This window comes from Callorhinus ursinus, unplaced genomic scaffold (genome assembly GCF_003265705.2).
Source record: "Callorhinus ursinus isolate GAN/ISIS: 27379988/994484 unplaced genomic scaffold, GSC_fseal_2.0 scaffold57, whole genome shotgun sequence".
NCBI lineage: Eukaryota > Metazoa > Chordata > Mammalia > Carnivora > Otariidae > Callorhinus > Callorhinus ursinus.
In genome coordinates, this window is record NW_027397119.1 from 8,703,484 (window position 1) to 8,758,569 (window position 55,086).

Here is a 55,086-nt window from a genome sequence, read left to right on the forward strand (position 1 = left end):
AATGCATTGTGGTCATTGTTATGGAAAATGCCTATTCTTTAAAGTTGGTTGAGAATGATTTAGAGCCTAGAATGTGATCAACTTCTGTAAATATTTTATGTGTACTTAGGAAGTACAAATTTTAATTGTGTACACAATTTAACACACGTCCACCGGATCAAGATTGTTTACTTTGTTGTTTAACTCTTTCATACCACACTATTTTCTTTTATCCATATGATTTATCAACAGTGAGAGAAGTATCTTGAAATCTTCCACCGTATTGGTGAATGGCTCTTAGCTCCTTGTTTCCCTCTAGGACAGTGCAAAGCAAGGCCAGCTTATTCTCGAGGTGACTTGCTTTACCTTGCTGTAAAACCACCCAACCACATGCATTTGTTCACATTTCAAAACCACTTTATTACCAAAATGAACAAAAGGAGAATGCTGTTTAAATTAAATAAATTACACAAACATCGCGAGTCCCGGGCTTCCCCAGGGATCCCATTGTCACAAGTCAGTATCATGAAGAACATTCAAAAGTATTGAAATTCTGGATTATTTCATTATCTTGCTCTCCTTTCCTGCCTCAGTCATGTCCAGAGAGCGGTCTGTCTGACTTTGCTCATGTTCTTTTCAAAGTCTTCCAGCAGTGAAGTTTTCTTCAATGTCTCCTTCTACCCCATGTGTTTCCAATTTTACCTCCACCGTCTGAACACTTGGTTCAAAGGACTCCTCTGCTTGGGATGTCCTGAGGCTCTGTGACCTTCCCCTACCTCCTGGGCCTGAGTTGGACTTTGAAGGAGGTGGAGTAGGGGAGGATGAGTTGTCATTGGCTAAAGTTCTTGTCCTCCTGGAATTTGGCACTTCGGGTGCTGGGCACGGTGAATCCCAGATAACATTGTCTTTCGCCTTCCAAGTTTTGAGTTCCATTGGCAGCCAGATGGCATAATGAAATCACAGAGAAGCAATGCTTGTAGGCCAAGAATCTGTTGGCTCTTTGCCAGCACCCTCTCCTTTAACTCTAAGAAGACTTGCTCACTCAACACACAGACACACAATGCGGGTCAGGCTGAAGTTAGGAATCTAGGAATCAGGGCTTTTTTTTTTTTTTTTTTTTTTTCAGGCTGGGCCAGCCGAACCTGTTGGGCAGGGTCATTGAGTTGAAGGAGCTTTGGGAGAAGCAGTGGGGGAAGACTGAAAGGTTTTCTGTGCACTTCCATGGAAATTTCCCCAAATACTTGCACATGCCATCTATTCATTTTCAAGTCAACAGTAGGGTTCCTCTATTAACCCCTCACATCCATGAAGACCATACCCCTCTTTTCATCTGTCCTAGAAGAAGATGACTTCAGGTCCTGAGTTTGTTAAGGAAGCCCATGGAGGACGACCCAATCTGGATCAGCCCTTTGCCACGTTCTGCACCCACTTGGGGGATGCCACTGGCCCTTGGGGGGCTTCCTGCCTGGCCAAAGGATCCAGGCCCCAAGCTGATAAGGGAGAGTTAAAATCATTGGCTCTTTGCCAAGTGAAAAAGCACAAAGCCGACTTCCTAAGGGGGGGGCGCATTTCTGAAGTCAAGGGGACCGTCAGGGCTCAGGTCCCACTAGCTGGCCCTTGGTTACCCCTAGGACACCCCACCTCCCAAGTCTCTAGTGCAAGAACGGATTCCCAAAAGCTTTTATGCAGAATAAGTGGCATCTGTTACTAGGTTGCCAGAGGATTTTGGTAGCTACCCACCCTGTTCTTTTTGGATTCCCCTCTGGGTCTCAAGTGGAAGGGAGCAGTCCCTGAAGGCAGTGGGAAGAGATCACGTTTCAGAGGCTGAGGCAGCTGTGTTGGTGCGCTGCCCCTGGGGAGGTAGCTCTGGTGGCCCAAAGGGCCCTGGCCACCCCCCAGGCTAGAGTCTGAAGGGCTGAATAGCTGTGGAGCTCCCAGCAGCCTTGAGATGAGGAGGAAGGAGGCACAGTCATCAAGACTAAATTCCTGGGGTGTTGGGAACACATGGTCCCAGGAGTGTACAGCCGCCAGGGACAGAGTTGGGGCAGCTGGAGGGGGCAAGCCATTGAGTCCTAAGCAAGTTCATCCCCGTGTCCTGTGATAGCTGGACACCATCTGACACCAAGCTGTTCAGGCCCAAGGGCCTTTGCACACTAGGTCAGCAGGGGCATACTTTTACCTTCTGTTCTTGGCTCACTCTGAAAGGCAGCAGTCGGTGGCGGGGGGGGGGGGGGGGGGGGGCGGGGGCCCCCCCAGCTGCCTGGGGCGGGGCAGGGGGGGGTGGGGGGGGTTGAGCAGTAGGCCTTCTCATTCTGGCCAGGGCCCTGAGCATCGGCAGGAGGGTGAAGAGGTGGTTCTCCTTGCTGCTGAGATTGGCTGGCTCTAGAGATGCCAGGAGGGAGGCAGGGGAAGGAGACAGGAGCATGAGGGGGAGGGGAGGGAGGCGCTGCGGTCCTGGTGGACGTGCTCTCCTCTACCCGCCACTCCTCATGGCCCCAGGCTCATTCTTCTTGGGAGTCGTGGATGGCATGTGCTCTGGAGGTGGCGTGGGGGCTGGCTGGGCGACCTCACAGGGCAGTCAGCGTCTCTTTGTGAAACATACTCCCGAACATCTCCTGTAAGGCCATGGAAGGACAGGGGAGGGGAAGGGAGAGCGTTAGACGCGTCAAGTTCACAGGGGCTGCAACCATGAGGTGACCCTACGAGCCCCTGGTCAGAGAGAGCTTCAGGATAAGTGGGTGTGAGTGTGAGTGTGTACATGAATAGGGGAGAGGCGGGCTCAGCCTAAGAGGCGAACTGGTACGGAGGCGACAAGAGAAGATGCTCGGAATCGACCTAGAATCACCTCTGGAGGGCTCTGTGACCTCCACATGTCCCTCCTCCTTTTTGGCTTCACTGTCTTTGTTAGCTGACATGAGGGGGGAGATCAGACAAGCTGTAAAGTCCTTTCTTGCTCTGATAAGCTATCTGGGGGCCTAGCCAAGGTTTTTGGAATGTGCTGGAGATTCCACAGGAGCACAGAAATCAACCTGCCAAATCTTTGTAGCTCTGGCTCTTTCCTAGTGTCTCCCACATGCCATCAGCCCTCCCAGAGACCCTGTTCAGAGGACATGGAACTCGAGCCCAAAAGCAATGCGAAGAGGTACAGAGTGAGATGTGATTCCCAGGCCCTAAGCCAGACTCCTCTCCAGCTAGTCATCTGGGTTTCTCGTAACTCAAGGCAGTGGGGTGGTTGCTAGTTTCCCTGTCAGGATGACAGGGCCCTGTGGGGATAGGGCATCTGTCTGTGGGCGATAACATTTGTACTCTTAGAATTCATCCTATTCTGGCCCCTCCCGGAATATAAGTTTCCTGAGGGCAGGGGCCTCACCGCTGTATGCCCACCCTGGAACTGTGCCAGGCAAGCAGTCCTCACATGTCTGTTGAATTCATGAAGGAACAAGTGAATCCCCCACGGAGCCTGGGAGGTGGACGGGGCCAGCTATCACCCACACCTCCCCTACTTTACAGTGATAGAAACTGGGGCCCCGTGTGTTATGCGTCCGTCCAAGATCACGTGTGGATGCGGCGCAGAGTTAAGAATAGATGTCAGTTCTCAAGAACCTCATCCAGTGTCTCTCCCTTCCCCATGTGAGGCCTCTCAGGGAATGAGGAGAAGTAGGGTCTGTTATTACAAGAGAGATGAGAGAGAAATGTTGTGGCCTTCAAGGTGACAGCTCTGGCTTGGCTGTGAGAGAGCCCCGTGAACACCTCGGGTTTGGGAGGGTCTCCTTCCCGCTCCTGGCCCCATACCCCCATACCCCCCGCCTGTCAACTCACGTGCTCCAAGTCCCAGTAGCTGGGGCTGTCCTCCTCCAAATCGTATAAGGACAGCTCCGGGTCCACTGGAGCCTGGAAGGGGGGAAAACAGGTGCAGGGTGAGCTCCGTGAGTGAATGACACAGGCTGGTGCAAATGTCAGCCTCCGGGTGGGCACCATGTTTTCTGCCACATGAGTCCCCCTCTTGCTTCTTCCCTGCCCTCCCTCATCTACCTCACAGAATGTAGCACTGGGTGGCCTTCCCCCTTAGAGCAGAGGGGTGCATCTGGGGCTACCCTCCTCTGCGGACACCTTTGAGGCAGGGGAGGTTGGCCTAGCCGAGAATGACGATCGGCTGGCTGCCTGACCTTGGGGAGTCCATTTCCCTTTTCTGGGAATCTGTTTCCTCATCTGTAAAAGGAGGATAATCAAACTCATTTTGCGGGCTTTCTACCTCACCATGCCGTCAAAAAGGGGTGTGTGAGTGTGTGTATAATTTATATATATGAATATATTTTGTAATATGTAAATATAAATATGTTCTATAACATAAATTATTTTAGATATATAACCATAGTAACTGGGCATCATTTGTGCAATAACAAATGGTGAGGATTCTTCTAGAATCTCCCTCTTTTTGCTCTGTGGACAAGGCTTGGGGGCCAGAAAGCCTGTTTTTCCTGCACAGTTGCTCTAAGTGTGGAGGGCGGGCGCTGGGGCCTTGTGTTTTCCTGGGCAGTCTTTCAGCACTGAGAACAGATGGCTTTACCGTCATCAGTCTCTTACAGCAAAGAGCAAATGGTTGCTCCAGCCAGAAAAGCCTTTCTTATGACCCAGGGCAGGGGAGGTTTTATATATAAGGAGGTCTGGGGCACAGAGTCTTGGGAGGTCAAGGGCAGGGGCTGCTGAGCTGGGAGGGACCCTGGGCGCGGTGGTGGGGAGGAGGTGGCTGGAGAGGCCCAGGCAGGGACCCCAGTCAGTGGGGTGGAGTTTTTCTGCCTCCCCAGCTTTCTGGAGTCCTAAACAGTGTGATTTGTAGCTCATTTGCACACCACTTAGTGAGCTAGCAAATTAAATGTCAAGTAACTGAGACAAAACTTGGATCCAGCCTCTTCATCCATCACCAGTCCGAAATCTCTAAGCTCCGCTATATTAAAACGGGCAGGCTTACGCCCCTCCCTTTGCTCAAAGCCTCTTCTAGAACGAGTGAAGGAGGAGGGTAGGTAAACAATGCCAGAATACTGGGCATACTCTAATACGCTTTGAGTGTTTGTGGACCTGGAAATTAATATCAGTAAAAGATATTACAATATACAAAGTGCTTTCAAGCGACATAAGAGGCATAATTATCAGTCTTAAAATGGAAGCAAAAGAAAAACGCTGTGAGGTAGGTGATGTTAATTTAGGGTGCTCGTTCTACAGGTAAGGAACTCTGTAATGGCGGTTTCAGAAAAGTAGAAGGACGGACTTGGTGTTGGAACCCAAAACTTCCCCTGTGTTCTTTCTCATGTCCCTGGTCCTGCCATTTCATTGCCCCAGGGCCTTGGATTCCCAACGTGCCAGGACCTTACCCCTTGGAAGTCATGTCCTGGGGCCACTTCTCTGGCATTTGCCTGGGCAAAGAGAACAGCATCATGTATGCTGGGAAAGACATGGTTGCGCTCTAGACACCCATCTTCAAAGACACCGCCATGGCTGATGTCGTTGTACACCTGGGCTGGAAGGAGGAAAAAGCTTTCAGCAAGATAACAGCCATGTGGTCTGGAGCCTGGGGGTGGGGGAAGGATGGTGAGAGGGAAGGGAAGGAAGGAGAGACAGGACGGAGCGTTGCGCTCTTTGGGGCCTCCAAAGGCCCGGCCAAGGCATTGGCCTTGCAATATCAATTCTGGACAGCAGAGGGCAACGTGAGCTTGAGGATGCTGAACCTTCAACCCAGGCAGAAGGAAGCAGTTTGATTCAGGGAGTTGGTACTTTGTGGGGATAGAGAGGGAAAGGCTGAAAACGTCCACGAGGAGGCTGCTGCCAATTCTACCCCTGGATGGTTCGTTCTTCCTCTTGCTTCTCTAGACCTTTCCCGCAGCCTCCAATGTGTGGCAGAGCCCTTACTTTTACCAGGTGCTAGAGATGATTTCCTGAGGACTGTCCAGAGAGGGAGGGAGTCCACTGACTCTAACTGCCATTGCAGATTACTCCCTCCGAGCAGGTTCCACCGAGCTTGGGTCCTGCTCAGGCTAACTCTGAAGTTGGGCTGGCCCCCAGCAGGGCTCTCGTTCTCTGCAGGAAGTGGGGTGCATGTGCCCTTTCACATATGTCTGTGTGTGCTTGCCGTGGGTCCCGGTCCCCACACTCGGCATCCGCACTGACGATGTGAAAGTCTTCTGCCCTGTGGACATGCACCCTTTGGAGATTGTGTGTATATAAAACTGTGTGTCTCTGTGTTCCCCAGATGGCTACAGTATGTGTGCGTGTGCTTTATACTCATTCATGGGCTTGCAAGGTTGAAGAAGATCCCCCAATTCATCCAGTCAACCCCCTAATTTAACATAAGTGGAAATTGATCCCTAGACACGAAGTGACTCGGCCAAGGTTCCAGGCAAATTAGTAGTGGGGCAAATTAGAATCCCAGTTGTCCTTTTTAGACTCCACGCCCCCGCTCCCCCCCTCACTCTGTTACTGAGACCCGTAGGGTGTTTACACAATCTGGCCACAGTCTCTTCTGACTTGTGCTCGAAGCACTTATGAGCAGGTAGTAGTTGTGGGGAATTACTTGGGTGCTCCTCCCCTCCCCCCCCACCCCCAACCTTGGCCTCCTCTAAATGTCCTCCTCTCACCGTGGATGTTCACCAAGAAGACCTTCACACCGATCCTCCCGTAGGTGGAGCTCAGCTAGAAGTGTTGGGGGAAGGGTGTTGGGATAGGGAGACAAAAGGAAAGGAATGTTCTGAGTGGGTCTCAAAAGTGATTCACAAAACGCACTTCAGAGGGGAAGCCAAACAAGTAAGCAACCCCAAGAGTCCTGGCAGCCAAAGATAAAAATAGCAGCAAAGCACACGGCTTCTCCCTGGAGTGTTGGCTGCTGGCTTTTCTGGAAAGCAGGACAGAAATGGGGATTTGCCAATGAGGCGGGCACTTAAAGACACCGTGCCCCCTTCTTATGGGGTCAGATTTTTTTCTCTCAGTAGCTTAGATTTCCAGATTCCACCTCTTTCCCGACTTTGTGGCTTCAGGCAGAAGCTGCAGGGGAGGATGGAGACCTACCTGGACTCCGGGTCCAGGCTAGGAAAGCAGGCTGAGCCCACGGCTGGGGATGCGGCCTTCTGGGCACCTGGCTGATGCCCTGTGTATGATACTCAGCCTCTATGCTCTCTGTACGCCTCGGGTTTCCCTGGACTGCCTTTCTGAGCCAGCTCTGAGGCTTGTTGACTCCCTAGCATCGGAGGCGTTGCTGAAAAGCTATCAGATGGATGGATACCTTTATTCAAGGTGTCCCATGGACTGCCAATTTGGCCCGAGAATGTAGGGAACTAATATGTCTTCTTTTCTTCTCAGTTGACTGGAATTGACTGATGCTGGGTGAGGTCTGAGTGTCTGGGTGAGGGTGGGAAGGAACAGCAGACCATGAACCAGGACCAAGCTGGACTCTACTCAGAGGACCCTGGGGTGGGTTCCTGTTGGCCTGAGAAGGAACTTGGGATGGCCTCTGCTAGAGAGGGGTGCTGAGGCAGGTGGGACAGCGAATATCCCTGTGGTATTCCTTTCTAGCCGCTCATCATCGTGGACCGTCTGGGCCTGTGCAGAGAGCAGCCTATCCTGATCATGTCTGGGGGAAAGCTCCCTTTCGAGCTTCCTCTCTCAGCTTGTCAAAATGAGGGCTCCAGAGAAAGGGAGTGTGGGAGAACAGGGGTGAAGGTGTTGGGGTGGAGGGCAGCTGGCACTCCCTCTACCTGCGGCCTCACCTTGCCCAGGGCTTTGATGCCCATCAAGTCCACAAAGCTGACCCCACTCATGTCAAGGATGATGGTGTGGAAAGTGACAAAGGGTGGGACGCTGGCCAGCATGTCACTGGGCTCACTGGGGGTCTCAGCAGAGGCTGGTGGCTCACAGTGGGCCGCTGGGGAGCTGTCAGGGCTGAAGGTGATGTAGGAGACACTGGCGCCGTTAGCAGGAGTCTGGTTGTTGTTGGGGTCAGTTGGGGAGGCATTCTCAAAGTCCTGCTGGAGTTCCTGCAGGGAGACAGTCTGTGGGGGCAGGGGGAGGTTTGCAGGGAATCACCAAACTGAATCAGACTTTGCTATAGTTGAGGCAGGGGCAAGGAATGTGCAGGTGGGGATCAATAACGTCAAGAACGTAGAGGTGGTGAATACAAGCCCCCAGAACCCCACAGGGGACGCATCTCCCAATGCCCTTTCCTCAGGCAGGGCCTGCATGCTCAGTCTCCCACCAACCAGACAAAGTTGGAGGACCCACCCAGGAGAGGCACGGAAGCCTTGGCCCACTCCGCTGTGGGAGAAAGTACTTTGGGAAACAATTGTGTTCCTTTTTACATGTGCCCGTGCCTGCTTGCTTCTCCCCAGAACTCCCACCCCCACATCAAAGCTGGGTGGGTACCCCAGCAAATTCACTGCTGCTCCCCATTTGGGGTTGTTCATAAGTCTATGGGCTATATCCTATCTTAGCCAGAAAATGAGGAGGGGCCATGGGAGCTCCATGGTTACCCCCAGGAGCTGGCGTCCCCTCACCTAAGGAGAAGATTGCCCAGAGACCTTATGTCTTTGCCTCAAAGGGTGCTGGGAGGCGGGGTCCCAGGGGGCAGGATCTGAGAGCGTAGGCTGTTCCTAGCGTCAGTTCACCTTGGTTTTCATAAACAGAGACTTCCTCTGCTGTGTGGGCATCAGCTTTCCCTTCTTCTGCTTCCTGAGGTATTTTTGCTTGGCCAGCAGTACTTTCTGGGGGTCCACACCCGTCTGCAGGGAGAGAACCAATAGCAGTTTGGACCTCCACCCTCTTTGGAGGTGGCCTGCCTCCCAGCCCCCTTTCTCCCATCTTCTGGTTATGCTCTGTTCAGCCCTTTTGGTCACCAGAGTTCTGAACCTTACCTTGGCAATGACCTTTTGCCTGAAGATCTCCGAGTTGGCAAAGTAGAGGGGGGAGCAGTAAGTGACAATCTTAACCCCCTCGATTTCCTGGACCTAGGACAGGGAGACTGAGCTCAGGCTGCAGAAATGTCCTTATTGGCTTTTTGTTGTTGTTGTTGTTGTTGTTTTTAACTCTCTTTTATTTGGAGGGGGGGCAGAGCAAAAGAGGGAGGTCGTAAGTTTGGATTACTTACCCTACTGTAGGTCTTGGGATTAACATAAATGTCAGTGTCCATGACCTGGGCCAAAGTGTAGCCATTTCGACTGGATGAAAAGGGAAAAGAAAAAAATGAGAGCATGCTAATAGTCCATGGGCCTGGAAGGATGCTGGGATGGGAGCTGGGGCAGAAGCAGGGTGGGATGGGGCCCTTTCCTCCTCCCCCGGCATGTTGTGTTGGTCTCTCTGCACTGGAGACACATGCCTGGTGGCCTATGGCTGGGCTATGACTAGAAGGATGACAGGCGGGCCCTTGACATAGCTCCCAGCCTGGGGCTCAGCACAGAGAAGAGGTGGGGTATGCAAGGTGACAAGCTTAGGTGGCCCTGGTTCTTGGTTTTGAGTTCTCAAGAAGAAAAGACAGGGCTTCCCTCACCTAGAGCATCCTTCCTGCCCTGGCCTGAACCCTCTTCCTCTGGTGCCCCTGCCCTGTACCTCTTAACCTTTTTATAGGAAGGACACGGCATCTGTCCTCTGGACTCAGGGGAGGGTCTCATTTTGTCCAGGGACTGGCAATGCCTTTGGACGGACCCGGGGTCTTACCCTCCTGTTCTTCTCCTACTTTGTTGGGCCCCCAGCCCTCTAAGCCCATTAGGGCTTCCTCTGGGGACTTCAGGATATGGCAGTCAGTCAGCCCATCCTGGGCGCGGGGGCCCCACTGCTGTGCTTTTGAGGCAGGGGAGGCTGTTACTTACAACTGAGTCTGGAAGACCACAACCAAGGCAGAGAAGGCGACACCCACGGCCACCCCGTATGGCAGGCTCAGGAAGAACGAGGAGAGGAAGCTCACCACCCAGACGCACTGTGAGGAGAGAGATGTCAGAGCAGGTCTGGGGAGAAGGCTGCCTCTTTTGGGAGGTCTTCCTGGAATAGCCAAGGTCATTCTCTGTTTGCGCAACCTCAGACCCGCCCTCTACTTTTCATGGCATTTTTGCGTTGTCTTACGTATTGGTGCTCTCGGTACGCTCGCACATTTCCCCTAGGCTGAGTGCGGCGAGCAAGCTTGCTTGGTTTTTAGTAGACAACCCCAGCCCACACAGGGAGGCAGCATGGCGCATGCTGAGAGCATGAGGGTCAGATATACCTGGGTCCAAAGTTTCATTCTCCCACTTACTAGTGATGTGAGCCAAGTTGCCTGATCCACAAAAGAGTAATGATACCTGTTTCATGAAAGGATTAAAGAGTGAAGGCACCTAAGGGTCCTAGCCTAGTGATGGGCACCCAGTGGTCACTCAACAAACATGAGCTCCCTTTCTCCATCTTCTCTGTGTATGCCCAACACATGCTCAGTGGTCTTCCCAGCCTGATGGCCTGGGGTCTGGTTGTGTGGGCGGAGGGCAGGATTGGATGCAGTTTGGATGGTTGCCCCCTTGATTGTCCTTTACAGTCCCCCAAATCCCTCTAAAGGAAACAATTTTGCCCACATCCTGTAGAGAACTGTGAGGTTCAGATGGGAGCCCAAAGCACAATGTAAATATCAGGGACTATTGTCATGGCGGGATAAAAGCAGATCTTTGGGGTGGGAATTGGAATATTATTTTCCCCTATCTTCATCATTCACTGGGGGACCCCAGATGGACTGCTCACTTCTCTGGCTTTAAGGATCTTCCTCGGGTACCATGCGGGTAACCCCAGGAGACAGCACCATGCAGAGGTTTGCTGTCCAAGGTTTGGGTTCCAATTCCGACTCTACCACTTACTACCCCTGTGGCCTTTGACAAGTTACATAACCTCTCTGAGCCTTGGTTTCATTATCCTTTTTTTTTTTTTTTTTAAGTTTTATTTATCTAAGTCATCTCTATACCCAGTGTGGGGCTTGAACACACGACCCGGAGATCAAGAGTTGCACACTCTTCTGACTGAGCCAGCCAGGCACCTGTTGGTTTCATCATCTTGAAAGGAGATCAGTAAATTCTCTCTCATAAGTTATGGTGGAGCTTAAATGGGGATTGTTGTCAGAGTTGTCAATACCTGGTAGCCTTAATACTATTGTCTACCGCGAGAATGCGCTGGGACGGTGACTAATCGTAACAATCAGTCATGCTTGCTGAGCATTGCATGGTTGCAGGGTGCTTTCCCATATGATCTCATTTAATCCTCAGAACCAGTGTGTGATGAAGCCATGACTATCATCCCCATTAGAGAGGAGGAAATAGCACTCCCTAGAAATCTGGCAATTTACTCAAGATCCTGGTATGCTGGCTTTAGGTTCTAGGGTTTTTGTTGTCGTTGTTTTTAAGAACGATTTCTTTTTGCTTTTTTTGGAACTACAGATCATAAAAATAATCATAGAGAAGTTTTACTGAACCCAGGACACAATTCAGACAACATGCTTCTTACTTGTATTATCTCTTGTCTTCCTCGTAAACAACCCCGGTGGGTGGGTAGAGAGAATAAGATACCCATTTCTCAGATGAGAAAGCCAAGGCTCAGAGAAGTTAAGGGACTTGCTTAGGGACTTGCTGGTTTAGGGCCAAGCCACAGAGCCAGTGAGCCGTTGAGTTAGGATGCGGACATAGGATGTCTCACTCCAAAACCTGGGCTCTTGATAGCTTGTTCTGCAATGAGGGAGGAACAGAGCAGAGGGATCACCGACAGAAAGAGCTGATAGGGCCATGGGGTTGGAGGAGGGGGCCAGGGGCCTGGAGGGATACCCTGAGGCCACCCAATACCTACACAGTCCAGCTTGCTCTTCTTCCACAGGTAGTAGGGGTCAGCGAGCTGCTTGAGGGAGTTCTTGAGGTTGACGGCTATCAGTGCTCCTAGCACAGACTGGGGAAGTGGAATGTTGTTCTTTCTCACCTGAGGTGTCCGCTCTCTCCTCCCCGTCCTACACACCCCTGACCCTGGTGTCCAGCAGGACAGAGCTGCAGTTCCAGAACATCTCTGCTGGCAGAGGCCCCAAATCTCCGCACTCCATCTTAGCTCTGGAGGGTGCAGGCGCTAGGCCGTGCGGCCCATCCTGGCTCTTCCCCGCCCCTCCCCTCTTCCCTCATCTCCAAACCACCCGGTGTCCAGAGCCTTCCTAGTCACACACTCCTAAGCACTTGTAAATGCTGATGGGGGGATTGACCCTTACGTCTGAAGGCTGGAGTTGGCGACCAGCCCTGCACTTATGAGCTGTACCACCACAGATCACTTAGACTTTCTCAGCCTCAGTTTCCCTCACCTGTAAAATGAGGAAAGTAGAACCTGTGTTTTCTACTTCACAGGTTGTGATTAGGACAAAGTGTGACCATGTTGGCACTTTGTAGAGGGTTATGCAACCCTTGGGGATTGTTCGTACTGGAGTCTCCCGCTGACCTCCGCTTTCCCGCTGCACTCTTACCTTGGGGAGAGGGTACAGATAGGAGCCCAGGACCAGCATGGTGATCATCACGACCAGGGACACACACAGGCTTGCCACCTGTTCCGAGAAAGGGTTGGGAACAGGGCATAGGTGTGACATTCTCGCCTTGACTTATTTCCAACAGACGCCTTTGGTGGTGTGGAGACCGATGAGGGAAGAGGAAGTTTGGAGAAGCAGCTGGCCTGGCTTGCAGGGGCCCTGGCTTCTCTGGGGGCACCTGTTTCCTTCCCCTCTCCCCTCTTCGCCCCACTCCCCTGGTGCAACGCTCACCTGGGATTTTCCTCCAGCTCCATCCACAGCCAGAGTGACAGAGAGAGCACAGCAAATGACGTGGATTTTAAAGAAGGAGCCAAAGAAATTGCTGCAGCCCAGGGCGATCATCTCCTGTGGGGACAGGGGCAGGATCGGAGGCTGGGGCGGCAGGGTGGGGGTGGGGCGGACGGGGGGTGGGCAGCGGGTATAGACCAAACGTAGTCATCCATGCAAGCTGGATCTTGGGCCTCGGACTTGAGAATGACCCTGCTGCTAGAAAAGCCAGACACTCCCAACCAAGCAGAAGTCAGCCTCCCGTGGTCAGAGCCCCTCCTCCTCATAGGCAGGCACCTTCCTCACTGCAGCCCAGAGAGAGCCCCCTGGTACATGTGTGGGGCCCGGCCTGTCCTGCTGGGCCTTGCCGGCAGTGGCCGGACCTACCTGGTTAGAATCCACGTCATAGCCGTGTTTGCCGGCCAGGGTCCGGCCCATGGCCAGGTTGATGACGTAGCCCACGATGGCCAGCGAGAAGGCAGTGCCCATCATGTCCTTCCACTGGGAAACCACAGGCAACACGGGACTGGGGAACCTGCCAGGGAGCCAGAGAGGAGGCAGGGCCCAGACGTGTGAGAAGAGGGAGGGCGAGTCCTTCCTCAACCCGCAGGGACCAGCAAGGCCCCACTGTGTGCCAGGGTCTACGTCCTCAGCACGATGCTGTGGGGCAGCCACCTTTACTCCCATCGACAGAGCAGAAACCAAGACGTAGAACCTCACTCGTCCAAGGTCCCAGAGCCAGTAAGTGATGGGGGCCCCGTGTGTTCACGCCCAGGTTCTGGACTCTATGCTCATCTGTCCACAGATCCACAGCCAGCACCACTCCCTGCCCTCTCCCCCTCCACCTTCTACCCTCCACTCCTGCCAGGTGGCACAAACACCCCCTTCCCCTCCCAGGGCCCGGCATGGTGCCTGGCACAGAGTGGATGCTCCATACGTGTTGTTTTGATGCTAATAGTTTCCTTTCCATGTGGAGGAAAAGAGCCAATGCATTAGAGCCGGCAAAGAGCTGGCAAAGGGCTGATCAGAGAGGCTTTGCTTTAGCAGCATCCAGCAAATGAGACTTTTGGGGTGTGTGTGTGGTAGTTAAGATTCACTGTTGATAACACAGCTTGCATTGGCTGACTGTATGGCTCTCTTGCATAATAAGTAACAGAAACCATTCCCCTTCGGTCGGTGTCCCAGAGTCTACAGTCCTCTTTCATAGAGGTCGTGTCATCTGGGTCTCTGAGCCCAGGCCTTCATGGAGGGGTGTTGGTAGGGGGTGGGCAGGCTTCTTGACCACCTGGACTCACCCATGTTGGATCTCTCCCACGATCTGCATGTGATACTTTTGGGGCATCTTACAGCCCCCAGAGATAGCTGTTGCCACCACCACCTGTAAACCCCAAAATGGAGAATGGGGATTGGCAGGGGTCTCTCCCAAGGCTCCCTCTTCTCTGGGGACCCCAAATCCCATTCCCCTGCCTCCTTGAAGGGGAACAACCCAAGGAGCAGGAAGAGTGGGAGCCATGTACAAGGGCATGGAATGGATTCACCCAACCCCGTGTTCTGGCTGCCGGTGGAGGGGGAGGTAAAAGTGGGTAGCGGCTCCCTTGGCTTTGGCTGGAGCTGAATCCCATTTCTCACGGCCTCTCCAGCCTGGCCCCCAACATCCCAGCCCAGGGCGGTGTCCTTACCACAATCATCTCCGTAGGAATGGGGAAGCGGATCCTGTGCATGTAGCGAGCATTGAGTTCCTTCACCAGCACCAGGAAGACACCACTGATGAGGGCGAAGATGAGCGAGGCGATGTTCGTGTGGGGGAGGTTTTTGCAAATGTCAATGAAGGTCTGGCGGAGAGAGCATCATGCTCATGGGCTCCCACCTCTTCTTCCCATACTATCCCCACCCTTGGGTGTCTAACCCCGTGGAAGGATGTCATCGATTCAAATGGAGGCACACCAAAGCCGAATTCAGACCCTGGTCACCCACAGCACCCCATCTCCCACTTCCCTCTCCCAAAGGGCATGCTGGGAGCTCATGCCGGGATGGGAATGCTGATTCTCTTCCTCTTTCTCTAGAAAGAATTCAAGCTCAAGAAGGAGGGTTGGAGATTAGACATAAGGAAGGACTTCCCGGGCAAGGAGGGGTTGAGGCACTACACTGGGGAACTGATGGGGAGTGCACAGCTCCTTTTCAGCAGGGATTAACTATAGAGAACCTCAGTGAGCCCTCAAAGTCACGTGTTTCACCCTCCCTCCCAAAGTGGGAACCCCCTGAAAATCTTCTCTGAACCATGGATCAACCAGCCCTTGCTTGCAAACATCTTGTAAGGAGGAGCTCACAACTTCTTCAAACAGGAACCCCAGCTCTGTGTCTGCTTGAGCCCCTCCCCATCTGCAGGGGTGTGCTCCTAGACTCACAAAAACAATGGACCCCGGGCCTGCGTAGGAAGGGATGGTCAGTCCAAAGATGTACTTGAGCACCGAGATCAGGATCTGCAGGCCGGCTGCCGTCATGAAGCCCCGGATGAAGGACTCGGAGAGGTAGATGGCCACGAAGCCAAACTGCACGAAGCCCAGGCCCATCTGAGACGAGAGAGGTGGGGGTGGGGGGATGATGGAGAAGGGTCAGTGATGCCCACACCTGCTGGACCCAAGCCCAGGCTGGAGTTCCATGCGGCAGCCCCAGGGAAATGAGCCCTTTGTGACTGGCTCTCTACTGTGCTGGCCGACCCCAAGTCTGCTTTGGGGTACGGGCCTCTTTGTCACTTCCTCTCTCCGGCTTCAGTTTTCTTATCTGAAAATAAGCCGGGTCCTCCCCCAGTGTTTCCTCTCTCAGTAGATGACACCACCATCCACCCAGTGGGCTAACCAAAAACTTGGGGGTCATCCTCCCTCACCTGCACATCCAACCTACTGCCAAGCCCTTTAACGCCCCTGGCCAAATGTTCCGTAAACCTGCCCCAATGCGGGGGAGGGGGGCTCTCGGTGGCTGCCACCCTGGTCTAGGCCCTCTTGAGTCTTGCCCGGGCCTCTGCAGGGTCTCCTGACAGGCCCCCTGCTTTGATTCTTCTAATCCACCTCCCGCCTCTCTTCTCTATGGCCTGAATGATCCTTATAAACTGCTAATCCGACCCAAAGGTGCTGCGTAGGGGACAGACCTCAGCCTTCATTGTCTAGCCTCTGCCTACATTTCCCTCTGGCCCATCCCCCAAAAGCCTCCTGCTGTCCAGCCCCAAACTTCTTGCCTTGTCATTCTCTGGTCAGTTCACACTCTCAGGCCTCACACTTTGGGGTACGTTCCCTCCGCCTGGACTGTCCTTCTGTGCCTCATTCATTTGGTTCCTGTTCAACCTCTACTCATCCTTTAAGATGCAGGTCAAATGTCACCTCCTCTCTGAGGTGAGGTCTTCCCTGACTATATGCCATTTGAACATAGCTCTATTATGCGGCTTATCTCATGGCCTACAAGTTTATCTGTTGACATGGCTACTTCCTCTGCTGGGCTGGGAGCTCCTGGGGAACCGGGCCTCTTCTCTACTTATCTTTCTCCTAAGGCCTAGCCCAGCTCCTGGCTCAGCAAAGCAACCAGAAACATTAACTTAATGAATGGACGAATTAAAGGTGTCTTCTGAGGTTGCTTCCTGCTCTTGTGTTCCACCACGCAGTGTTTCCCTTCATAAAACCTAGCAGAGGGGCGCCTGGGGGGCTTAGTCAGTGAAGCGTCTGTCTTCGGCTCCGGTCATGGTCTCAGGGTCCTGGGATCGAGCCCCGCGTCAGGCTCCCTGCTCAGTGGGGAGTCTGCTTCTCCCTCTCCCTCTGCTCCTTCCCCTGCTTGTGCTCTCTCTCTATTTCTTAAATAAATAAAATCTTAAAACAAAAAACAACCCTCGCCCCCAACCCTAGCAGAGGCCTTTGCAATTTGTGCAATTGATGTGGTGCAGGTGAGGCTGTGGCTTGGCGAGAGGAGGCCGGAGGGGGATAAATAAGGGATGTTAGAGAAATAGGAGGACTGTGCTGGCAGGGGGATGGGCACTGGAGAGGGTGGTGGAGAGAGACCGTGAGCCTTCCAGACAGTCTGGGACTCAGGACAATTTTACCGGGTGCAGATGCTGGTCTTATGGACCTGCTGGAGGTGGGTGAGGAGAGACACCGATTTTTCGAGGTCTTTTGTGGCCCCGGAATGGGGAAGTGGGAGGAGGTAGAGCCCTGAATCAGCTTTAATGTCAAAACTGGGGTTTGGAGGCAGGGGCAGGACGGAAAGATGCTCTCCTGAGCCTGGGCCCTTGGCAGGGACGTGGCCGTCCCCTCACCTGGATGATGGCAGTCAGGCAGGCCAGCGTCGCTGACACGTGCAGCCTCTCGGCCTCCATGGCCGCCGTGTCCACGTAGCTCTTGTTGGTGGCATTGTTGAAGACCCAGAATTTCGACTCTGGGGCCAGCTGCAGACAGATGTTACCCACCAGGATGCTGATAACGGCAAAGGTACCTGTGGTGCCCCACCCAGCCAGCAAGAGTCAGAGGTTTGGACCGCACCCCTGGACAACAGAAAGGGGCCCAGGAGAGCTTCCCTGCCCCCAGAGGGATGGGTCTCCACACCTCCAACGTTCCTCTCCGGCAAAACAACAACCGCTCCCACGTAACCATGACCTATACTTTCAAGGTGCTTTCACCTCGGCTGTTAATATTATTTCGTTGGGCACATGAAGAAATACGCTTGGAAATTCAAGCAGTGCCTGACCCAGAAATAGGCCTTGTGACCAGGCGCCTTCTCTCCATGTCACTTGGCACCAGAGAGCTCCAAGTGTCCCTGCTGGGACCAGCCTGAGAGTGACTTGGTAGTTTCTCACATCTGTTTGGCACTTTAGGGCACACAGTATATCCTGTTCAACCGAGTCGTCCCCACATTCCAGGGAGGGAGACAGAACAGGGAGCGCTAACCGAGTTCGCGGCAGCTATGTGGTTTCTCTAAGGTCACCGGGGACCTGAGACTGACGCTCACGGTGCCAGTCCCTTTGGGACCAACAGCACCTACTCTAGGAGGATGTGGATGGAAAACACCTGAAGGCCCTCCGCCATGCCACCTGTCCTCGGGGTCCCGGCCACCTTGCCTGCTGGGAGGGGTGAGGCCTTACCTGGCACCATCTGGTGTATACCCCCCAGGAAGAAGTAGGTGAGGAGGGGGAAGAAGGAAGAGTAGAGGCCATTGACGGCAGGAAGGTTGGCCAGCAGAGCAAATGCCATGCCTGCAAAGGGAAAAGAGATTGCAGGCTCAGGGGCGTGGCTGGGTCATGGAGGTCATGGGGGACCGGGGGAAGGGGAGCGGGGAGCAGCAGGCCCAGCTTACCTAGGGCACCGACCCCTCACCTTGTGGGACCTGGATGGATCCACCACTGAGTCCGCCCAGCAGGTCGGGGATGATGTAGTCTTTGATCTTGTACTTGGGCAGCCAGGAGAGCACGGGGAGCAGCCCAAACACCACAGCTTTGATCTTGGCCGAGGAGCATCTGGAGGGGAAGAGGGCAGGCTTCCAGTCGGCATGGTGTGATTTGGACACTCCAAGTTGGGGAGGGCTTTTAAGATCCCGTTCCTGGTCATTCATTCATTCATTCATTCACTCATTCATTCGGAATTCATTCAGAATTCAGTGAGCACCCACACCATGCAGGATGCCGGGGACACCGAGAAGAAAATGCAGGGGCTTTCTTTAGAGCGCCATCCACATGCCCTGGGCTTTAGCTGGGCATCTTCTCGAGCTGGCTGCTCATCGGGGACGTCCACAAGACTTGGCGTAAAGGCATGGATTTGTGGTCACTTAGCCTTCTGAGCTGCGGGGTCCAGCCCCCATCTCAGATGGTCTGTCTCCAGTCCAATGGAACACAGGCCGGGGCACCCAGGTCTGGGCTCCTGCATCTTGGTGTTCACACTGGGTTGAAATTACTTGCTTTTCATCTATCGCTCTCACTAGAGCAAATCCCACTGTGGCCCAAAGTCTGGCTCTCTTGTTCATCTAGCATACCTTGTACATTGTATTGGGGTGCTGAGTAAATATTTGCTGAGTAAATGAATGAATGAATGAGTGAAAGCATGGGCTGGTATTGAAACTCAGTCAGAGTAGGGGCTGCTGCCATCTTTTTTAGCATTGCCCCCCAAAGAAGGCTCCCTCGTCCCTGCAGGGTATGCCTCTGCAGACCCACCGTCCTTCGTGTGTGCTGACTCCAGTGCTGGAGTTCTTCCTACTGCTAATTTACCGGGGGGCGGAAAGAATGGGGGAGCTGTTCATTTGTCGTTGCAGGGTGGGGGAAGTTGATTCTTTCCCTGTTTGTTGAACACCTGGAGGACTTTTCATAGAAACTCAGGAGTGGCAGGAACAAGGGCCCACGGACGCAATGGTGACAGCTCGTGGATTGATGACTGGAAGGGGTGGGAGGCATTTGCTTTTCTTCTCCCGGCTGAGGGAACTCAAATACTTGGGGCCCATTTGGTGACTCACTGGCCTGCTCTGATTAGGCCTCCTTTCCTTCCCAGCACCAATTCCTGCTCTTGGCTATTGTTCAACAATAGTTTCCCCGATCCTGAGTCCCCTGGATGGCACCCAACACTGAAATCAACACAGACAATGCTTTGAACCCTGCGTAGAGCCTGGACAGATTTTCTGTCCCAACCACCACTCTGGGAAGGGCATCACCATCAACATCCTTTGGGGGCAGATGGGTGCCTCTCCCATCCTTGGGATGGTGGGCAGGGTATTGGACTGGTGGCAAATAGCTTAAAGCATCTCTAAAGCTTTGTCCTAAGGGAGAACCAGCCCTGCAGGACCTTGCTCAGGTTCGTTTGTGGCAGGGAAAACTGGACTCACAAATAGAGAGCTGACTAGGGGAAGACACGCAACCCCCCTGAGGGCTCATACCTGCCTGGCCTTACTGGCAAGCCTGTTGTATGTCGGGCAAGGCAATCTGAAGCCCAAGAGAAGAACTGGAAACAGATGCCAGACACCTATACAGAGGCTTCAGAAGCCAAGAGGGAAGTGGGCAGAGGGATTAGTTTTCTAGCCATTCATTCATTCATTCATTGAACAAATATTTATTGGAGCACCTTCTGGGGGTCAGGCACTGTTTAAGGCTCAACACCAGCCTCGTAGGAATTTTTCGTTCCCTCCATCACTTTAGAGTTTTAATCTATAATCTTTTCGGCCAACAGCAGACACCCTCATCCCTCCAGCACAGAAACAACCCAAACTTCCCAACTTAGTTTGGGAACTAAGGCTGGCAGAGCCCACCTGTCCGAGGAGCACAGCGGTGGGTAGGTTGCTGGGACACTGAACCCCCAAGGCTTTGGCTGTAGCCTGGCAGAAGCAGGGTTGGACCAGGGTTTGTAGGGAAGACTCAAGTGGGTGATTCCCCCAGCCTAAACCAGTTCCACCTGCATCGCCACTTCAGCCATTGCCAGTGACCTCAATCCAGGTAACTGAATCAGCTGTTTCCCCAGAGGAGTGAGGAAGAGTAAGCCAGCCCACAGCCAGGACTGAGCAAGGTCTGCCAGCAGTATAGGAAGGGGGAAGGTGAAGCTCATAGCCTCGGGTTTCTGCAGGATGAGCAGAGATCATCTCATGAAGCCCCCTCGTTGGAGGTGAGCTTCTGCTACCCACCAGCACAGTCCCAGAGATCTGAGAGTGGAAAGAGCCCCAGGGGTCTGGCAGGACCATATCCTGGTAGGTACCCTTTAGGAAAGCCCAGGAATTTAGGGGCTGCCTTTGGGCATTCTCTGGATCAGAAGAAGGAAGGAACATCTAGGAGGGAAAGAGGACAAAGGGCACAGAGTGGTGGTGGCTTCAGATTTTTCTCGATTGGGAAGGAACAGGACATTAAAGGAAGGGCTCTGACGCTCCCACCCAGTTGTAGGATCTTAAAATCAGGGCTCCGAACCTCCCCTCCCCAGGGCTTCCACAAGCCCTGTCTTAGCCACACCAGTACAGGAACCATACCCCGGTGCAGACAGGATTTTTGTGGGGAGCAGAGGAAAGAGGTGTCTGGGCTCTAGGCCATGTTACCTGAAGGCATTGCGGAGTTTCTCTCCCAGTGGGTACGTCCGGTCCTTCTTCTCAAACTCATCATCAAAGAGGGTGAGAGAGTATGCGGCTCTGTCTACCACGTAGCGGGGCCTGGGCTGGCTCATGTCTGGGGCATTGACAAGCTTTGGGAGAGGCAGAGGAGGGGAAGATGAGGGGCATCTCTCCCCAGCGCCAGGTCTCTCTGGCTCTGGCCACAGCAGGGTTTTATTCTGGTTTTCCTCGCCCCCACCCAGCCAGGTGCCTCCCTTCCCGCTTTCAGGTCTTTCCACCAGACTCACTTCTTTTGATGGCCTTCCTTCCCAGGCACTGATGATACACACACTTGCCCTGGCTGTTTTGCTTGGCGCCCAGCGGGTGGCCAGCACGCCACACCTGTGACGTCACTGTCACCCCCGCCGAACACCAGGCAAAGAGGAGGTAGGAATGCAAGAGCAGGAGACGTCACAGCCGGATATCAGCCTGTGGCTCCTGTCCCCCGCCCTCAACCCTGGCAGCTGGTGCCCCTACAAGCCCCTTCTCCCTCCCCAGATCTCAGTTTCCCTGGCAGAAAGGCTCATAGCATTCAGCCAGTCAGCTTGGAAGAAATAGAGAAAATGGCCTGCCCGGAGGCTGGGGGATGGCTGAGGTGACCTCGGAAGGACCCTGCTTGAAAGAGACACCTAGGACTTCACCAACAGGTTTTCCCAGGGGCATAATGGTGCGTTTGGGGAAATCAGGATGGTCTGAACTGGCTGGCTCTCCCACGGCTTCCTGTGCCTAACCTTTCCCCCACCCTTGTGTACTGGTGTTTCTCTCCTCCTTGCTTTTTGCGCAACCTTGCTGATGTTCCAGGAGCTGAACAGGGCAGAGCTGAGTGCCAGGGCCCCTGAGGCCCAGAGGAGCTCCCTGTGGGAACCATCCCCCCTTCCTCCTACAATGACGGACTGGTCCCTCCTCCTGGCAGCTGGGAGAAGCCCCTGGGAGGACCTTGGAGGAAGGAGGGAGAGGGAGGAGGTGGGGCAGGTTTGAAGGAAGGAGGTGGGGAGTGTGGGTGGCCGTGGCAGTTGGGCAAAAGATTTGAGATGGGGTTGAAAGTGAGAAATCACTCGGTGGGGCTAGGGACGCCCCTTGGCTTCCTATGGGAGAACCTGGGTGCATAGGGGTTATCGGAGGGGAGCAGTTCGGTGGATGCCTTTTGTGGAAGAGAACATGGGAGAGAGATGGAAAGTACATTAACTAAGGGTCCAGAAACCTGGCTTCTGGTCCTGGCTTTACTGGTGAGGGAACAAACAACATCACCCCTCTGAGTCTCGGATTCCTAGTCCATAAAATGGGAGTAACATGTCTATCTCACAGGGTTGTGAGCATCAGATGAGTTATGGGCAAGAAATATTTAAAATGTACGAAATGTATTTTAAAATGTTTAAAATGTACAAAAATGTTTTTTTTAAAGATATTTAAAATGTACAAAAAATTAGGCAGATGTGAGTTGCTATTATCGGTAAGATTGTACCCAAGCTGATGAAGTTTGGGCTGGTGCATTCCATTCATTTGGTCATGGGACCCCGAGGCCTATCAGAACCTATAAGCAGGGGCGCCTGGATGGCTCAGTCAGTTAAGTGTCTGCCTTCAACTCCGGTCATGATCCCAGGGTCCTGGGATTGAGTCCCACATTGGGCTCCTTGCTCAGCGGGGAGCCTGCTTCTCCCTCTCTCTCTGCCCATTCCCTCTGCTCATGCTCTCTCTCTCTCTCAAATAAAGAAAATCTTAAAAGAAAAGAACCTTTAAGCAAGGGCTGGATGCCTGGCAAACCCCCAGGGTGATACCCAACTGGGAGGGGGCAGGAATTTGAACCTGCCCACAGCGCCTATGCCCAGCCCCTCGCCAGGCGCTGCGTACGTACTCACCAAATGTTTGTGGAATGAATCAATAAATGGTGTTTTGGAGAAGACATGGGCAGAAATGAGTAAGAGCAATGGCATGGGAGATATTTCAGTGGGAGAAGAGCGAGACAGAGCGACATAAGGAAAACCAGCACACGCGTTAGAGCCAGAATGACCTGGGTTCAGAGATTCGGTTTCTTCATCTGTAAATGGGGATAATAAGAGTCCTGGGTGGTTGTCATGAAGAGGAAATGAGACTGTGTGTGTGAAGTGGCTGGGCTTCCCAGGCCCTCAGTAACTGGTAACGGTGATGACTACTATTATTAAGATGGGAGGCTGCTTCCTTCCAGCCCTTCACCCTCCCGTGAGGCAGGTGCCCTTGCTCCTCCTTCTCCTCCCCACCCTCTCCAGGGGCTGCAAGGGTCTAGCTTTCCAGTGGCTTTCCTGGCTGGCCCTTTGGGAGCAATGAGTGGGGAGCATGACCGTCCAGGAGAATCAGAGCTCCAGCCTGGCTTGGGAGAAGGACTTGGGGTCTGTCCCTGGCCGCTGAACAGACTGTCTGCAAGGGAATAGTCAAAATGTTGAAGGGGAGCTGGACCCGAAGAGGGAGTCCCTTGGAAGAGCCCCTTGGAAGAGCCCCTTGGAAGAGGGGGTGATGGGAGATCTTGCTTCCGTGCCCCTGGCAGGTGGTGGATGGCCCCTGAAGCCCCTTCCCAGCTGCTTTCAAAGGTTCTGAGTCCTAGCAGTGTGTTTGTGGGGGAGGGGGTTAATATCTGATTTCACAGAACCCTGCTAACCCAGCGCCCCCTCACTTCCCCATTTCCTCAGTGCGATCTGCCTCCCTGTCACCCAGGCCACCCTCACATTTGTCCCTGCCCTTTCTCTCCCCACCCTGGCCTCCATCTTCAGCTGTTCATCAAATGTCATTGCTATTTCTTTCCAGTGTCCCTCCTGTCCCTCACCCCCTCAGCTCTTATCTCACACCTGGACTATTGCATTAGTCTTCTGACTGATTTCCCTGTCTCCAGCCTACACCCCCTGATCAGAAACCCTCAGCCTCCTCATTTCCAGGAGGTTCAAGCCCAAACTCCTTATTTCTGCATGTGTGTCCTTTCGCCATCTGGCCCTGTTTTGGTGGAGTTGGTAGAATCGTTGGCTGGGTCCCCTGGCACCGTTCAGCACCCCCAGACAGTCTCGGCTCTATTTTACCCCTGTGCTCTGTCCACACTTTCCTTCTTACCTGCGATGCCCTGACTCATTTTGCCTCCTTAGACCTGCCCAGCCCATCCTTAAGACTTGCTGACGTTCCTCCTCCTCCCCTCCCCTTCCCTCCCTCTGCCCTTGGCCTTGCCCTCTTCCCCTCTTCCTCCTCCTCCGCCTCCTCCTCTTCTATGAAGCCTTTCTTGACCACCCTGACCTGGGATCTCTTTTTCTCCTCGGACCTCCATTTCTTTGAGCCTCTCCAGCCTGCACACCAATGTTGGCTTTGGCCACTCTCGGCTGTCACTTCCAGGGAAGGGAGGGAGGCAGGGGGGTGGTGGTGGCGGGGGAAATCCTTCTGGGAGGGGGATGACCCAGGACTGTTTCTGCCCCAGTGGCAGGCTTCCTACAGATGGGGACCAGATGCTAGGGGATTTCCTGCTCACACAGGCGAACGGAGAAGAAAAAGCTCCCTTGCTTTACTGGAATGCAAAAATCTGCCCGTTCCCATAAGCTCTGCCCGGTTCATTCTAGAAAGAGGGTGTTGAAGGGGAGAAGGCTCTGGGAGTTCTCCCAATCCTGAGTTTGTACCACACAAAAGAAGGTGAGCCCAGCAGCCAGCTCGACTCAGGAAGTTTTGTCTAGAAGGGAACGTACGTCCAAGGCTGGTCTAATCCTCCCGTTTTGTGGATAAAGAAACCGAGCCTTAGAGGGAGGTGGTGTGGGGATTCAAGTGGGGCCTTTGGCTCCATCTTAATTGCTCCTGGTGGGTCCCAGACCTTCTAGGGCTGACCCCGCTCTCGCTCTCTGGGGGTTGTCCCCTCAGCGGCATCCAGAGTACCCCTTTCGGACCGCCCTGGGACCTTCTGCCCCGCCTGATGAGACAGGACTCCTGGGTGCTCCCTCTCCTCCCGGGAGCTCTGCAGGCGCCCTTGGCTTTCCCAGGACCATGACAGAGTGGCGAATGTGCGGCCGCTGGAGCTGCCCCAGCACCTGGTGAGGAGGTGCCCTGGTCATACTTCCTAATTCCAAGAATAGGGTTGAGGTGGGGTGGGGCTTAGGAGGGGCCAGTTCTGTCGCTGAGGGGGAGAGGGGGATGGGAGAGGCCAGGTGGCGGGAGGCACAGCCCCTTGTAGCCGGCTCTGGGGCTCTTGGAGCGTGTAGGGGCTCCCAGGGACCCCCAGGGACAGCTCCTACAATGCTAGGTTAGGGGTGGGAAGGTGAAAGAGGGAGCAAGAAAGGGAGAGGTATAGGGGCCGTGAAGACTTGATCCCTAGTTAAACAAACACAGCCCTGCCGAGTGATGTCAGCATCGCTGAAAAAAGTCGAGTGCTCTCTACCCCCGTAGGTGTGGATCGAGGAGCCCTGCCTCTCATCAAACAGTGTCAGCCCCTCTCCGCCTCCCATCCCCCACCGGATCAGGGATAAATAGCAGGTGCCATGTGACAATATTGAGGAACAAAAGGGTGCCCCTGCCGCCTCCCCCTCTGTGGAGGGAAGGAGGGGCGGTCCCGATTTGCTGGAGAGACCTGGCTGGGGTGGGGGTGGGGGGGGGCTGTGGGGCTTAAGGGAAGTAGAGGGCCAGAAGGAAAGTGCATGCAGAGGGTAGGAGAGGTGGGCGTGTGGACAATTTCCAAGGCTTGGCAGGGAAATGGGGTCACATCTGGGGCAAGGGGGATTCAGGGGTTTTGCAGAGCTAAGGAGCTGGTGGGGAACAAAGGGAAATAGACTCTGTGTGTGTGGGGGGGGGGGAGTATGGGCTGAGTAGACCTCCTCCTGGACTTCTCCGGGGCCCCTCATCAGGATCCTAATTCCCCCATGCAGTGAATTCATACAAAAGAAAGCCCACTGGTATCTCTTCCCAGGCGTGTTTCTGACTAGGTCTGTCTACATCAGTAGAAAACTGTGGGCAGAGATGGGCTTGCCCGAGTTAATGCATAGAAAGGCTTGGAACGATGCCTGGTGAGCATGCAACAAATTCTGACTGTGTTATTCTTATTATTGCTTTGATTACTCTGGAGGATATTCTTCCCTTCTCTGCAACCTCGGGCAGGTCACTCTGCCTTTCTCGGCCTTTCTTTTCCTAACTGCCCCCCCCCCACACACACCCAGTCCACCCCTCCCCTCTTCATGCCCTTGTCCCTCTAAAATTTCCCAGAACTGGTGAGAAGACAAGCAGAACATCTCTTTAGATGAGGGCAGGGAGCAGGGAGGCAAAGAACCATCTGTGGGGTTTTGGTCAGGTCTGGAGGTGATCCTGTCATTGTGGCTCAGGCTGACTTCCTCCTCAGCCCTGCTGTGTGTGTGTGTGTGTGTGTGTGTGTGTGTGTGTGTGTGTGTGTGTGTGGTGGCGGTGGGGGAGGGGGTCTTTGATGGGCACCTGTGCCAGGTACAGGAGGAGCCCCAGCATGGCCACCTCACCCTGGCATTCTTATCACTTGTCCTGACCTGGGCGGTCGCTGTGTTCTGGGGAAAGGAAAGGTCACTTTGAGGTTTTCCCTTTGCTTTAGCTGCGCGTTGCTTCCCGCCTCATCCAGGGAGGGAGCCCCAGGGAAAGTGCCATCTCTGGGTGGCTGGTGGGCGGGGGGAGGACCTGGGGATGGGATGGGAGGGCTGGCGGCTTGGCTGGGGACTGTGTCCCTGGCGGGAGAGGTGAGGGTAGAGAGGCTCCAAGGCATTTTTATCAATATCTTTTCATTTCTAATTGGGCAAATTTCCCACCCCCTTTACACCCCAGCATAATTTCTTCATCAGTCACTTGAAGGGGAAGATGAGATTGAGTCCCTGAGTTGCCTTCCTGCTCGCCAGCTGTTTGAGGGACTGGTGCTCTCACAGGGGACAGATTCACCGCTATCACCCCCAAATCCCACTCCTTATGTCTATGCCCACTCTCCCCTCCTCTGCTCTCTCTGCTGGGGACAAGGATGGGTGCTGGGCTGAAGACACAAGCTCCAGCAAAAGAGATTGAGGTCAGGCTTTGAAAAGCACTTTCCGGCAGGGAGACCTGACCAAGGTCATGGGATCCCTGAAACAGACACTTAACACAGCCTGCTAGAGGTCTGCAAGGAGAGTAGGGCTAGTCTCACCTGGAAGCGGGCAGGTGGACAAGGAGACCTGTGAAGGACCCTGAGGGTCTCGTTCAAGGAATCCAGAGCTGAGTCAGCACTGAACCGGTCCCTCCTTCCCTCAAGGAGCTCGCTGGTGTCAGACTCTGGTTGTTTGGTTCAGTTCAACACACACTCTCTAAACACCGATTATGTGCCGGTCTCTGGGAAGACTCTGGACATTAAGAGATAAAAAAAGAGTCCATCTCTGCCCCCAGGGATTTATACAGATGAGCATTTAGAACAGTCGTCCAGGCCTGGGAAGTGCCCAGAAGAGGCCATTATGGTGATGGAGGAGGTGTGCGTGTTGGTCTCCATGCTGCCGGGGGAGGGCTTCGCCAGGTTCTGAACGCCCCGGACTGTGGGGCTCTGGGTGTGGGGAGGCAGTGGGGAGGACTGTGGGGCTCTGGGAGAGGGTTGTCTGTGTGAGTGAAGCCATTCGGGGGGGGTAGCCCTTTCTTAGTCTGCCCAACTCGGGGCACTCTCCCACTCCGAGGGGCACACTCTGAAAGTGGGTCTTCCTCCTGGTGCCTCAGGTCCAATGGGGCCAAGTGTAAGTGGGGAGTTTATGCTAGAAAGAGAAAAGATTTGCTTGCCCTAGGCTGGGGACCTCACTGGCTGACTTTGAGGAATGGGGGCACTGTCTGAGGGTGACCTGGGACCCCTCACAGCCTCAGGATGAGAAGTTAGGAAGCTGGGAGCTGGTGGAGCTGGCCCAAACCACTGTCCTGACCCCAACCGTCTGGTGTTGAAGCGTTCGCCCGGGAGCCCCGGTCCCCTGGGTCCTGTTCCCGCCGGGCTGATGGAGCTATGCCCTCGTTGACCCTCTCCTAATCCTTCCTTCCCTTCCTTCTGCCTCCTCCAACCTCTCAGGATTGATGGGAACAAATGGGATTCCATGCCACCCATACAGGTGCCCTGAGCTGGTGAAGAGGTGAAGGAATAAAAGAGAACATCTGGGGGGCAAAAGGAGGGGGAGACAGCCACACAGAGCAGGCTGGTGAGCCACGCAGTAAGAGCATTTTGCTTCCAAGACTTGAAAAGAGGGGAGAGGTGGCAGCCGGCAACTTCAAAGGCTGGTGCCCCGAGGAAGAGCCAATATTTTTGTTCTTTCCTTTGCGAAGGAAAGCAGCCCTTTGCAAAGGAGCTAGCCGTTTCCCCTCACTCTGTTTTGGGGTCTGGCAGACTTCCTCCACTAGAGCTTCCATCCTCCGAGCCCCGTTCAGCCTCCTGCCCTGCAGCTGAGGTCCTTCCATGGAAGGGAAGACCCCGTGGGCTCCTTAGGGGTGAAGGGCTGCGGGCTGCTCTCAGACTCAGGGGCCGCAGTGGCTTTCCCACGTGGGCTCAGGTTGATAAACAGCCCACCTCCATGACCGGTGGGCTCCTGTCACCCCTCGTCTCCATGTCCCTGCTGCCCACCCTCTTCAAGGGGTGACCCCCAGCCCCATGGGGGGGCTGTGTAGGGCTTACCGGTGGGTGAGAGGAGCCGGCCGGGCAGGGCTGCAGGTGTGTCTGGGGGTCAGGTAGCTGAAAGGTGTTCCGAGGTGTGCAAAAGGGCTCTGCTCAAATAATCCAGGGAGGCGTTTATAAATAACTTTACCTCAGGGCCACGGGGTGAGCCCCGGCTTCTGATTGGCTCCGAGGGGAAGTGGTTTTGAACACTACACCCTAGCTAAGCCTGGGGAGATAGGAAAAGGAGATAAGGGGAAAAAGTTCCTAAATGAACAGCCCTTTTTTTGTTTTACCTGAGGAGCAGAGCTGTTTGATGGGAGCTTGGCACTTCCTAAATCCACCCCGAAGACAATAGGTCACATTCAGCGGGGCCCCTGCCCCACAGGCTCCCCCAAGGCGGCCGGCCGAGGCTAAGGAGGGGACAAGGCAGACCCCTCTCTGAGCTTGCTGTCCTGCTGCTCATAGGGCTGGGGTCAAGCCAAAGAGCCTCTTGGACAATGGAACCCATTGAGGCCACCTGAAGGGTGGGGTCCTGGAGCTGCTTGCTTTGAAGAATGGAGAGCTGGGCGGGTGCTGGGGGGACAGTAGACCGCTGAGCACCCCTGAGTGAGGGGACGAGCCATGGCTGGGAGGCCCTGAGGGCCCTCGGGACGTTTCAGGCTGCAGTGGAGACCTGGTTCCCAGTTCTGTCCCCAACCTTAAGCCACTCGTCAGCTCTGCACCTTGGTCTATCCGCCAGTGCTACAGGGGAAAGTGTGCCTCACCCTCCTAACTTGCCAGGTGGGGTGCAGGGGGAAGATCGGGCTTTGGGATCAAGTGAAGGGACTCAAGAAACGGGATTTACCACAATTATATGTAAGGTGACTGAGAGGCTGGCGAGTCTCTAAATCACAGGCCTCTGTCACTTCCGGGAATTAATGTCTGCCCGTCATGGCTGTGCTCGGGCTGCTACCTACCTTCTGGATGAGAGCTGCTTGCCCATCCCAGGCCCACTGAGCACTGTGGGAGAGCCTCAGAGAGGGAAGATAGGAGGCTTGGGGGAATTTCTTGACATATCTCCTGGGAGGGAGTGTCCCTCCCTGAGGCCAAGAGCTCTTTTCTTTGGGACACCTGGGGGCGGCTCTGGTCCTGAATTGTCCTCCCATCTCTCCAGAAGAAAACAGAAGCTCTGAGGTGGGCTGAAACCAGTACAGAATGCTTCAGTGAGGCCTCCCTGGAAGTCAGGGTGAAAATCCCCCTGGGAAGGCAAAATGAGCTAGTTTCATATAATAGGGACTCAATAAATATTTGTTGAATGAATGAAAGAATGAATTGTCTGCGAGCCCAACCTAAGGGAGAGTTTATAGCTGTATTGCCTGTGGGGACTAAAGAAACACCAGAGGTCACTGAGAGTTGTCAGGGTGTAGCCAGGGGCCTGAACATGACTCTAGAGAGCTAGAATGCAAGCCACCCTACCACCTGGCAGGGTGCATGCCCTACCACCTGCTGAAGGAAGGATGACGTGTGCATGGACACTTCCTCGAGAAGCCCTTCGCCAGACTCCCACACTGGCTTAGCCGCTGGGTTCCCATGGTTCCCTTTGCTTCACCATGGTAACAATACACTGATCACAACGGATGGTAATTATGCATTCAATTATCAGTGTTTCTCCAAAGACTTGGAACTTCACAAGAAGGACGGGGCAGTGTCTGTTTTGTTCACTTTGGTATCCCTACCACCTAGGCCCGTGCCTGCACTTAGTAGGAGGTCAGAGTAGATTTTTGGAATAAAGGGAAGGACTGTCTGATGGAGTCTTTAAGCAAAGCAGAGCCAGAGGGCAAGGCTTCATCCATGCATCTCCAGCATTGTCCAGGGGCATGGGTAGCTTGACCTGTTCTAAATTTTGGGCAGGCAATTCCTAGAAAGCAGATGAGGCATCAGGTTCTCCCTATAGGTGGGGTGACAGTGGCTATCAAGATCACACAACTAAATTCCCTTCCTGGGATACCATGCCGGCAGGGCAACTTCTGGTTGTAATTTGGTTCTTTCAGAACAGAGACTGCATCGCCCAACAGACTGGAGCCTCTGGGGCTGCCTGCAGGTACATTTGTTGTTGTTGTTTTTTTAAATGACCCATGGACATTCTGGTCTATCGATTGTGGTCTAGTGTGAGTTTTGTTAATGTGAGTCAGCCTCCCCTGAGTCTGATTGACTTTCCATTGTAACATTTGGCTTTCACACAGGTGATCTGTTAATTCTCATAACAATCATGTCATGCAGGCATGTTGCTCTCATTTTTCAGATGAGGAATCTGAGGTTGACTCTAGTGAAATAACTTTTCATTAGGTCACAAAGATCTGGAAGGAAGAGAAGGAATCAAACCTGGATATTATAGTTTCAAATTTTATGCTTAGTCCACTGTATCACTTTTATGTTTGAACCTGCTGCAAAGCTAGGTATGAGACCTTATACAAGACCCCACCTTTAGACACTTTCAGTTTCCCTTTTAGGTATATCTCCAAAGATGGCTGGGGCCTCCAGAATAGGTTCTGGGGCTGAGAACTTGCTGGCTTTCCTCTCCAACCCTCCTCCTGCTGTTTTGGCAAAATTCGGGTTAGGCAGATCTTGTAAAATTAGGACAGGAAGGATAGATGAACCGAGGGTTTTCTACAAAGTCACCAAGAAAGCTGGACAGAGGTCTCAGAATCTGGGGACTGGTCATGGGTGGGAGACCCAGGAAGGAGGAAGTCCGACCAGAGGTCAGATGAGCAGAGGACAGAAGGGGGAGAAGACCTGATGGCTCAAAAGGGCATGTTAGGGCTCTCTTGGGGGGAGTTAAACTGTGGGACAGAGTTAGGGCTGGTGGGGAGAAAACAAAGACATGGAGAAACAGGCAGATGGCAGCAGCGGAAGTACAGAGAAAAATAAGACTCAGAAACAGAGAGAGGAGCAAAAAGCACCTACTGTTTTGCTCCCAAAGCAGCTCAGTCTTGAGGTTTGTTAAATTGTATCTTTCACAGTGAAAGCAGGTGAGCATCCACCCTGTACCTCTCTCTGGAGCGGAATAGAATGTCCTTTGCTAGCAAGCTCTTTTACCCCCACATCCAAGATTGAAAACCGTGTTCGTTCGTTCGTTCGTTCATTCATTCATTCCTTGTCATTCATTCATTTAAAACGCCTTATCCTGTTCTGGGAATACTGAGATAACTAAGACACAGTCTCTTCCCTGAAAAGGCCTCACTCTGGTGGGGAAGACAGGGAGACGAGGAGAACACTGTCATCTAGAACACGGAGTGTTGGAGGAGAGCAGAGCAGAGGCACCAGGCTCAGCCCTTGAGGGGAGGAGGAAAGAGGTCAGGGCAGACTTCCCGTGGGGGGCGAGGTGGGGGGCCACACAGGGCCTGACCAGGCTGGAGCCTGGAGACCTGAGCTCTAAACCCCAGGGTGGCTACTTCCATGAGGAGGTAGGGTGGGGGCTGCCTCTGAAAGCACTATTTTTAAAGGGGTTTCCAGCTTGTCCCCAAGCCCACTGACTTCTGAGCCCATGCAAGGTTCTCTGCTATAAGCCCATCCTGTGTTTCCCTCTGACCCAGAACTTGGTCATCCCCCTCCAACCCTATTGTTCAACTCCTCTCAACACACACATACACACACACACGCGCGCGCGCGCATGTACACACTCACTCACTCATACCAAACAGGTTTTGGAGATTTACCGAGTTATGCAGATAAAGCCAAAGTATTCACAAATTACCCTCCTGACACACCTCACTTTAGAGCTGGTTCAGTTAAGTTTTCAGATGAGCACACTGAGGCTAAACCCCCAAGAAGGAGGCTGATTCTGCCGCCTCTGTCCATCCGTGGGCCTCTGGCCTTATCTGCACCTGCAGGCCTCTTGCACGTGTGCTCTGTGTGGGACCTGTGCCAAAGGTGTGGGCAGGATCATGTTTTGGGCAGCAACTTAAGCAAACACCTCAAGGCTGGGGACAGAAAAGTCTTTACCACCCTGCCCTGCAGTGGTAAGGTCCGTCTTGGCCCCATGGCGGCCGGTTTCATGAGTGCATGGGAACTGGGCGGGCTGGGGAGAAACCCAAGGAACAGCTAATTCTCACCTCTCTCCGCAGGGAAGCTAGGGGCTCAGTCCCTCAGCTGTGAGCATCTTCGGCTGGTTAGGAGATGGGAGGCGGGGTGAGTAGGGTGATGCCCGGCTGTGTCTGATCTTTCAGCTCAGGGAAACTGAGCTCCTGCCATGTGCCCTGTACTGTGCTTGGTGCTGGGAACACGAGACCCACGCGAGCCAGTCCTTGGGAGTTCGAGAGTCGGAAGAGAGCAGGTAGAGGGCTTCTCAGAGTACCTCTGATGACAGCTGGGGGACGGTATGTTGGAAGGAACCTAGCTGGGGGCTCTGAAGTGTGGAAGGTATGGGCTTTCTGGAGAGAAGTCAGATTGGAGTTGGCCAAGACCCCCAGGCATCCGAGGTCGGAGGAAAGGGAGTGTCACAGACCCACAGAGCGTGGGGAAGAGGATTCATCAGGGCATCTCTGTGTCACAGATGAGAGGCTTGAGGCCCCAGAGATGGCAGGGACCTGCCCAAGGTCACCCAGAGAGGCAGTGCCGAGCTGAGGTCGGTACTCGCCCCAGGACTCCAGCCTGGCCCTGAAGCACAAACCAGGGTCTCTGCCTACGGAGGGAACAGGGCATTACCTGGGGACCTCCCTCCCAGTCTCTGTTCTCAGGGTCACTCAGGTGTTACCCAGAGACATGCCATTCCTGAGGGACTGCCCAGCTCGCTGAGCGCCAGCCGATTTTGTTAAGGTTGGGGTTTGGGAGAAGCAGATGTTAAAGGAGGGGTTTTGGGGGAAGCAGGTCTGCGTGTTGGGGCTTGAGAGCCCAGGGATGTGGTTCCTGGGTGGGCCAGCCCTGCAGCTTCCAGACAGAGGAAAAGATTCTACTCAGAACCAGAAACTGGCGGATTGGGTGAGGGTGTTGGAGGCGGTTCCTGCCGCCCTGGGCATGCCGAGGCTGCGGCTGAAGGTGGGGAGGGGGTGAGTTCCAGGCCATTAATGTTGACTGACGGCCTCCTGGCTGTCATTGGGCTTTGGGGCCTTAAGCCAGGCACACATTAACCTGAGTTAGGGGCTGCCTCTAAGGGTGGGGTGTAGAGGCCTGAGACCCCCAATTCAGGGGGAACTGAGGCAGCTGGAGAAGCAGGGGATTGCTAAGTGTGCATTCTCGTGCCTCACCCTATCTCCAGGGTCTAGCTTGGGCAACAAGAGAATTGGGTCTGAAAGTGTTGTTTTGTGACCTTGGGAAAGTCATAAGAAAATGAGGCCTTCCTATGTCCCCTTTCCTAGTTCACGTTCTCCGGGAAAGAGTAAGAACGGAAGGTACCCTCTACCCGGCCCAGTGCCTCCCACCCTTCCTCCCAGATTACCCGGAGCACACAGGCCTCTCGTCTCGGAACCCTACTGCTGGCAGAAGTGGGGGTGTTTTAGGTCTTGCTGGGTGTCGTCTCCCTCACAGTTCCTTGTCAGGGACTGTGTCACGTGCCCTTCGGAGGCATCGAGATAGAGACTCTGGGTTTGCTAGTCATGTGACCTCGGGCCCAGTATGGACCTCTCTGAGGCTCGGTTTGTTCATCTGTAAAAAGGGGTCACCTGGCAAAAATGAAGTGCTTTCTTTTGTCAGGCAGGGTCCTTTCCTTTGGGCGCACACACACGCCCCCCAGATGACTGCGCACCGCACGGCCATTGTTTCTCTCCGTCAGCTCTGACACCCCCTGCTTCAGCCCCACCTCGGCCAGCGGACATCCTTCTTCCCCTGCACGGTGGATGCCCCTTGAGCCCCTTCCTTCATCCCGGGGAACCAGGGAACCGGGGGTGTTGAGCTCTACTCACAGGTCTTGCCCTCAGCCTCTTAGGAGGCAGCCAGTTAGCAGCATGGATTCGGGAAGGTTCTTCTCCCAAGCTGCTGTAGTAGAGCAAAACCATCACGGCGTCTCCTGCTCCCAGGCTGTGGAGCCCCAGTCCCCTCAGCCCCCTTTTGCGTCTGGGCGGCGCCGAGGGAGAGGGCAGGAATGTGTGTGAGCATCTGCGATGTGGGGGCTGAACAAGAGTGCTTTTCTTCAAAGAGGGAGCAGGACTCGGGGCATGCTCCTTCCTCACCCGCATCTTCGCCTGGTCCTGAGGCAGCTGGCCATCTGGTGGGTTGGGGTGAGCCCACTTGCCTTCTAGGTCCTGGAGCCCTCCTGCCTGAGGAATAAACTAGCCTCTTTAGGGTCAGACTCACAGTAGGCGTGGGCAGCCTTTGCAAGAACAGAGCCTGGCAGGTGGAGCTACCCTTTGTTCAAGGGAGGGTGGAGGGGGGGTGTGTCTACCATGAGTTTTTTCCCAGGGGCTGTTTGGGGGGACAAGTCCAGGAAATTATCAGTGCCCCTCCCCCAAATTAACCTCCTATTGCTGGTTTTTTGTTGTTTTCTCACCTTCCAAGGTCAGGGGAGTTAGCACCCTGATTCCTCCCTCTCCTTCCTTCTAGCAAATCCCTCGGGCCCGTGCTACTCATAAAAGGCTCAGGCAGAGGTGGGAGCATGGTCAGGGATAGATTTTCAGCCCTAGAGAATGGGCTTGTCCGCTCTGGGTGCGGCCTGGGACCGAGCCGGGGCTGCCCTTAGGCTGCTCCCCCCGACCAGCCTGAGCCCCATTGTCCCTCTAGGAGTCAGGGGCATGTGGGATGTGCCTGGAATTCCCTGAGCACGGGGTCCCAGGGTGAGGGTGCAGGAGGGGGTTAGGGGATGGCCCGCTGGGACTTCAGCTGGGGCCACTTTTCTGGGTTTTCCAGCATAGCAGGCAGAGGTGGGGATGACAGGGGCTGGCTGGGTGGCTCTGGGGTCCAAGGGTCGAGAAGTGCATTTCCTGTCCCCCTCCCCTCCAGAGTGCAGGGAACAGGCCCCAGCATGAGTAGGTTCGCGGGAGTCCTGGGGACGCCTCCTCCGTTGGCTGGGGCTAGTTCCTGTCAGCCCTCCAGGGCTGGGCTCCAGCCTGGGCTACTCACAGAGCGGCATTGTTCCCTGGGAGCCTCTTGAGCATTCAGCTTGTCTCGTCCTGCTGGTACATTCGTTGGCTGTGATTCCCAGTGAAGACATCTTCAGGGGACAGGCAGGGCACCAGGCTTGTGGGCAGGACCCAGACTGCTCCACTGAGCAGGGAGCTCAGAGGCAGCAGGGGCTCATCGGCCTGTGGTGTGACCATCAGGGCCCTTGGCCAAGGGCTGTGGCAAGTTTGCCTCGGAGGTTCTGATGCTGCTGCAGGCCCCGGCCAGGAGGCCCCGGCCAGGAGGCTCACAGCAGACGTGGGATTGGCTCCGGCTCCCCGGGAATGAGCTGTGTGCTTGTGGGCAAGTTACTGAACTTTTCTGAGCTCTCGGTTTCCTTATCCACAAAATGTGGACAATAACAGCACCTACCTCAGACGGACACAGGACAGATTAAACAAGGTAATGCAGGGAAAGCACCAGCACTTTCCAGAGTCCCCACACCCCCCAACACTGTCCTTTCTCTTCTGCCCTCTCCCCAGCCAGCTTGAAATGTTCTCTCTTCCCTTCTCAGTTGTCCAAGTCCTTCAGCTCAAGCCACACCTCCTCCATGAAGCCCGCCCTGTTTGCTCTGATTGTACCCACACTCCTGCAGTGCTCTCAGGTGATAACCGAAGCTAGGCACTTGACCATGTGCTGTTAGGGATTTGGCTCTAATGGTTTGCAAAAAGCTCCCTTCCTGCAGCATAGGATTTGGGTGTTTTGCTTCTGTGGTGTTCTTCTTGGACCAAAATGTACTCTGCATACTAACACAGGTGCTTACCATTGACTGAATGCCCCCATCCTGGGTCCTGCCCCATGGCAATTAGAAGAACCATCATTTATTGTGGTTTCAGCCATGCGCTGTGGAGGTCCAAGGATTCCACAGAGGGCTTCAGTTGCAGCCACACCCCAGCAGCTGGTGAGCTCTTATTATTGTGACTTACCCACAATTTGCCCGCTTGTGCCCTCTCCCTCTGACTCAGAGCCTGAGCCCCCTCCTTGGCTGCAGTTTCCCATGGCTGGGCTTGGGAGGCTCCGGGGGTCTCTGGGTGGGTTTTTCTGCTCCAAACTCATTCTTATCGTCTATTGTCCATTGTCCACCAGCCATGGAGAGAAGGCCCCTCTTTGAGAATTCTGCATGGCTGCCTCCTGGGGCTCCAATCCTCAAGGGCCCAGCGTCTCAGTGCACACTGTAACGGGCACCCTCGTCATGTGTCACACAGAAATGTGGGTGGTGGCTTCTCCCCAGTCTGTGTCACACTGTGTTGGCCCAGCCGCAGGGGTGCAGTGGTAGACTGCTAGCTACCTATCATCAGGGACAGTATGACCATGAGGCACATGGAGGCAAGCTGGAGTCCATTTCCCAGCTCTCCTTACAATGGGTATGGCCATGTGACCGAGCCCTCACCGGTGGAATGTAGAATGAGGTGAACCAATTCCAGGTCTGGCCTTAAAGGGTCGGGCATGCCTCGGCCATACTCTTCTCTCCTCTTGCCATGCTGGTGACCCAGCTTCCATCGTGCATGTTGGCAGTGGCCTGGCAAACGGGAAAGCAACAGGTGGAAAGGACCCAAGCCCGCCAATGACCTCAGAAAGCTGAGGGCTCCACCAGGCTGGACGATTTACCTTGAGACTGTTGTATGAGAGAAATGGTCCTATATTCTGCAATCCACGGCATTAGGGTTCTCTGCAGTATGTTGGGATTTAGTCTTTAACACACACACGGACCTGAGTGTGATGAGAACACAGTCCCTTGCAGCCTCTGCTTCTAGTTCTGCACCCAGCACTCCGAGGGCTGGACCGATTCCCAGGACGGGGCCTGGCAGAGGGGCGGTAGAGACCCATTTCCTGGGTTCTCCCTCTCTCTTCCAAATGATGGGCTTGTCCACAGGGATTCTTCCTCTCCTGTAAAGAGAGGTCTGGAGGGCCTCTGATTCACCAGCTCATCAGACACACCCAGACTCTGGATCCAAGTTTTGGGTCAGCTGGGACACCCAGCCCTGTGCACCTCTAACAGCAGAATTTTCTCGATGGGTGCCTCCAGTGAAGGTGAGCCTCCCTGGGTGAGGGCTCAGCCCTCCTGCTTGAGAAGACAGGGGAAGGGGTAGGGGTTTTTAGGGTCAGGAAAGCACCCTGTGGGGTGATAACTTCTAGGCTGTCCTTGAGAGTCTCCCTGGGAATAGCAAGCAGGTGATGTGAAAAGTTGTACTACTAATGGAAGTTAAGAAATAATAATGCTTTAATGACTCCTTGCATTTGCAGAACACTTACAGTGTCTAGGGTGCTTTCCCGTGGGTTGTCTAATTGCTGCCACGTCCTGTGATGTGGGCGGGGCTACTCATTCCCATCTTACATTTGTGAGACTGGGGATCAGTTTCCCACTCACTGCTGGGAAATGCCCAGGCTCCCACCAGACCTCAAGGTTCCTGATTTCTAGCCTTGTGCTCTCCCTTCACTACCTGGCCAGGCTGAACAACCATGGGTTTTGACTTACACTCAAGAAGTGTTGGGCACCGAAAGTGACATTGAAAAGAGGTACTGTGTAGACTTCGCTGTGCCACTTAACCAGCCCAGGCCTTAATTTCTTCTTCTGCAAATGGGAAGGACAACCCTGTCATTCCTGGACCAAGCAGAGGGTTTGTTGTTCTTCCCACGCACCCTGGCCCCATCCGATGCCTGCCCTTACTCCAAGACTGCAAGGTGAATTGGTCTGTGGGCCCAGTCTTGTCTGGGGAAGTTGAGGTCTGGGGAGGAAGAGGCATCCTGGGGTTGCTGCCCCCAGATAGGCCCACCTGGGGCAGGCCACTCTAGGCTGCCCCTGGGAAGTGTCATTTGAGAGAAGTCCTCAGCCTGGGGAGACTTGGGGGAGGGGGATGGGGACTTGCTCTTTCACCTTGAGCGGCCCAGCCATACCCGGTGCTTGGGTGGAGAGCAGGATAAAGGGCCAGTGAGGAAGAAAGGTTGGTTTAACCTCAGTGCCCCTGATTTTGCTGCCCCACCAATTATACAAACACAGCCCTGTGCACCCGACATGAGAACACGCACATGCTGAGAGCCATAGACCCTAGGCCCCACAACCCTTTGGCTTCTATAGAAAAGCAGCATGCAGGATCTAAGTTAGACACAAAGGAGAACTTTCTGGGGTGAGAACATTAGATCAGAGACCGAACAGTGTGAAATCTTCTGAAAGAAGTATGGTAGTCGTTATAAATGTGAAAGATATGCTTATCCCTCTCCCTTACCCCTTATCATGGGGATAAGGGTGGGAGTGGGGGAGACCCTTAAACTGGACTTGCCCAGAGGCACCTGCATAAATAAGGCGTGCAGTCCCTATTGTGAACCTCTTCAAGCCCAGGCGGAAAGAAAAGCAATAAAAGAACAAAGTAAGGGATGCAGAGGTTCTATACCCCTTACTTATTTCTTACTATTTCTGTGCCTGGGAATGGGAGAGAAAGAGGGATTCCGGGCTTGGAATTCAGCCACAAGGGGCTACTTGCCTGCTGGCCAAAAAGTTATCCAGGAAGCAGGATTCTTTGGTCCTTAGAACAGGGAGATGGTAAGGAGTGTGTGGGATGCAGCATTTCCCGGTGTCCAGTGGGCCAGTGACATCTGGAGTGGTCGTCAGGGCACGGGGTCTGCCCAGGTGCATGAACCCAGGCGATCGCGCAGGAGGGGAACCTGGTGACGAGTGCTAAGAAGGGGGACTTGCCACTCTGCTCAGCCAGAATCCACCAAGTGGGATGAACCGAGGCCCTGGGAGAGGAGTGAAGAAGGTCCTAAAGAGGTAGGATGATTCCCTGATGACTGGATTCTCTTTATACCCACGTTCTATTATGAAAATTGTAAACATACAGGTCTGTGAGCACCACAGACCCACCACCTAGATTCCACCATTAGTGTTTCCTGAAACGCGCTTTATCCCCTGTCTATCCAGCTCTCCAACCCTCTATCCATCCATCAACCCCTCGTATTTTTGGATGCATTTCATTTATTTATTTAAAGATTTTATTTATTTATTTGAGAGTGAGAGAACGGGTGGGGAGAGGGAGAGGCAGAAGCAGGCTCCCCGCAGGACCCCGGGATCATGACTGGAGCTGAAGGCAGACACTTAACTGACTGAGCCACCCAGGCGCCCCTGGATGCATTTTAAAGGCGCAGACGTGAGTACCCATGTAGCCAGTACTCCAGTATCATAGCATTAACAAGAGTTCGATATTCTTCAGTTAATTCTTTTAAGTTTTACATGTGACGATGCATGGATCTCAAGCGTGGCATGTATGAATTCTGACAAACGCCTACACCTGTGCACTTCAAACCCCTATCAAGATACCGAATTTGATGACGGCTCCAGAAAGTTCCCTTATGCCCCTTCCCCGTAAACCCTACTCCACCCCCACCCAACAACGCCCTGATTTTCTACCACGGATTCATTTTGCCTATTCTATAACTTCATTCGTATAATGGAAATCATACAGTAGGTATGCTTGGGAAGGTTTCTCTCCCTCAGCAAAATGACTCCACATTCTCTGGGAAAGAGTCTACTTTATATAAAGTCAGACTTTTTTTTTTTTTTAAGATTTTATTTATTTATTTGAGAGAAAGAATGAGAGAGAGAGCATGAGAGGGGGGAGGGTCAGAGGGAGAAGCAGACTCCCTGCTGACAGCAGGGAGCCCGATGCGGGACTTGATCCTGGGACTCCAGGATCATGACCTGAGCCGAAGGCAGTTGCTTAACCAAATGAGCCACCCAGGCGCCCAGACCTTTTTTTTTTTTTTAAACCACCCAAAACCAAGTCCCCAAATCTAATCTTCATTCAATGCAGGGAAGCTGTGTTTACAAGGGCATGGTCAAAACCTCAGCACGCCCATTCTGTTTGTCCTTGACCAGCTAAACAGGGCTGAGGTCCCCCGGAGATCTGTGGGGTGTGCGAGGTTTCTCAGCAGCCCCTCCTCCCTGCTGCGAACTGCCCTCCCCTGGCCCCCATTTTGTATCTTCTTCCCACTCGGCCGGCTGGGCGCCCTGAGGCCTCTGCCTTCTTCATGCCCTCCCCCACCCCCTTCCCCATGCCCTCTCCCACCCCTCCCCCACCCCAGAAGGATCTGATAACCAGTCATTTACACGCCATAACTGATAGCCGGTTACACTGTAACTGGACCGCCTTCCACGGAGTCACCGCCTCCACTGGGTATTGACTTGTTCCCACTTTTATCTCCCAATGGGGCCCCGATAGGCTCCCCAACCCTGTGCCTCTCTGACTTCCACGGAGGCTCCCTAAGGACAGGGAGCCCTGACCGTGTCCCCAGCTAACTCAGCAGTGCTCAAGGGGTGCCATGTTTCTTGAAAAAGCTATCCTAGGTTTTTAGGCATTATTAGGATCAACCCAGAGATCTAGCACCGAAGGCTTAAAACTTTGATGAAAGAAAAGTAATGCTGTGCTGGCAGAACCAGGGAGGAAGGGTGAGTTGGTATGTGTCTGAAAGACCCAAAGGCAGCTGCCAGAAAACCCCAAATAACAAAAATGTGGGGAGTAGACCAGATGAACAGTTTCAAAAGTGTCATGGAAGAATTGTGTATTTCCTCAAAAGTGCATGTGAGTGAGCCATCCCACCATAGACTTCGTTCAGGTTTATTCATAATATGAGAGCACCCCACCCCCCAAACCCGCCAAATCTCTGAGTCAAAGCAGGCTCGAGGATTGTATCAAGATTTCCTGTGGCTCAGAGTTCTCTGACGCGCCCCGTCCTGCAGCACATCCTGGGTGGAAAGGCACAAACTTCAGCAAAGGCATTTTAGGCATTGGTGGGAAATGGGAAATGGGTATGGAGAATCCAAGGGACCTAGACAATTACTCTCAGTTGATTCTGCTGGACCTGAAGGGAAATCTGAGTGCTCAGCCGGCTGGACGCCTCCCCGCAACCCCCTGTCCCCAGACAGCCCCCGCCCCTCTCTGAGCTCTTCAAGCAGTGGAACTGACAACACCATCTCAGTCTGTGATCCCCACAGAGGAAAACATGCACCAACAAACTTGAGTTGAGTTATGGGGACCTAACTCCTCCTAGCCTTTCCTTTCTAGGGCATTTATAGTAGGGGGAAAAAAAGAAAAAAAAAATCTGTAGGAAGAGGGTGAGACATGCCTAGCCCTAAAATAAAATTTCAAACAGCAGTGAAGAAGTCTTTCTGGATTGGGGACATTGTTGGTGCCCCTCAAATTGCAACCACTTCCTACAGTCCCCACTGTAAATGTGTGCATGTTTGATTGATTCATCTGAATTAGAGCTTGCAAGTTGCTTCCTCCTTCTCTGGCAAAGGACAAATAGAGGAAGCTCCTACTAATACTGAGGGTGTTAAAAGAAAGTGATATCTGTAGAAAACTCCTTTGAAAGGTCAAAAAGTTGAAAGAAATATATATTTTTTGTAAACGACCTTCAAAGAGCTTCAGGCATTTTGTCCTTCACTGATCTAGCCCAGGTTCAGGCTGGGGAGTGAGGTGGTGGAGCAGAGACGGGGGCCAAGAGAAAAGCCCCGATTAGGAGCCCGGAACCCCTTCATTGTTGCCAGTGAAACCACCGCTCAGCTTCACCCTAGCCTGGTCCCAGCCTAACGGAAAGTGGAGCTTTAGCTGGGGGGCACCAGAGCCCCAAAGATCTGCTTACTCCCTGGAATACATCAGCGCAAGGTGATGGACATTCCCCCGGGGCTGCCCTGTGGCAGCCCAGGAAAGGCCTCACCCAATGAAGGAGCACTCCAGCCACTGCCTGGGGGCTGGAGTCAGACCCACTTCTTCCCCAGGCCCTGGGGACTTTTGACAGCTCCCTGCACTTACCCCTCCAATTTCATGCTCCACAAACACCCTGCTTCTTAAAGTTCCATCATACGCGGAAAGATCCTTGTGTATTATTTTTTTCTGCTTATGAAAGTAATTCTTGCTCATTGCAAAAGTTTCACACAAAGTAGTAATGTGCAAATAAGAAAGCAAAAGCCTCCATAATCTAATTTTCCTGAGATAACCAGCCTTAGCAGCTGAGCATACACCCTTCCAGATCTTTCTCTAAGCAGGTGCAGTTTATTCGTGCTCTGCTACATGTTTCTCCACACCTTTGCTTATGCGGTCTATGCTTGCTTCTTGGAATGCCCTTGCTTCTCTTTTGCTGGGCCCACATCTATACATTCTTCTGAACTCAGCCCACTTTTTCCTTCTGTCATTCAGCAGCTGGGACCAGGTGCCCCTCCCTGGGCTCCTTGAGCCTCTGCACAGCCTTATCAAGGCACCTAGCACGATGAACAATCAATTCCTTGTTGATGTGTTTGTCTCTCCAATTAAGAGTATAGATTAGTGGTCAAGAGATGAGGGCCAGGGGCGCCTGGGTGGCTCAGTCGTTGGGCGTCTGCCTTTGGCTCAGGTCATGATCCCAGGGTCCTGGGATCGAGCCCCGCATCGGGCTCTCTGCTCGGCGGGAAGCCTGCTCCTCCCTCTCCCACTCCGCCTGGTTGTGTTCCCTCTCTCGCTGTCTCTCTCTGTCAAATAAATAAATAAAATCTAACAACAACAACAACAAAAAAGAGAGACGAGGGCCAGGGTGGACCCCAGCCCCTCTGGCTCTGCTGCCCTGTCCTATTCACTTTGGCATCCTCAGGGTCTAGCACACTGCCTGACACGTGATCGGCACTCTATATGTGTTTGTTTAATGAGTGAGTGAATGAATAAGTTCTGGGTCACACAGCTGCCCCCACCGTGGGACTTTTATATGAAAGTGGAGGGCTACCAAGGGATGCAACCACCCCAGAATGAGAAGATCTCCATGTTGCCTGGTCTCAAGAGCGGCCACTAGCTTCCAGGAGTTGTGTAATCTTGGGAACAGTCCCCTCAGGGTGTTGTGAGGGTAAGAGTCTATGAAGTGAGGTTTCCTTCCATCTCCCACCATGACGGGCGCTCTCCGACTCCCACCCAGGAGGCAAAGGGCCCTTTTCCCTTAAGCCCAGATACGCGCAAAGAGCTCAGGTCTCTAACAGAGCTTGTCATAATTGGCTTCCCAGGGGCAGAGCTCCAGATCTGCCAGCTGTGTGAATTTAGGCAAGTGCCCCAAGCCCGCTGAGCCCCCTTCCACAAGAATAAAATTAAAATGTTCCTAAGGACACCTGCCTAACAGGGTAGAGAAGACTAAATGAAAGATGATTCCTGAGCGCTTGGTAAATTCCCTAGCCCCTCATCCTGCCCCTCCCAGTGGGGTTCAGAGTGAGAGCAGGGTGCCAGGAAATCTGGACTCTAGCTCTGCCTCCTCGTCCTCCCAAGGTGACTCTGGGCAGGTCACTTCCTGTTTCCTCATCTGCAAAGTGGAGGTGGGAGGGGGATGTGGTCTCTAAGTCTCCTTCCAGCTCTAATATTCAACATGCTCTGGGAAGTAAAAAGTATTGCAAAACGTCGCAGTTCCTCGTACTATCATTTGGCTGTGAGCAGAACGGTCTCTGCTAGTGGCCAGCACTGCCGGGGGCAGGGAGTGGGGGAGGCGGGGGGTCTCTCTTTCACCAAAGCCACCGACTAGGAGCGGTGAACACTGGCAGGCCCTCAACTAGAACGACCCCCCCCCCCCGCCCCCGGGGCCTGAATTTCTGTGCTGGGTCACTGTGACCTCACCTGATGCTGCAGAGTCCTCTGCTAGCTTCCGAGTCCCCAGAGAGGGGCGGGCTTGGGGACGGTTTGTGTGCTGTGTCTTTCATGACATTTGAATTCTTTGGAACCTGATCATTTGAGGTTGGGATTAAACAGGCAAATCCCAGAGTCTGCTCTTGGGGAGGGTGGAGTCTCTGCGGGGAGAGACGGCTGACAGGTGACCTGGTCTGGGGAGTGATGGAAGAACTCAGTGCGGGCTGGAGTCCGCAGGCTTCGGAGTTGCTTAGGATTTGGGTTTACAGAGGGAGGGTGTCTGAAGGTCAGGGACAAGGCCAGGCCAGCTGAGGCTGAGTGGCCAGTGTCTAGGCAACAGAACACGCATCTGTTTGATCGATCAAGCTCTCCCTTTCCAGAGAGTGCCAGATACCCCCCAGAAGGAGCATTGGCGAGGACATCTTTATTTGGAAGTCACCTTCTTGAGCACCAGAGAAGCTGAATAGACGTCTCCTTTCGTTGGTTCCCTGGGCAGGCCTACGGTAGGAACACGGAGAACGTTCAAAGTGAGTGCTGCACACTAGGCTCCTCCCGACAGTTTATCTCATGGTTTGATCCTCAAGGGCACTCTGGGCCCTATTTATAGATGAAGAAACCAGGACTCAGAAATGCCAGGACCCTGGCCCAGGTCCCACTGCTTGTTAGCGGCAGAGCCAGGAACCTGGGCCAGGCCTTTGTCCTGAGCACCATGCTGCCCGGGACTCCCTGGGGCTCCCCAATGTGTGTGGCTGGGGGAGAGCAAGTTCGCACAGAGCCTGGCTGAATCTGGGGGTCGGAGTGCAGGACTGTGAAGGGGTTCCCGGACCAGATGGAGTGAAGGGGCAATGGGGGAGTGTTTTCTGCTCGTCTTTAGGCTGGGGGAAGCTCAAGAGCCTTGAGCTGGGCTGTTGGAATGACTCCTGAAAGACAGAGGCAGAGACTAGAGGGACAACTGGACAGCCTTACAGTCACTGCGGGACCACTCCCCCAGGTGCAGGTGGACCATCGCCCTGCCCTTGCCCCTCGCCCAGCAATCGGATGTCCGTCTGCACCTGTTTGTTGCCCTGGGACCCAGGGAAACCTCTGTCACTACAGAAGCTGCCCAGCCAGGCTGTGTCATTTCTTCTCTTCTCTGGGGCTTGTCTGCCTCTCTCTTTCTCTGGCTTCTTGCTACCCTGGGCCCTGAGGTGGGACATGGTGGGAGAGGGTTTCACTTTCCCACGGTGGCTAGATTCCAGATCCCGGCTGGTGTCCTGCCCACCTCTCCATCTGCCTCCCGCCTGGCACGGGCAGCAAGACCAACTCTCTGCTTCCTTTCGGGAGCCGTCCACCTCTCGTCCCGCTCTCTGGTCTCCTAGGAGAGGTGGTCTGGGGGCAGTGTTCGGGACCAGCAGCACCTGGTGGGCTGGTTAAGGTCAAGCTGGTTGGGTCTTACCCCAGAACCTTGGGATTGGAATTTTTGAGGATGGGGCTCGGGCATCTGCATTCTGACAGGCTCCCTAGAAGGGTTCTGAGGAACTGAAAGTCAGGAGCCATGAGCCCCGGCATGAGATGGCATGAGATCATCACACCGTACCCTGCTGGAGGGAATAATCTCCCAGGATGCCAAGAAGGAGTCTGGGTTGGTGGTGGTGATATAAGACCGGTTGAATGAGCAGAGTTTCAGAAACCCAGGCAGGAAGGCAATCCCCTGGCTGGAGGCCCTTGAAGTGGAAAATTGCTCTCACCTCCCAGTCCCCACCTCCACCCCACCCCCACCTCAGGCTTCTTCACAGGAGAGCTCTCTTGGGCAAAGCCAGCCAGGAATGCTCAGGTTCGGGTCCAAGGAGGAAATGTGAGGAAGGGCTTGGAGATGGGCCAAGAGGAGAGCCAAGGAAGTGATGAAAGATATTTTTAGGATTACTTATTCCAGCAAAGGCTGAGGGGGCGCCTTATCGCCATCCAAGAACTTGGAGAGGCTTATTTATTAGACTCTTGACCTAACAATCAGAGATTAAACAAGAAAGGACCGAGGTGAGACGCAGGAAGGGACCTGTGAGGTGCTGACACAGGTCCAGGACGAAGGCTGTGGGAGTTTCTATCCTGGTGTTTTTTGAGGGCAGTTCATTCCAGCTGTTTTCCTCAGATATGGTTTAATGTCTTCTCTGTGCCCGCCACTTGCTCAGCACAGGAAAGAGAACGATCAACAACGGCATGATTCCTGCCCTCCTGAGCTGAAGTTCAGGTGGAGAGTCCCTCCTGCCTGGAAAGCCTTTGTCCTGGGTGGCAGTGGCTCGCAGAGGTGTGGTTTTCGCTCAGAGAGACTGGCACAGTTTGGATCCCCAGAGTGGGAGGAGGGAGGAGGGGGGAGGCTGGGCAGGGATCCTGGTGGGCATGGGAGGTGGTGCTCCGAAGGCTGAAATGCCCTTCTGAGCCGTCACTCTCCTCCCTGGGGAGATACCCGTTTCCCCCCAACACTGCCTTCATGATCCTGTGGGGAAACATCCAGAGAGCTGGACTGGCTGCCGGCTTTCAAGCATGGGGCCACATTTCCACAGGAGCCTCCTTCCTTACGACTACGAAGCCTGTGGGCAAGCAGCCCAGGCTGCCCTGGCCTCTGACTGTCCCCTTGGGGATACTCCTGCCTCAGAACCAGTGCCCCCAGCCAGGCCTGGGATCTTCCCGGAGGTCCCCCGCCCCATGGCTGCCAGAGTCACCAGGGCACCGCTCCCCACTGCTGGATACCTGGGCCACCCGGGCACCCCTGTTGGGTGCGGGCGTCCTCAGCTCCGTTCAGGTTTCCCTGGGGAACCTAGAGTGATCAGGGAACCACTTCTGCCTTGCCATCTGTCTGTCCGTCAGCCTCCCCCCTATTTAGTTTCTGAGAGTTTCTGCAGCCCAGCACTGCCGAGGGGTTAAGAGAGACACAGGAGAACCATCTGTCGCTGCCTCCTGGGGTGGCCTGGACTTGGACGCATGAAGTAATGAGAGAATGATTCAAGTCCCAAACCACAAGGAAACGGGAGTAGAAACTGGGGCACCCTAGGTCTGTCCAACTCCCCTTCCTGAGTCATCGGTAACCCATGGTAAGTTCCAGAACCTCTCTGGGCTTTCCTTCTGTAAAATGGAAGGATGATCTGTGTGCTTCCCCAAACCGAGGCAAGGCTGAGTACAGGGACAGACTGGAACAGTGGCTTGTCCTCCTGGAGCACTTCTTAGGTGCTGGTGGCCCTGCTAAACCTTTTAATCGTCTCATTTAAGCTTCTTGGCGGCCCTGGGAGACAGCACTGCGATTACTTCTGTTTTACAGGAGCAGAAGCTGAGGCAGAGAGGAAGGAGTAACTTGGACCCCGAGTGGTTGGATTCAGCCCCCATCTGCCCAGGCTTTATTGCTTCCGGTAACCAGGAGAGTGAAGGGGCAGGAAGAAATGGGCCAACTGCTTTCAGGCCCGAGGGTTGCCTCCTGGGGTTCCCAGTCCTAGAGACTGCAGACTCTGCCTTCAGATCTGGAAGCAGGACCTCCATGTCTCCACCCAGCTCCTGTGACAGGTGGCAGCTGGGTGCCTGCTGGAACCTCCTCGCCCTGCCTGAAGAACCCTGTTTCCTCTCCTGAGGTTGGCCCCCTTGCCCCGAGCCAGGGTTCTTCACATCTCCCTACGTAACGGCTCATGCATTAACTTCTTGGCCATTTCCAGAGCATTCTCTCCATCTTCCCAATGTTATTCGTCCCTTTTGCCAGAAGAGGGGACTGAAGCTCGTGGTGTGTGTATGTGAGGGGGTAGGGGGGGGGATCAGAGACTTGCCCAACATCTTATGTTTGGTAGACAGACTCTCAGCCCAGTAATATTCACTAGACAGGAGTCTCCAGAGAAGGCTGTGGGAGATTCTTGGTCCTTCCCCTCCCCAGGTCCCTTCGTGACTCAACATTACTTTGGTCAGAATTCTGGGGACTCAAGGCCCAGGCATGGCCCACACCTCTGAATTCATTCAACCATTCATTTATTCAACCATATTTATCTGCCGCGCTCTGGAAGTCATGCCATATGTGGATGCTGTGGGGAACTGCCCCCGGGTTGCTCAGAGGCTGGGGTGTCAGAGGGACAGGGAAGCAGACTCCGAGCAGGCAGTTATATTACTGAGTTTGAGTACTGAGGAGGGACCCCTAAATTTGAGAAGCAAAGATGGCTTCCTGGAGGAGGTGATGATGCAAAGTCTAAGCTGAGACCGGAGGGATGAGGAAAACTAGCCTCAGAAAATTAGGCTGATAAGTGGAAGGGAGGAATGTTCCAGGCATGGGTAGCAGCATTTGGGAAGGCCTGATGGCAGGGGAGCCCTTGGTGGCCCTGCTGCTGTGTCCTCAGCTCCACCTGAAGCTCCCTCCCCCCAGATCCTTCCATCTCCCAAATGCCTGTACCCCCCCACCCCACCCACTCCCTGCTGGGCAAGCGGGGTGTGGGCACCATTGCATCCACCGGTCCACTGCCTTGGCATAGAACTGTCTGGTGTGAATGTGGATTATTTCTCTCCCGGGGGTAACTGGAGAAGAAGTGGCAGGTGAGGCGGCAGGTACAGTAGCCAGGAACATCCTGGCGCTGGCTCTGTCCTAGAGACCCGCAGAAAGCCTTTGTCCCCAGGGCCTGTAATGGGTTTCAGGAGAGAGCTTTAATATTTGCAGCAAACAGAGGCACAAAAGACGTGGAGGGCTATTGTGGGCTCTCCAAAGAGGAGCTAATCCTCAGGCAAACCACCTCGGCCAGAAGGGGTTGAAGTGCTGGGCGGGCCGTTGGGGGGCGTTGTCATTTATGAGCAACTGTGGGAGATAATAGCATCAGGGGGCAGAGCTTCACACAGGTGGAGGGAGGTGGTGAGAGGCACAGAGGCACTCCCCACCGAGGGTGGGGGGGGCGGGGGAAGGGGGGTGGCACCTGTCCTGAAAGCTCAGGACACAGGCGACACTCCCCCACCCCCACCCATCCTGCTGCGGCCCCAGCTCCCGGCTCCGCGCCCCGAATTTTCAGCTCCCTCCAGGCGGCTAGGACTGCCTTGTGGGCTGGCCTTTGCCCAGGGGGGTCAGTTGAGTCTGGGGGTGGGGTATCCATCAGGGCTCTTGGCCTCTCTTTCTTCCCTTTCCTTCTCTCTAGCTCTCTCTCTGGGCCTCTTTTCGGTCCACTGCACATAGACAAGTCATTTCTTGGCTCCAGGGGGCCAAGGAAAGAAAAAAAAAAACAACAACAAAACAAAACTGCCGTATTTGCATATCATTAGCATAAAGAGACTCTATTAGCATGAGTCTGTTTTCAGCTCCTCCCTCCTCCGAACCTGCCCCATCAGGTCTAAGTATGGTACATCAATGTCCTATCCAGTCACTAGGACAAAGGGAAATCTTGGGGGGGGGGGGGGGGGGCGGGGAAAAGGGCTTTGCCCTGTGGCGGGTGTGGAGGAAAATAGCCCAAGTAAGAAATCTGCAATCCTGGGAGTGACAGGTTGAAAAATTCAACTCTGCAAGCTTTGCGTTCTTAGGACAGCGGGTTCTGCCAGGATCCCCTCACCCCTAAACAACTTCAGGGGTACAAAAAGCTAGGGCTGGAAATAATGAGGAGGAAATGTGACCGTGTAGTGATTGGCATTACAACTTGCATAATTATTTGCAATTTCTGGGGGTGGGATTATTCTGTTTTCTAGAAATTTTAAAATACAATCTTTTTGCTTCTTAAAAGTTTCTTTCTTGGAGTTTTCTTTCCTTTGCTTCTTGTCAGCTTCCTAACATGCGGATCTGCTTCCTCTCTAGGAGGGAGAAGAGGCCTGGGTAGGAGAACAGTGAAGGGGACAGGGAGAAGCCAGGCAGTAAGACACCTGACTTGGAGAAAGAGAGGCAGGGCTCTGCCAGGACCCAGGACTCCCAAGGATCCTGAGGTGTGTGGGATGCCCTCTTAAAGCCCTCCCTTGGCCATAGCCCTGTGGGATCTTGTTTCTGCTCATAAATTCATGGGAGTGGAGCTGAGATGAGGCTGGGTTTGTCTGTCCACTTCCCATCACTTTGCATAGGGCAGCCAAGGCTATAGGATAAGAACCCAGAGAAAGCCTGACTCCCAGGCCATGCTCTAACAGAGAGTGAACTGATGGAGAAATCAGAGCCTTGCTCCTGGAGAGAAGGGTCTTGTCTTAAGAAGCATCTTCCAAAGGGCTCAATAGAGACCTCCTCCAGACAGCAGGAGATGGGTCCCCTCTTCCCCCAGGGTTATGAGCCACCTCTTTCCTTGGGGGGCAAAGAGAAGGGAGAAGAAATCTGATCCCTCTTGTAGTGGAACCCTGGACATTGATTTAGTTATTTCCATCTGCAGCCCATTTTTATTATATACAAGATGAATGAGGCTTAATTCAGTTGAACGTGAGCTGAAGGAAAACACCTGCAAAGTCCTTTGTTAGCCGAAAGACTTTCTCCACTCCCACCCCACTCCACCTTTCTGCCTTCTTTTGTTCACTTGCTCTCTTCTAAACACATTATAAATTTATTGTTATATTTACTGTTAACAAACCTGAATGCTATTTATTTATTTATGTTTTTTAAAAGTTTATTTGTTTACACCCAACATGGAGCTCAAACTCACTACCCGCGAGATCAAGAGCGGCCGCCATTTCTGACTGAGCCAGCCCGGCGCCCCTCCAGTGCTATTTAAACAATAATAATATCTCTTTTAAAACACAAATCAGATCACATCCCTCTTCTGCCTGGAAACTTTGGATGCTCCTTTTTGCCATCTCCAAGGACTTGCATGGTGTGGGTCCAGCTTCTTTTCTTACCTCACCCCTTACTGCTGTCTCTTTTTCTCGTGACTCTTTAGTCATTTTTATTTTTTTTAAGATTTTATTTATTAGAGAGAGAGAGAGAGAGAGAGGTGTTGGGGGGGAGAAGAGGGAGAGGGAGAGGGAAGGGGATCCCCAGCAGACTCTATGCTGAGAGCAGAGCCTGACGCGGGGCTTGATCTCACGACCCTGAGATCATGACCTGAGCTGAAATCAAGACTTGGTTGCTTAAGCAACTGAGGCACCCAGGCGCCCCTCTCAAGACTCTTTAGGCTCACTGGCCACCCTATGGCTTGGAGAAGCCCACCTCATTCCCACCTCAGCTTCTTTGTCTTTGTTGGTTCTTCCTGCAAGGTCTGCTGGAGACCAGATTCTTCTCATCGCTCAGGGCTCAGCTCTGCAGGCCCCTTCTCAGACAGATCCTCCTTTGCCTCCCCACCCAGAGAGCAGCGCAATCTTATTCATTTGTTAAATTATTCATTCTGTCTTCTGTATGGACATTCTGTATGGACATACCTCATTGGCCTCCTCCATCTCCATGTAAAGCACCTGGAACGTGCTCATGAAATATTTGTTGCACAAATGAGTAAGTGTGGATAACAATACCCAACGACAGCTTGGGGTTGGTGATGGAGCATGGATTTTGGAGTCAGAGAGATGCAAGTTCCTATCATGGTTCTGTCACTCACTGGTGAATGGCCATGGGCAAGTTACTACCCCTCTGAGCCTCTGTTCCTCCTCTGGGAACAGGGATAATAGTAACTTCCACACTGAAGATTAAATTCAGCATTATGTACTAGGGGCTCATTACAGAGCAATTATTAGCATGAATAATTATACCTCTATTTCCTACTTATTCTGTACCACGATCTGGTCCTGCCCTCAAAAATTTCAGTTTACTGAGAGGCACAGAAACCTACATGGCCAACTATGAAACAAGGGGGAACACACCAAACAGAGAATATGATCCAAGTAGTACAGGAACAGAGAGGCAAAGAACAGCAAATGCTACAAAGCCTGCGCTGGGATAGCATTTTACGGTTTATGCATCACGTAGACCTCCTGAGACAAAGCAGATCTCCGTATGCCCACTTGACAAGAGAATAGTGGCCCAAAGAGATAACAACATTGGCCCCTGGTCGCCCTCTAGCCCCCTGCCCTGCTGTGTGTGTCTCCCCAAAATTCGTATGTTGAATTCTGAAGTTTATTTTTTTTAAATAATCTCTATACCCATCGTGGGGCTCGAACTCACGACCCCAAAGTCAAAAGTGGCACACTCTTCTGACGGAGCCAGCCAGGCACCCCCATGTGCTGAATTCTAATCCCCAAGCTGATGATGTTAGGAGGTAGGGCCTTTGGAAGGTGGTAAGTCATGAGAGTGGAACCCTCCTGAATGGCACTAGTGCCCTTATAAAAGAGACCCCGGGGAGCTAGCACACTTCTTCCACCGCGTGAAGACAGAGCAGGAAGTCAGCTGTCTGCGCCCCGGAAGAAGGGTCTTACCAGAACTTGACCATGCTGGCACCCTGATCTCGGACTCCCAGGCTCCAAAGCTGTGAGGAATAAATGTCTGTTGTTTACTCTTATTATTTATACCCAGTCTGCGGTATTTTGTTATAGCAACTCCAATAGACTACTACCCTTGCTTTGTTTTTCTTCCACTGCACTTGCCCCTCTGGACACCTTATGGGATTCTTGGTGTGTGGTCCATCCCCCACACTGGAATGCAAGCCCCGTATCAGTCTGTTTTATTTCCTGGGGCAGCACCTGGCACAGAGTAAGTGCTCGGTAAATATACGTGGCATGAGTGAATGGAGGATAGAAGAGTTAGTAAATGGCAGAGGTAGGCTTCAAAACTCTCAAGCAGGAGGCAGAATAGCTGGCTAAGGGCCAGCTTCTGGAGCCTGACAACCTGGGTCTTGATCTCAGCTTTGCAACATACTAACTAGTGTGCAACTGTGGCAAGTTACTTAACGTCTCTGTGCCCCGTTCCCCCAGCTGTCTGATGGGGATGATAATTCACCCCTTAGTTCATAGAATTGTTGGCAAGGACTACATGAGTTAATATTCATAACGTGCTTGGAGCAGTGGACGGTATATAATAAGCCTCAACTCATAATTGACAGCTTAAAAACAACCAACCAGCCAACCAAGCAACCAACCAATCAAGGTATCTTGACTCCAAATGCAGTATTCTTTCTCTACATTATATTTTTTAAAAAATTAAAAAAAAATTTTTTTTTAAATAAAAAAAAATTTTATTTACTTATTTGGCAGAGAGAGAGAGAGAGAGAGAGGGGGAGGGAGAGAGAAAGAAGGAGAAGCAGATTCCCACTGAGCAGGGAGCTCAATGTGGGATTCGATCCCAGGACCCCGGGATCATGAACTGAGCCAAAGGCAGATGTTTACTCGACTGAACCTCCCAGGCGCCCCTCTACATCATATTATATAGAGCTGTAGAGTTTCCAAATCACCAACATAGTCATGATTTTCTTCCTTGTGAAGTAGGCAAGAAATAACTATTGCCCCATTTTATAGAAGAGAAAACTAAGATGATACTAGAAAGGATACTGACTCAAGCTCACACAAAGGCTTAAGATAATCTGACTTCAAATATACAACTCTGGCCATGATCTCACACGTAATTCCCTCCCCCAGCTATATCGTCTGAAACGGGGGGAAAAATCAAATCAGAGACTGGTAGGGATTCCAGAAGGCCTACGAATATCAGTCTCTCCTATTTTCAGGGTTTGGAAATCCACTTACATTTCCTCTCATCATGGGCTGTCACCGTATGTAAGACAAATGTTGCTGAGACTTGAAGGTCTAGGGAAACTCCTATGGATTCAAGAGTGACGGCCCAAGGCTGCAAGAAGGTCTGGGGAGCTCCCTGCACACCAAAGGCCTCTTTTCCCCCACAGCAGCTGTCTTGGTGAGCAGCTGTGTGGACCCAGAATTGTGCCAGCCGCCATGGGGGCAGGGAGGACCCAGCGAGTTCCTTCCACAGGGATCTTTGGTTCAGTTTGGAGAGCGGAGGCAGGATCTTCCTGGAGCTAATCTTGCCGGTTGCCTGCTTCTAGAGACTCTGGGTGGGTGTGAGAATGGCATTTTAAATTTTGTTTGAAGTGACCACAATGCTAACCAGACCATTTGGGTCCCAGAGCTCACTCAGGGGACGACATGTGGAGAAATGGTTGGAATGAAGGAGCTCATTTGTTTGTTTCACTCATTCATTCATTCAATTCCCATTTATTCACCCTTGGCCTGCAATGGGGATGCCAGAGTCTTATGCCTTTATTCACAAATAAATTTAAAACAAACATCTCTGCAGCTGTTCCTGAACCAATGAAAACCACCGCCTATTGAGTACTGACCACGAGTTAGGCACCATACATACAGCAGTCTCCCCTTATCCGCGGTTTCAGTTACCCACGGTCAACTGCGGTCTGGTAGCAGATGATCTTCCTGACAAATCTCAGAAGGTCAGTAGTAGCCTCATGCTTCATCAGAGCCTATGTCACTCCCCTCACTTCGTCTCATCACGTACACATTGTATCATCTTACATCATCACGAGAAGGGTGAGTACAGTACAGTAAGAGATTCTGAGGAGACCACATTCACATAACCTTATTTATTAGACTATACTATATTTATTTAGTTTTTATGGTTATTTTTTATTTATTTCATATTTTTAAATTTTTGGACTATCTTCTGTCTTTAGGGTGTCTTTATTTTTCATTATTATTATTTTTTTATTAATTTTATTTTATTATGTTAGTCACCATATGTTACATCATTAGTTTTTGATGTGGTGTTCCATGATTCATTGTTTGTGTATAACACACAGTGCTCCATGCAGAAGGTGCCCTCCTTACTACCCATCACCAGGCCAACCCATCCCCCCACCCCCCTCCCCTCTAGAACCCTCAGTTTGTTTTTCAGAGTCCATCGTCTCTCCTGGTTCGTCTCCCCCTCCGATTTCCCCCCCTTCATTCTTCCCCTCCTGCTATCTTCTTCCTCTTCTTCTTTTTTTAACATATATTATTTGTTTCAGAGGTACAGGTCTGTGATTCAACAGTCTTGCACAATTCACAGCGCTCACCATAGCACATACCCTCCCCAATGTCTATCACCCAGCCACCCCATCCCTCCC

The 55,086-nt window shown here is 53.1% G+C and overlaps 1 protein-coding gene across 1 annotated transcript; it reads right to left on the minus strand.

The window, feature by feature from the left end:
• Positions 1 to 628: 628 nt before the first annotated feature.
• SLC26A9 (solute carrier family 26 member 9) lies at positions 629 to 28,544 on the minus strand. Its single transcript, XM_025855254.2, has 21 exons — positions 28,476 to 28,544; positions 20,819 to 20,961; positions 18,136 to 18,275; positions 17,904 to 18,014; positions 17,082 to 17,257; positions 15,190 to 15,354; positions 14,464 to 14,616; positions 14,080 to 14,162; positions 13,172 to 13,319; positions 12,749 to 12,862; positions 12,458 to 12,535; positions 11,806 to 11,901; positions 9,825 to 9,931; positions 9,107 to 9,176; positions 8,874 to 8,966; positions 8,628 to 8,741; positions 7,734 to 8,015; positions 6,609 to 6,663; positions 5,349 to 5,494; positions 3,799 to 3,870; positions 629 to 2,594 (listed from the first exon to the last, which is right to left on the minus strand). The coding sequence occupies exons 2-21, from the start codon at positions 20,941 to 20,943 to the stop codon at positions 2,547 to 2,549; spliced, it is 2,376 nt and encodes a 791-aa protein (XP_025711039.1). The 5' UTR covers positions 20,944 to 20,961; positions 28,476 to 28,544; the 3' UTR covers positions 629 to 2,546.
• Between the last annotated feature and the right edge of the window lie 26,542 nt (positions 28,545 to 55,086).

Excerpts from the sequence above, each read along its gene's own strand:
- SLC26A9 (XM_025855254.2), bottom strand. The coding sequence starts at position 20,943 with ATGAGCCAGCCCAGGCCCCGCTACGTGGTAGACAGAGCCGCATACTCT. Across the intron at positions 17,258-17,903 it reads TATACACCAGATGGTGCCAG|GTACCTTTGCCGTTATCAGC; the intron begins GTAAGGCCTCAC and ends GGGGCACCACAG. Across the intron at positions 8,016-8,627 it reads CTCTGTTTATGAAAACCAAG|ACTGTCTCCCTGCAGGAACT; the intron begins GTGAACTGACGC and ends CTGCCCCCACAG.